Below are 56,115 nucleotides of genomic sequence, written 5' to 3'. Positions count from 1 at the left end.
CCAAAGCCCTTGTCACAAGCATTATTTACTTAAAAGCAATTTATTTACCATGGTTGAAATTACCGCCTATTGCTTTAATTTATTTATTGTACTTCTTTTTGTTACGATGAGTACATACTGGACCCGAAGTTTCTTGATCAGATAAGAACATGAAGTTTCTTGATCCTCATCACATAAAATGATTAGACCCGAAGTTCCATCATGCAAAAAGATCACGAATGAAGTCCCTAGATCCTCAAGATTGGACATGAAGTTTCTTGATAAGTACCTTAAGTTTGAAGAGCCGAAGTGCCACAACTTAAATAAGAGTCCCAATTCATAAGCTATTAAATAAGGACCAGAAGTTCATTGATGTATGATACATTTTGCTGGAGAGTTTACATCTCGAAGTTTTTATGATTATTGCATGTCATTGGACATTGATGTTGAACATCATGTTCCTCATGTTCATACTCAAAATTATTTAGCAGAAGCATTTATTAAGCGGATGAAATTGATTACCCGCGCTTTGCTCATGAAAACGAGATTGCAAGTTTTCTACATGTGGACATATCATTATACATAATTCACTATTAAGTTTGGTTGAGACCAGTTACCAACCATCAATATTTCTCAGTACAACTCGTATTTGGGCACCAGCTAAACATTACACATGTACGAGTTTTTGATTATGTCATCTATATGCCTATTGCACTGCCACAATGTACTAAAAATGAGTCTTGAAGTCAAACTAGGAATTTATGTTGAATTTGATTCACCATCTATCATTCAACATTTGAAACCCTTGACTGGGGATATGTTTACCACGCGGCTTGCGAACTATGATTTTGATAAGACAGTTTTTCCGCCGTTAGGGGGAGAAAATAACATCGTTCCAGAAGAATGAAGAGAATTTGTCTTATTTTGATTCATGAAGCAATCAATATGAAAAACAAAGTGAATGATGCAACGATATGCAAATCAAATGCCAGATGCATTTAATGATGCAACGAAAGTAATAAAATCACATATGCTTGCTGCAAATGTGCCTACATGAATTGATGTTCCTGTTGAACAAAATAATGTGGTAGCAAATCTGTTACACATTTGAAGCGTGGTAGACCCTTAGATTCAAAAGGTTCAGTACTTCGAAAGAAGAAGAATATGACACTACTGAACTATTACATTCCCAAAGCCTAAATGTTGCATGCTGGAAGCATGACAGTCGCCGTATGGATACATGTCCCAAAAAGGATAATCCACGAATATGGGAATATTCATGTCTCATGCATGAAGCATGATAGACATATAGGTTCCAATGACTCAACTTCCGAAAGTGGAGATTAAAATCCCAGCTCTATAACGCTCAAGAAGAGGTTATGATCCGTATTCTCTAAATTATGACTATCCTGGAAGAAATAGTGTAATGCCCTTGAAGAGGCAATGGATATCCAAAGAAATGAAAAGCTTTTATTCATGTGCATGCGCATGAGAATATGGAATCAATGATTGATAACAACCAATGGTAATTTTGGTTTTTACAAATAGCTACTAAATTCATCAATGAGCTGTATTGATATTGAGTTACGTTCTTTTGTTCGTTGACGAAAGGAAATATTATTAGCCAAAAATGGAGAAAGACAATTCCATTACAATCTCGTAAGAACGTGGAAAAATATGCCTATTTATATGTGTATATAATACAAATAGCCAAAAAATGTTGAACCAAAGGAGGTTACATATGGGCATTTGTAATACAATGAATTACACTCACATGATATTACACAAGGTTACTAATTAAAACCTGAAATTGTGCTCTTATAAACAAGTTCATATGAATGGAGAATTATATACGAAAGGTTATGAGTCGCCCACGTCATATCTCCATAAGTAAATCCCTCAAATATACATGGAAGCAAGTTGCTTTGTATAAATTCCAAAGAAAAATATGTCATGAAGTGTAGAAAATACTTGAAGGATTCAGAATGCTTGAAGAAAACCCTGGAAGGGTAAAACATAAAATATGTACTTAATACCAATAGAGGGTATAAATAAATTGCCTTAGTGAATACTATCATTATGATATTGTTGTAACATACTAAAATCTCTTGCAAGAGTCAATAATATTAGATTTAGACTCCTGAAAAGTCTAAAAAGTTTATAAAGTGTTGAGAGAGATATTGTTTCGAAATGCAAAATTGAACAATATGCCAACACGAATCTTATCCATGATGTTTATAAAGAATCATATGGATTGAAGATTATGAGTTGAATACTCAAATTATTTAGACAATAAAAATGATCATTTATCTTCGTGAAGGTAAAGATAAATTGATATGTGGTCCAGAAGTACCACATCTTAGTGAAGTATATGCTTGATTGTATTTGGTATAATACATTGAATGAAATAAAGTTTATCTATTTATATCTCCGATAAATTACATACACATGAGTTAAAACAAACAAACAGGAGGAAACCTTCACAAATGTTGCTCATGTGAAGCCTCAGTACTTGGAAGTACCATAGAAGAGGGAGGCACCAAAGGTTGATTATTTGGAGCCTCAGTACTTGGTGAAACTCCAAACAGCTGAGACAATGGCTGTCTTTGGAATAAAGACTCGAACCCCCGATTGTCCTATTGAGTCCAACCTTTGGATTCCAGTAGCTGGTCGAGCTTTCTTTTCTTGCTCGTCGAGTAATTATTTGCAAGCATGTGTAACATTCTATTCTCGTGCTTGAGCCCTCTAATCTCTTGTTTAAGACTTGTCACCTCAGCCATCAATGATTCAACTTGGTGAGTTCGAGCAAGTAGGCGTTGACCCATATTAGAAACAGAGCCCACACACTAAATATTGAGAGCCAAGGAGTTTTGAACTGCCGACTCATCAGACCGGTTTGAAAAAATTTTGTTATCCTTGGGAGTGAGAAGATTCCTAGCTACCATTATAACGGTTAAGTCATTCTTTATCACAGAGTCCCCAACCGTAAGAAGACCATTAGAAGATAAGAAGGACGGGCGCCATATATTATCTTGATGCGGCTCGTCTGTACCACTCCTAAAACTTAAATCTAAGCAAATGTTAGATGGGTAAGTCATTTTTCATAAATGATGAAGGAAAAATGAGGTCAGATAAAATCTCAGAAGTGCAAAAAGGGGAAATTTCTGGCGGCAACAATTTTTTGAGTGTATCTGAACAAAATTGATATATCTATAAAAGAAGAGGTAACAGGCTCACCTGTTCAAAAATCGAAGAGACACCGCGCTCTGAATTTCAAAAGCCAAATTTTCAGGATAAAGTTCGTCAACATTTCTTAGACACAATCTCAGCTTTTGGATATTGCGTGCAACTTTGTCAAAGATCTCTGATAAAGTTGAAAACGTGTGAATTTTACTGTTTTAATTACACCACAGTTGCTGACAAGAGTAAAGACATAGCTCCACTACCTGTTATTGGGAAATCCCTATATATGTCGACCTCTATCTTCCATAATAAGGCAGACCTATAAAAATATTTAACTCTTCTTTCTTTCTGAGAATGCATCTTCAACAAAGTATCTCGAAATACTCAGTTTTCTTTCTTTTCGAGGATACCTCTTCAAATAAGTCACACCAGAGCATAAATATCTCATATTATCAGGGACGAGAGCAAAAGTATCTCATATCATGCAATCTCCATATCCTTTTCTTTATCCTTTTTCTCACCTAGAGGACTAAGGAGAAAGAAAGCAATCAATCAGAACTTGAAATCAAATTTCCAGTCAGGAACCGACTGTCTGGAAACTTTCCTGATTGCTTATCTAGCATTGCACTCGAGTACTCATTTTCAACTGCCGATATGATGATTGGAGCTGCCAAACATGATGAGTCGCTGAGAAGTGATGTTCTGAAAGACCTTTCAAATGCATGGTTTGCATTCCATTCCTGCATTAGAGGACAAATACTGTAAGAGAAGATGCCAAACCTACATAGGAAAAATAGCACTTCTGCAAGGGGAACAAATAAGGTAAGCGAAAATGATACATTGAAGTATGTGGAGATAAGCACAACAAAACACAAACTGATCAACGGAGCCGAAGATCACTTGTCATGTGGAGCTGCTCGTGGTTCCATTTCATTCAAGGACAAGTCCCAAGGATCTTGAAGAAATCACAAGTTTGATTCAAGATCAAGTGTCCAGCACCTTTGAATCAAATTCCATTCTAGATAAAAGGAGTAAATTCATACATTTGGTGCAAGTCTAGCAGAAGGCCCTCCAGCCCAGTTTAAGAAATATCCTGTGGAAAGTCAACAAGTACAACAAATGTGTTACTACTCATTAGGGGGAGCATCCAAAAATAGATCAAGGTTTTAACGAGTCAATCAAAGACTTATGGCCATCCAATGGGAGTGCTATAATATTATGAGCCGTTCAATGTGTGGATGACCAACCCACTACATGCCACTCATCCCACTCTACATGTCCTTCCACTAGGAGCTACCACTACTTGCTTTTGGTGCTCCTCCTTTGCTTATAAATCAAAGAAGATACGAAGAGAATAAAAAGATAGAAGAAAAAATGGAAGTGAGAAGCCATAAGGCTCATGGCAGAGAGAGGAAAAATAGAGGAGAGAATAGAGAGTTATATTTGTAATCTTATTATTTCAGATTATAATGAAAGCACCACTACTGCCCCAAGGACGTACTCCAGTCATACTGACTGTAGAGAAACCTCATAAATTTTGTGTCTTGTTTATTTATTCCATTGCACACACCGTCAATTTTACAACACCTTTGATTATTTGGAAATGCTTTCATTTCTTCACAGAACATCATTTTCAAATGAGCCTCCCTATCTTATTCTCCAATTTCTCTGATATTTATATTTTGGAATTGTAAGGTCCACCCTGTTAGAATTCCAATGGTGGCTACTACAATTGGTAATGAGTATTACAACACTAATAAAAGCTCAAGATCAATTCATAATTTCGATGTTGTTCATATATGTTCTTAGATTATTAAGTGGAAAGGCCCTCGTGCGCCATGGCTCAAAATTAATTTTGACGGTTAAGTGGTAGGATCTCAAACGGCTACAGGTTTTGTCATCATAGATCATAATAGGTCTCCTATTATTGTTAAGACTCGCAATCTTGGAGAGAATACTATATTTGTTGCTGAAGCTCTTGCCTTATGTGATGCGTTGAAGTTTACAAAAGTCAAAAGGTTTTAAGGATATTTGTGTTGAAGGTGATTCCAAGCTTGTTATCAATTCTATTTTAAACAAGTGAAGAATGCCTTGGCGATTGAAGACTATTATCGAGAACATCAAATTGCTTGCATGATCATTTTCTTTTATATCTTGGACTCATGTCTTTTGAGGAGGCGAATTTTCTTGCTGATGCCATTACTAGTGTAGGACACTCTATTCATGTTATTTTTATTTAGGATAGGACTTTACCCACTACTGCTAGAAATGCTTTTTTCTTCAATTATATTGGTGGCAGCTGTAATCGTGATTTCTCTCTTTGAATGAATTTATTTTTTCATAAAAAAAAATATTATTTTTTGTAAAAAACTTTCTAAAATGAAAAAGTAAAAATAAATTCCTCATTTTAACAAGAAAGGGTAGATTAGTAATTGAATTAAGTCTTTGCCTCGTTACCCATTCCCACCGCTGCGCGCCTTGTTACCAAATTGCTCTCCCGCTTCCATATTTACCCACACTGCCACTCTTTCTATCTCAGTTTCACACAACACCCGCAAACCCTAGCGACCCCAATTCTTCTCGTCTCCCTCGCAAAGTCGGCGTCTTTCAGCTTCTCCCACAACTGTACGTCTCCAAACCCTGATCTCGCTATTTCTCCTCTGTTAATTTTGAAACATGTCGTTGAATTTAATTCAATTTTATTTATTTATTTTCGGGTTTGAACCCTAAAATTGGGTCCGAATCCGAATGTAAATTGGGGCTTTATTTGTTTCTGCGTTTGTTGTGGATTCTGTTGTATTGTTTTTATATTTGTATGTTGGGATTCCGATCCAAGAACCGCAATTGAGTTTTAAAGTGGGCCCTTTTGACCCGTCCGGCTGCGACCCACTTCGAGTCGGGTTCGGTCAGTCGGGACCCGGAATCCGGCTTCGATCCGGCGAGCCAGAAGCTCGTCTTTCCCAACCTAATTACCCGTTTCTGAAATGCCCGACCCAGCTTCTCTCTCTAGGTCATGGACCCGGGTTCAATTCTCGGGTCGAATTTCTGGACCACTATTATGTTATGCTTGTTATGATTCCTTCAATATGTTCTCTTTTCCCTCATGCTTCCTTCTTTTGGTACAAATAGAAGAACTAGTCATCTTTAATGTTCTAAGGAATTTGTTGCAAACCCGTAAATTTTCAATTTTATGATGCTTGGCATGGTAAATTTTCTAATGCATGGTTGCTTTGCATATTGCGTTACTTGTAGAACGATTGCACGAAAGTCGTAGTTATTTTACGGCAACCCTTGTTCCGGTTATGGTAGAGAGTGATTCTGCCTGTACTGCCTGCAGTTTCAGAGATGGTGTCTTGCTTCATACTCATTAATTGCTGTAAAAGTATGCGGTATTCGTTGTGTGTTCTTATTGAGACTACTATGTGCCCATTTCTAACTTCAACACATGTGGTTAATAACACTCTGGAGTTATTAATGCCATTTTTCTGCTGAAAGAAGGGAAATGCATTAGTCATCAATCCAAAAAGCTAAATCGAGATTTGTGTTCTTTTTACTTGGTCATGGATGGCATGCGTCAAATCGTGTTTTTGATTTGCGTCATAACAATTCATATTATATGCCTGCTCGATTCTGTTAATAATTTCTCTTCTTTTGACGTCTCTAGCTCAGCCTCTTTGAATTGGTTGATGTTATCTTTGAGAAATTTGTTACTTTGCAACCTGCATAACTTATTACTTAAGTTAATTTTGCACCTAAACTGTTGGATATGGATGCCCTATTATAACCCGAGACATATATTTTATTTAGTGCCAGCATGAGTGTAGGGTATTTGGATAATTAGTTTACCAATCTTGCCTATACAGACATGCATAGACAGAAGGCTACCACTAATTTTTGTCGTATAATTGTTGTTCGCCATAACTGTGAGACTATTATGAATCCTTTTAGATTGTTTCACTTCTGTTGTGTGAAAATGCACGGGCAAATGTTTGTGAATTTTTCTTTTAAAAAATAATATGTTATTGTATGGTAGTCATATCTTTGAGTCAACTTCTTGTTTTGATTCTTTCTTTTCGTTTTTGAGTTAGCAATCCTACCACTAATAATTTATAGATTTATGTTTTTGATGTGCAGATACTGGTGAAGTACTAAGAGTCAATGCAATGGATATGTCTGATGCGGTGAACATCAAATCAACAAGATTAAAATCTGTCGTGTGGAATGACTTTGATAGGATTAAATTGGCTGATAACACATGTATTGCTGTTTGTAGACATTGTAAAAAGAAACTCAGCGGATCAAGTACCAGTGGGACATCGCATTTGAGGAATCATTTAATTAGGTGTCAGAGAAGATCTAGTCTTGCTATACCTCAACTCTATGCAGCAAGAGGAAAGAGAAAGGAAGGAACTTATTTCAATTTGGATCAACAGCAGAAAAAGGATGAAGTTATTAACCTTGTGAATATTAGGTTTGAGCAAGAGCAGACAAAAGATGACGTCAACTATGGAAGTAATAACTTTGATCAAAGGCGGAGTAGATTTGATCTTGCCCGAATGATTATTTTACATGGGTATCCTTTGGATATGGTTGAGGATGTTGGATTCAAAGTGTTTGTTAAGAATCTACAGCCCTTATTTGAGCTTGTGACATCCGAAAGAGTTGAGGCCGACTGTATGGAGATCTATGTGAAAGAGAAGCAAAAGGTGAATGATGTGTTGGATAAATTGCCTGGTAGAATCAGCCTGAGTGCGGATATGTGGGCTTCTTTGGATGGTGCTCAGTACTTGTGTTTGACAGCACACTATATTGATGATTCTTGGCAATTAAATAAGAAGATTTTAAATTTTATTGTCGTTGATTCTTCTGATACAGAAGACAAGCATTCAGAAATTATCATGACATCTTTAATTGAATGGGATGTTGATCGTAAGTTGTCTTCTATGACCTTTGATAGTTATTCCACCAACGACAACATAGTCATTAGAATCAGAGACAGGCTGTCCCAAAACAAGTTACTTTATTGTAACGGTCGGTTATTTGATGTGCGATGTGCAGCAAATGTTCTCTATATGATGTTTCAGGATGCTCTAGAAGCACTTTGTGAGATAACTGATAAGATTCGAGGAAGTATACGGTATGTCAAAAGTTCGCAAGCATTACAAGCAAAATTTGACGAGATAGCTCAACAAGTTGGAGGTGAGAGTAAGAGGTTCCTATGCCTAGATAATCAAATGCAGTGGAACTCGACATATGTTATGCTTGAAATTGCTTTGGAGTACAGGGACGCATTTTATCTTTTGCATGCAAATGACATTGTCTACACAATGTGCCCATCCGATATTGAATGGGATAGAGTGAGTGTCATTACGAGCTACTTGAAGCTCTTTGTTGAGGTTACCAACAATTTCACAAAATTCAAGTCTCCAACTACAAATTTGTATTTTCCTGAGCTTTGTGAAGTATACTCGCAGCTGAATGAGTGGTGCAAGAATCCAGATGATTATGTCAGGTCTCTGGCTTTTAAGATGAGAAGCAGATTTGAGGAATATTGGCAGAGATGTAGCTTGGGTTTAGCGGTTGCAGCCATATTAGATCCTCGATTCAAGATGAAATTGGTAGAGTATTATTATGGGAAAGTTTTTGGCAGTGGCGCTCCAAGCCATATTTCTGGTGCTTTTGAGTGTGTCAAGGCACTGTATAATGAACATTCAAACTGCTTAGCTTCCCTTGATCAAATTGTGCCTTGGCAAGTAGGTGGTAGTTCTCACTTTCCCGGTTCTGAAAGGGAGTCGGGGGATAGGCTGAGTGGCTTTGACAAATACATTGAGGAAACTACTCAGACCGATGGAACAAAGTCAGATTTGGACAAGTACTTGGAGGAGCATGCCTTCCCTCGTCACGCACCAGGATTTGACATATTAAATTGGTGGAAAGTTCACGCTCCTAGGTACCCTGTCCTATCAATGATGGCGCGCAATGTGTTGGGAATTCCTGTGTCAAAAGTTGCGAAGGACTCAGCATTCAACACTGGAGGAAGAGTGCTCGATCGTGATTGGAGTTCCATGAACCCAGCCACTGTCCAAGCATTGATGTGCGCACGGGACTGGATACGAAGTGAACTCGAAAGTTAAATTAGGTCAATTTTGTTCCATTTAATTACATTTTCGGTGTCTACATCTTTCATGTATTCTGGTGCAAATTGGAAAGCCAATTGTATGGGTCTCGTTTCAGTTTTTCTGTCTTTCAGTAGGTCTTTCCATCTCTCGGTAAACTCCCCTGTTGTAGATGTTTCCAGATATTGTACATAGTACGGAAATATTATGTCAATTTTTACAGAGTTGGATTATGATTGTAGCATTAAGGCAACAAATTTTTTATGCAGTTATGATTGTTTAGACCATATGTTTAGTAATGATAATTTAAATTCAACTTTTTGGTGGTTGCAAAGAACTTGGCATTTTCAGTTTATTTATTTATAAAAGAAATGGATAAAAGCACTCTCTTCAGTTTTTCGCATACCCTTGTTGAGTCTTGTTTGTTGTTTTCGTTTAATTTATTCAATTTGACAGGCATAGATAAAGAGGGGTGTGAGAGAAGCTAAAAAGAGAGTGACAAAATCACTTCCCTTCATATGAAGTTGATATTGGAGAAAGAGAAATCGAACTCATGACCTCGGGTGCAGGGGTGGATGTCGCCCTAAGCCCCAAGTCCCATTAGTGTTGATAAAAGGTTGACAATTTGGCAGGGCAATGCATGATATAAGAGACCATATGATATTCCTCTACATGGTAAATGCTTTTCCATATTTACTGCTTATAATTAAACTTCTAACTTGTCTTGTAATTGAAGTTCTGGCTAAAGAATGTGCTTTTCTGAAAAGCATTCTCACAACACATTGGAACTTGCTTGCTTTCTGTATAAGCCAAAAGAAAGAGAAAAAGTGAACAGAATATGGTGTGTTAGCTAGTTTATGGACTAGCATTTATTCAATCAAAGAAACACTCTTCAAAAGCAGTACAGAGTACAAACCAACCCGCAGAGTGCAGAATGGGAAGAAAAACAGCAATAAATTCCAAAACCAGAGCCAAAGCACTACTAAAACATGGCCTACAAACAGATTAAGCTTAATTGGTGGAACATAAGATATGCATATGATTACAAAAACAAGTGGCCTTTGTGTAAGGATGTGAAGAATTGTTTCATATCGGGAAGATGAGAAAACCGACCTTGCAAGGGCTTTACAAGGTGTTGGCTCACTTCCTCTTTGCCAATTAATTTTAAAATGAAACATCAACTTTCTTCATAGTATTAAAACAATACGTTTGCTCACGTGAGTTTGGCAGGAAACACCAGCAACTTTCCATTGGAATTAAGCCCAATGAATCCATGTTTTCAGAAACCTTTAAAAAACAATTGATCTCTATCCAAAACTGGTTTTGCATTTTAGCAGAAACAAAAGCCCCTTTTCTTGTTTGGTAGGAAAAATTTAGGCGATTTCAATTGGGAATAAATTCACCATGTTATTTCTTGGGGTATGCTATCCACACACCATTTTTTACTTCTCACACACCTCTTATTAATTTATGTTCTTTGATTTTGTTCAATTCATCCGATCCGATGACCGAAAATTAAAAAGATGTATGAGAAGTAAAAAAGAGTGTGTGAATATCACACCCCTATTTCTTTACCACTTCTAATTTCAGCCACCATTTCCACAACAATTGTGCTACAAGGGACTTCAAAAATTGGCACCCAAGACAACTGAAAAGTGATATCATCTTGTGGTCATCACTATTAGTCAATTACAGCCAGAAGAATCAAATCTCAAAGGGTGTGAAATGTTTTGATGGATTTTTTTGGTATGTACCGGTGTATAAAACTTAAAACATACTGGGGTCTTGGCCATTGAATTCTTTGTTGTTGAATCCTCGTCCACAAATCGAACCATTCATTCATTAGTTACATGTTATAGTAGAATTTTTGTGTTTTCTAAAGATGCCTAATTATTTAGGAAATGCTCAAATTCAAACCAAATCCTGCTTGCAATTATACCATTAATTTAATTTGTACCAAGGTCTTTGCAATTCTTCTGGCATACATGTAACATGAAATTATCAAAATTAGAAGAAAAATTCACAATGTCCTTGTAAGTTTGTTGTCACATAAATTATACTCCAAGCATTCCAATTCCTCTTTTATGTAGGAATGTGACAGGGTATGTGGCATTTATGGTAGGTATAAGCATTGAAAACCTGCGCTTCTTTCACCATCATTTCCAAGTTCAAATGTAACATCATTGTTGTAGCATCATTGTGGTCCCTCTCATACCCTTCACAATATGTCATTCAATATATAATTATTTACAATTTTTACAGGAGAAATGCAAATACCCTTTTACCCTCTTCAAAATACGATGAATTTTTTCAATTCGATAGTGAAAATTAAAGAGAAGCGTGGAAGAAAGATAAAAAAAAAAAAAAAAAAAAAAAAAGAGGTTGTCTTAGATTATCCAGCCTATCAACTAGTCTGATGTTTCTTCATCGTTTGATATTTTAAAGTCAATCTTTATTGTTCATTTTTCGAACTAAGAAAAGTTGAAAAAAAGTGTTTAGTTATCATTTGCTTTTTACAATGCATGATGCATTATGGCTTGTACTTCATATTGCGATTGGTTCTCTCTCTCTCTCTCTCTCTCCCCTCCAGTGGAAAAGAAAAGAAAGCAGAAGGTGATCCTATTTAGCAATGCATCCTATTCAGCTTTGTGCCAAATTTTGCTTTTGCCCACAACTTGCGCCTAAAATGACATGGGGGATGTTGTGCATAAAATCTCTTTGGAAATGATGCTTGTCATTTTGTGATACTCCACTTTAAACTTTTAAGTCGTGAATTTTGTTGCAATCACTCGTGCGCGACCGCAACAATACGGTTCATTTTCTAGGAAATTAAGATCTTGAAGAATCTGTTAAGAGACTTCAAGTTGGTCAAAACTTAGGGTTCATTCTTTTTTGTGTATAAAAAGGTGTAAAAAGAACGCCATTTCTATCCTCCTTTAAGTATAGAACCATTTTTTTTAACTATCAATTACAATCTCCTCATGTTCAGAATGTGAGGATGTGAGAAATATCTTACATCAAAAGTTTACCAAAAACTTACACGTTCTTATTACTCCTCATATTTCTAATTGATTTTATGGTGAAATCTCAAATTTCTTTATGGTATTAGCTAGAGTAGGTTGACCCTTGTGTGATTCTCTACAGTTACACATGATGGGGGCACATGGGGATGTAAAGAGATGTCTCACATTGTAAGTTTACCAAACCTTACATGCCCTTATAAGGAGTGGAACAAACAAAATTCAATCTTATATCCAAAAATACGTGATTAGCAGAACTGGAATAGTGAAGACATAGTTAGCTTGAAACAATATATATGCATCAAATAAAACTATATAAAACATCAAATCTACCCTCATAAATCCATCTCATGTATTGATTGTTGTTGCAATCTATGTACAAACTAAATTCAAGAAAAATAGCAGGAAAATGCAGTTGAGAGGAAATACGTACGTTCGGTCTTAGTGTTATGAGCTTTCATACGTGCACAGCAATTATAGCCTTGTACAATGTATCATGGCAATATAGCCGTTCGTAATCCACAAACCATTCTTCAGAATTTCTTTGAATATGTCCTTGAATTCATCCGGGACGTGAGCAAAACTCAGATTGGAGAAGAATATGGTCCGTGGTTGTTTAGATATGGTCAATTTAATATCAAATCATATCTAAGTAGACAGGGCAGCCTAGCTATTGTAAGACCATTAGATTAGGGTTAGAATTAGGATGGTGGCTATTAATGCTACGTGGAAACATCACCTGTATATCAGGTCCGTGGCCCAATCAACTAGTACTATAGCTATACCTAGCGAGGGATAACTAATTAAGATCCTTCTGGGTGCATGCATGCACGCATGGCATGATATCACGTAGAGACTGATCGATCCATATGCATTGCAGCCCATGTCGAATGCACATAATATTGCACATAAGTATTATTATATAATACCAAACTACATGAGAAATACCAATGTACATTTCAGCTGACAAGTTGAAGTGAAGCTGTTAAGTAAAAATGAAAAACCCTAGTAGCTGCATTTACGCACATTATGATAGAACAGTTTTAAGAAACTTACTTTGTTTACAAGAGGAAGAGGTCTCAATTTATCCACTATGTAGCTACTCAAGGCTTTAGTTACCTGATCTTGTGGATCCATAATTCTTCTTTACAAACAACCTTAGTGCACCCAAGGGGGAAATTGCTAGGTCTATATATGTTAACTTTTGTAATTAAGTCTTCAACTCCTTCAACTCGGCTAGCACCATTCTATACGCTGTCTGAGACATAGTTGTGCTCGAAGTGGCTTGATAACAATATTAAGCTCTCGCTTAAGAGGCAACCCCAGAAGATCTTAGAGAAACACAAGCGAAACTCCTGCACTAAAGGAGTGTCCCCAGGACTCACCTCACGCATACTTGTATCAATTATGTGTGATTAATTTTGTATGTTATACACCTCTTTTGGAGCAAGTCTCCGCAAAACGTAACCTCTAGTCATGCTGGAATCTAAAAAAAAACCAACTCCTTAGACCATCTCCAACTCTTGGGCTAAAAGCCAAATTTTTTAGCCCGGAAAATTTAGCTTTTAGCACAGAAACAACTTTTTTGCTCCAACCCTTATGACCTAAAATTTTAGTCCGGGATTATTAAAGAATGAACTTTGGCTAATTTTTTTTTTCTTAAATTAACTTTAAAAAAAAAAAAATTATGTAGACTATCGTGAATTAATTTTATGAACATTTTAATCTAAAAATATTTAAATTCCGATAAATATTGAAAAATCACTAAATCTTTCCACAAAGTAAGCCTTCGACTTTCACTAATTTTTCAACTTTCACCAATCTTTCAACTTTCACCAAACTTTCAACTTTCATCAATCATCCTCTATATAAACATAGGTCCAATATCAATTGATCACACAATCTTTCAACCTTCAATCATCCTCTATATTCATCAATCTTTCAACTTTCAAAGTGTTTTTGTTTCCTAAAAATCCTCAATATCTCATCAATGGGTGATAGAAGAAGGTGTAGCAGGGCAATGCAGATGACACAATACCAAGCAAGGCTTGACATTGAGGATGCTGAAATGATCAACGCCGAAGTTGAACTTGCAAACTCGCTTATGCAACATGAGCACCATGCCGAATTTAGCCATCGTGGTTATGTCATGGGACATTTATTTGTGCAGTGTGATAAAGAAGAATGTCATGACCGAATGATGAAAGATTATTTCATCAAGCATCGAAGATTTCCTACTCATGATTTGAAGGCAGTTTCAGATAAGGAGAAAGTTTTTTGAAATCATATTGAACCCAGTTGTCAATCATGACCACTACTTTGCAAGGAAGATAAATGTCTTAGGCCGACAAAGTCTATCACCTCATCAGACGCTCACATTTGCATTTCAGATGCTAGCTAATGGATGCTCTGCAGACTCAACTAATGAGTATTGCCAACTTGTGAAGACTACTGCTATTGAGAACCTGAAGCGCTTCTGTCAGGCAATTTAAGCCATATATGGAGCCACTTACCTCCGTAAGCCAAATCGTGAAGATTTGAAGAGGCTTCTATATAAGGCAGACAAAAGAGACTTCCTTGGCATGATAGGAAGTCTCGATTGTATGCATTGGGAGTGGAAGAATTGTCCTACTGCTCAAGGGCCGTCATAACAAGCCAACCATTGTGCTCGAAGCTACGGCGTCTTATGACACATGGATTTGGCATGCATTCTTCGGCGCTCCTTGATCAAACAACGATATCAACGTTCTTTGGTCTTCTCCTCTGTTCGATGATGTTGTCAATGGATAGGCACCAGAATTTCGGTACAAGGTAAATGGTAATATGTATGAGCTAGGTTACTACCTAACTGATGGTATTTATCCTAGTTGGTCTACCTTTGTCAAAAGTTTTTCTTATCCCGATAGTGCAAAGAAGAAATTATTTTCGTAGAGGCAAGAGTCTTACGGGAAGGATGTGAAAAAAGCATTCGAGATCCTACAAGCTTGATGGGCCATTGTTAGAGGGCCTGCACGACTTTCGCTCAATCTTGCAATTCCGGTAGCAATGTGTCCACTCGAAGGATCTTGGGACTTCCCTTTTCTCTTTGCTTCATTTTGCTTATCTTTTCCCGGGGGCCTTACAAAAGAAGGAGTTGGGGTCATTTCATCGATACCTTCATCGACACCTTCATCTCCGGCATTTGTCGGTGCGGCTTTACGTTGAAATAATTTTCCCCATTGTTGGTCCGCATCAGTTGTTGGTCCGCATCAGTTCCCCACCTCGGACAATCCTTGAGGATGTCTCAAGCATGTTGCAACTTAAAAAATTGATTTTTCACCCTATGAAAAAAATACATAAAAACAATTAGTTGCAAAATAATATTATGTACATAACAAATAAAATATCAAGAAAAAAACTCACAATTTATGTGTCGCTCCTTCCATTAGCCATGCCAACCACGGCTCTCTCCAAGCTTCTCTTTCATAAAGTGCATGCTTTGTTGATAGTCTTCCACCGATCGTAAACACCACCATCGTCCCTCCCGCCGCCGTTGCAGTTTTCTTGAAACTTTGTAATGATTTTATCCCACAAACCTTTTTGTTTTGATTTGTGCCAACTGCACCATCTTCGCTAACAGAAACTCATGCCAAACATAAAGCAACATCTTCCTCACATGTCCAATTACGACCTCTAATATACTCTCTTGCCATCTTTAACAATTTGGAAATGGAAAGAAATGGTAGAAAGAAAAATTGGAAGAATTGTAGGAGAAATTTGAGTTTTATGTGGATGTTTGAACAAATACATAGGCATTTACAGAGTTTTTAGGTGAATTTTGAGTTAAATAATTTTTTAATTATTTTAGCCGTTGGATTTAAATTTAGGCCTTTATATCCTCTCTTTTTTTACCGTTAGATTTGATTATATTCGATCTCAGCTGTTGGATTCAATGAATTTTAAAATAACATTTTTTTTTAAAATAAATAAATTTTGAATCTGGACCGTTGGAAGCAGAAAAGAGCCGTTGGGCTCTGGGTTATGGCCGACAACGGCCCTGATAGTGGGCCCCCCTGTCTAGCGCTAAAGGCGAGAGGGCCGCGTGGGGCGAGTGGGCCAGTGAACAAGCCGAGAGTGGGTATTTTTTGGACGAGTCCATGTGTGTGTGGGCTAAATTTGGGGGGGCAGGGGTGTATTAGGCCCAGGTTTAGCATTTCGCTTTTAGCCCAATGATTTAGCTTGGGTTGGGTTGTGTTTTGGGGGGGAGGGGGAATAAGTGGGGTATTTTCGCTTTTAGCCTAGGGTAGGAAACAGTCTTACAAGCATAATGTATCTCATTTCTAATATTGATGTTAATTTCAACATTAAACATAACCAATATGGCTAACACTCTTCCTCACATCCTGAACAAGTAAATTCTCTTTTTCGGTAAATACAACTAATTTCCCTCTAATTGATGGTGGTCATGCATTGTTACATATATATGCGTGCATAAAACATCTCTTAGACGACCTACATTTTGTGGCATTGGCACCATATTGATGTAAAATGGTAGCACAATGAATCAAAGAGGATGCTCCATACTTTCCATAAATGAACTCAAAAATAGGACATTGTCATGAACACTTCACAAAAGATCGCATGGGAGTCTCTTTCAGTTACGTCACTACCCTTGTTAGTAAATATATGTTCAAATAATGCAAGGGGGGGGGGGGGGAGAGAGAGAGAGAGAGAGAGAGATGAAAAACTTTGAACAGAAGTAGTACTCTTGGGGAGATCAGAAAACAAATCTAGAATAAAAGGCCAATTCAAAAATCCAAGAAGCAAAAACATGAGAGGTCCTCTCATTTTGTTTTTTCTCTTCAAAAAGACCATGACCTCCCCTCTCCTTTTTCTTTTCTTTATATGAAAATAAAGCTCTTGAGTGCAACTTCCAGAATAAATGGGTCCCGTTCCAAAAACTCCATTCATAAAAATAGGTAACTCTCCAAATACCCTTTTAACACCTTCACTTTTCCCATACATGAAGAGATGGACGGTTAATGGAGCGAGAAAGCAATACACGTCAAACCCTCTTCTGTTTTCTCCATCCCTCTTTATATTTCTACTACTTCCTCTCCTCCATTACTATATAATCCAACCTAGCTAGGTAGATAGATACACATATAGTAAGTATATTTCTAGACTATCATCCTTACAAAGCAAATAATGGAGGATGTGTTGGGTGATGGTTAAGACGTCCATTTTTGCTGTCCAATCTCTTTAACCAAAAAAGTTACCCACTTCCCACTTCTGCAATTCTTCCTTCCGGTTGCCAATTGCAACCCCAAAAGAAAAACTCAAAGTCAAGAAGTAATTATTTTCTTTGTGTTTATATATCCCTAATCCTCTATTCCTACTTTGCTTTGTTTTCTTTTAAAAGTTGGTTTAGTGGTCTTAAACAAAAATAAAGCTCACACATAACTCAATAGGTTAATCTATGTCTATTGCTTTATTACAAATATAGTTGTCAACTGATCTTGATCATGCCTTTTAACTAGAGAGTGGTTTTTTGGTGTTTTTCTTGGCTAGCTAGCTAACAGAAAGAACCACAATTCATCTATTTGGAGGGGTTTTTGCCATTTTTCATCCTTGCAACAATGGAGTTCCCAAATCAAGCACCTGAGAGCTCTACCCAAAAAAAATTGGGAAGAGGCAAAATTGAGATTAAGCGGATCGAAAACACTACCAATCGACAAGTCACCTTCTGCAAACGCCGCAACGGATTGCTTAAGAAAGCCTATGAATTGTCTGTTCTTTGTGATGCTGAAGTTGCTCTTATTGTCTTCTCCACCCGTGGCCGCCTCTATGAGTATGCTAACAACAGGTTTGCATATTACTTTGTAATTGACATATTTAACTGTTTTGTTCTTGCACTTCAGGGTCTCTCTCTCTCTCTCTCTCTCTCTCTCTCTCTGAGTTCTTCTGATTTGATCTTCAAGTAGTCTTTTCCAATTCAATTAATCACTATATTCCTTTATATATATGATCTTAACTTTTCAGCTGGAAGCTAATTTTGATTATTTGGTTACACATAAAATTCTAACTGCTAACTTGTTTTTTTTTTTTTTAAATCTCGCTGTTGTTTACAAAATATTAAGACTGGTTTAGGAGCAGTTAGACTAATTATTTTGTTCTTTTGGTTTTGGGTGTGGCTAGCCAGGGTGAAATGAGTAATTTTCTTTTGAGTAAGCTTTGAGGTATATTTCAGCTTATCAACCAGAAAACTTTGATCTTTGGGGTAATATATTATTTTTTATATTTTCTTTATATTTTGTGCCTATTCTTTCTATAGCTTAGCTCTCTGGATGCAGATCTGTAGGATCACAGATAGAAATAGAGGAAGTTGTGTATTAATCCGAGGAGTTTTTGTATGACAACAATCTTAGGGTTCCAAAGAGTTGCAGGTCTGTTAGATCAGCTTCCATGTATCTCCATTGTTGTTAAACTACTTCTCTCTCTCTCTCTCTTCACATGTCATCTATCAGTAGGCCATAAAATGTATGTCTGCAGATCACAAAGCTGTCCAACTCTCATTAGCCAGTTCCCTTCATCTCATGACGCTTCCTAAGTAAACATGTCAGCTCAGCTAAGAAGCAAATTGTATGTATTTTTTGGTCCAAGTAAAATGAATGTATATACAAGTTAAAACCCAAATAAAAACTTCAATCAGATTGCCAGACCTAAGTAAATTCAACACCTTTTTTGTAGTTATGTACTATACATTAATTTTTGTCCTCTTTGACCCTTTCTGGAACATAAAGGAGGAGGCTAGGGTGTTGTTAGCTAGGGTTTCAAAGTCAAATTACATATCAACCAAGCCATGCTTCAATCAGTCAGCTGCAAGGCTGAGAAATAGGTTCAAAAGCCTACTGGTACCGGATGTCTAAACTTTTGTCTTATCTTCAACAGAAATCACACAAGAAATAATTACGACTAAAAAACTCAAATGGGAATCTTGAAACCTTGTTATAATTCTTTCATTGTATTACTCTCCAAATACCATAGAATATGTTGAAATTCACACAAAAAGATGAAGACTGTTTTCATCATTGTGGTGTGTCTGGAAGGCTAGATCAGTAGATCTTGTGTTTAGGGTTTTAAAACCCAAAGTCCAGTACCAATACTTTGGGGGTACTTTTCTAGTATGCTCGGGGGTATTCTATACTCCGAAATTTCTGATGTTCAGATTCTTCGTAAAAAAATACAATAATCTGGATCTAATGGCCCAAATACTCTGGAAAACAATAGAAATTTCGCCTGTTTAATACATATATACATATATATATATATATATATATGTATATTTATATATATTAGGAAGTGGTAGCATGTGCCTAGGGTTTCTTGTGTGAGTGAGCGAGCTGTATTGTTGTTTCTTTGAGTTTACAGCTTACGAATCTATGGTCACGTCAGACATGATGTTTCTGTTCTTCCTGTCCGGACAAAGGGAAAATGATCCTCGCCAGATTTTTTTCCTGAGAATCCTAGGAATTTCACGATCGTGACCGTTCATCGTATATCATATGGTCAGTTTTTGTTAGGTACTATTTATATTTAATTCTAAATTTTAAATTTTGAAATCATTTCTCATCTCACAATGTACGATGAACGGTTACGATCATGAAATCCCTAGGATTCCCAGTAAAATGATCCACGATGATCCTTTTTCCGGACAAAGAAGCTGCTGTGGCAAAATGATTCCCTTCACGTCCATCTTCTCTTCTCACTTTTTATCATTTTTCCAATATCTTCCCTTTATTTTGTTTCTTTTTATTTTTTGAGTTCCTGTGGTGAAAAAGATGAAAAATAATTCTCCTTACTCTTATTGTGTGCATTATAATTACTCTAATATCTATGTATTGTTGAGAATAAATCTCACATTGATGGAGTATGTACCTAGTGTGGGCTTATAAAAAGTTGGGCTACTCCCCATATTGTCAATTGGTTTTATGGTAGAATTCCTCGACTTTCTTTGTGGACACATAAAGCAATTAGTCATGAGTTCTTTCATCTTTCTGGAAACAATGTCATCAAGAAAACAAAAGAGACTCTAACTTATGCTTCAAAATTCATGTGTGTGTGTATATATATGTGCATATATCACTGCAAAACCCCAGAAGAGGGAGAATCGTGTTTAATTGTTATCATGCTTTTACTGAACCGTATCTATACATAGATTTGTTTATTATTTTCCTGCATATACTCCAAGAAAAGTTGTCTGACTCTGTGAAAAGAGAGAGATGAATGAAGGAAAGATGAAATGACTCAGCGGAATGGAGAAGATAAGTCTGTGAAGAAAAGAAAATGCTAATAGTGGCTGCAAAAACAGACATCTTTCTCTCAGAGATTCAAGGACATAAAAGGAAATAAATTCTTTTATATGAATAAAATTCACTTGTTTAATACCATAACTTCGTAAAAATTTAAGGGGTCTTTTGGTGTTTTGGGGTCATCAGGTGGGAATAGGACTGTTCCTTAGGGTTATTGGTCATTGTGTAAAGGTTTACTGACACGTGGCGTAGATTTAGAGATTGTGAGAGGGGAGCCAATCATATTTGGGGATCTTCTGCCAGCATGGCAGAGGCAACCAATCACTACATGGCTCGACAAAATTAAGGTAACAACTCCCCAAGAGTACAGTGAAATTGAATGATTTTGTTTGATTCTTTTGGTTTTTCTTTTTTGGGGTCAATTTTTTGTTCTGTTCTATGTTGCATAACATCAACGGTGGTTGAGAGCCACATCTGGCCATACAGCTTAGCCCCTCTGAAAATACTAATCTATTTTGTATATTTGGTACCATTGGAAAATTTATGTGTTTATATTTACAATGTTGCTACTTTTTTAAGTTAGCAAATTTGGTCCCACAATTTGTTTTATTCAAAACATATCGTTAAGCAATGGAGTTGAATTGGTGGAAGAGTCGCTAATATATAATATTATCAAAGAGATATTTTTTGAAATGTCATATAAATTTATACACAATTTTTACATTGTCATATGAACTCAAATTGTAAGCAATTTGTCATATTAATTTTTGAAAATCATTAATTTGTTATCTTATAATTTTAATCTGAAATAAGTCATGTGCCTTGTGTTAAATGTTATTTTGGACATTCGACTCCTTTTCGTTTCGTTTCATTGCTTGCCATGAGCCGTAACTTGGCAAAAATGACAAATTTGATATTTACCATTGTTTTAGATGACAACTAATATACTTCAAGAACATGTGTATATTTTGAAGACTATATTCTTTGAGAGAAAATCGATCAGGATTCAGTCATATCGTTATATTAGGTTTCACTTTGTTCTACAATATCAACTTTCAAATCATGAAATGATAGAATTGGGAGGGATACGTTTTCTTTATGATCCTCTTCTATCTTCAACTATGACAAAATTTGGGCATTAGCATCCATTATTTCTTTCTAACAACAACATTAAATCTAGTGAGTTATCCAATTCAATCTTTGATACCAAACGACACGTATAAGTATTCATAAATCGATGCTCCTAATTCTTAACCCTAATGTAACGGTGTGTTATAGCTAGGCCTAGGCAATTAACAAGTAAATTGTTGGTGGTTCTTGTTTCCGTGTGTATGTATCTCAATGTCTATATATGTGTGTGTATTTCTTGAGGTTCTTACATTATTTCTCCGAATTTGGATTTTGCAGACATTCTTTTACTAATTAACTTCCATAACAGTTGTTCTGAGTTGGGTCCATGATCAAACAGGAAACGATATTCATGCTAGCTAGTCCATATACAAAACGTTGTATATCTATAGGGTATCCATAACGTTCATGATTAGTTCATATAAAGTATTGAAAACGCAATTTCCATGTGATATACACCTAAAAATATACATTGAGGATGATAGTTAGGAGTTTTACCTCACATAGAAGCAGCAAGAAACTTGATCTTTAAGAATCAAGACGTCCACGTAAGATTGCTTCGATTCGATGATGCCACAAAGGTTTTTCTTCCCCGACACGATCGACCAAAATAAGTCACCAATTAAAAACCCTCAAAGATTTGATGATGGTTCACTTGGAACTTTAATATTTCTCAAGGCGAGAGAATCTGAGAAAATATGCAAAAGGCTTGACAAAAACGTTGGGTTATTTGTTTTTGTTGTACTGCAATTCTGCATGGTGACTAATAATTAATAAGAGAGTGAGATGATAGAATAAAGAAATAGGGTTTTGATCTCTCAATGTGTGGGGCAGATTTATTTGACTTACGAGGTGTTATGGTTGGCCTCTAGGCGCCTAGCTTATCCCTTTTAGGGCAACATTCTACAATATTTCCTATATTGGTGCCATTTCTAATTAAAATACCTAAGAAATAGGGCATTTTATTCCAAATTATTTAAGTGTTTGAAGAACCACATAAAAATTTGGAAGTTTAGCTTAATTTCTTTTTCCCGTTGCAGCGTTAGAGCAACAATCGACAGGTACAAAAAAGCATGCGCTAATTCTACCGACGGTGGATCTGTATCAGAAGCTAACACTCAGGTAAAGGTAAACTTCTTTAGATGATGAATAGAAAAGGATAATGTTTTTTATAGCAGGCTTGGAAGTGGAAGTCCTTATGTAGAAGGAAAGCCTAATAGTTAATTTCTTTATAAATTAACTATTTATATCCAATTTTGGTCACCTAATCCACATTATTGGCCAACTAATTGTAACCCTGAACCCTAGATAAGCAATTGTAATGCTCCTGATCCAAGTTTAAGCTTCCTATTTTCTAGACATTAATTTCGTCCACTGTTTATTCATTTAATTTGTATGTACTGAAACGGTACAAATTGGTTTTACGAGTTTGTCTAATGCTGTCACCATACATGGCCTCAGTTTTATCAGCAGGAAGCATCGAAACTGCGAAGACAGATCCGAGAAATTCAGAATTCAAACAGGTAAATTAAGTTGATTTCATTAATAATTAACTACATTGTCTAATTTCTGTCCATCTAAACATTCTGCCTCTCTCTCTCTCTCTCTCTCTCCTGCAGGCATATACTGGGGGAATCCCTTAGCACCTTGAAAGTCAAGGAACTGAAAAACCTAGAAGGAAGATTGGAGAAAGGAATCAGCAGAATAAGATCCAAAAAGGTACTCCATTTCCCTATTTTAATTGCAAAAATCTGTTTAATTCCTTCAAGTTTACTTAATCCCTACTCAAAATCTCAACTGACGTGCTCGGATAAACCGCAGAATGAAATCCTGTTTTCTGAAATCGAATTCATGCAAAAGAGGGTAACTCTATCTTCTACTATACAGTCTATACTACTAAGTTCCCTTGGTGCCAAATTACTTTCTTCATGTTACTTATACAATATGCTACTTCTTAAAAACAATACTACGTACGTTCGTGCATGCAGGAGACTGAGCTGCAACACCACAACAATTTTCTGAGAGCAAAGGTGAACATTCAAATGCATAAGCCAATACCGAAAAGTTAAACTTAATTACGAATACGAATGATAAAATTAATGAATGAATGGTACAGATAGCTGAAAGCGAGAGGGAACAGCAGCAGCAGCAAACACATATGATGCCGGGAACTTCCTACGATCCTTCAATGCCTTCGAATTCGTATGACAGGAACTTCTTCCCTGTGATCTTGGAGTCCAATAATAACCATTACCCTCGCCAAGGCCAGACAGCTCTCCAACTTGTGTAAGTTTTATTACCATTACTAGTAATACAATTTATATTTTCTTTCTAAATCACATACAGATGAGATAATTAGTTACTGTTTACTTTTGGTCTTTGGATGCAGTTGAAATGCTGGACTGCCGTCTGATGTTCTTCTATCCATATCCTCTGATCTGTTTTCATAAATCTATGAGATAATTGACGTTGTAGCTTTTATGTATATGGGAGAACCAGTTGGCTCATGTTCTAAATAATATATATATATATGTGTGTGTGTGTGTGTGTGTGTGTGTGATGATGTACCCCAATTCTGTGATAACATATATAGTAAATTTTATTTTCTCACCCTAATTAAAGTATCATCTCTATTATCTTGTTCATCTGCATAAATTCCTAATTTCTGCAAATTACAGTTTCAACACGCATGCATAACTTGACAAATATACACATAGAATAATACGTGCACACTATAATTGACCGGTAAGTAGGAATGACTACTTCCAACATGAGTCAAATATTTTCCCTTCACAAATTAAAACAAAGTGAAAAGAAAAATGTGTGCACACATGTCATACCATTATACAGTTTACAAGTAGTTTCCCCAAAGTTCGTTTATATTTTCGTTTTGTAAAAAATGGATTATAAGGTTGAGCTCTGTTCTCCTGCGCATGAAAGAACAAAAAGAAGTGGTTGAGACTTAACCGTTCACTCGGCGAAAAACCTGCGTGGGAGAAAATTTCTGGTATAATGTTTGCCCTAGGAGCCAAGAAAGTGCATGGCCAGGGTGACAACTAGGTTTTTGACTTTATCGAAGAGAAAATGGGCCATTGGGGGAGGGTAGTTGCAATATTTCGATCACTTTCGCGTGAGCTGCTCATCTATTGCAGTGTGCCCAATATAGCCCAACTGCACAACATTGTGCTTAACGTATTCAATTATTTGGAATAAAATCCATTGGAGGCAAGCAATTGTAGGCAAAGGCAGTGGTACCACTCTACCATATACTTTATTGGTAAACGTCATTTTCTGCGCATGTAAGGGACGTATGCATTTGGGACCAAAGACGCTAAGAAAATTTGTACATGTGAAAATATTAATGTGGATACATTTTATATGCGTATGTTATACCATTAGTTAGAACACTTTCAAACAAAAACAACTTCATCATCTTTCGTTATGTATTAGGGCAGTTAGGGTAACTCTCGCATCAAATAAAAACTTTGTGGAATCATATGCAGAAAGTCTCATGCTTTTGCAAGAAGTGTCCTACTAATAACGTGATCGGACTGTCTTTACCCAAAATTTTCTTGCCCACCAACATACTTATTGTTGTGGTAAAGAATGCTTTGAGAATCGTGAAATAATGAATTTACAATAACAAAAGTAAGTCTACGCAATGTTCACAACACATCGTCATCCCTTATTGTATGGGCATGTGACTGAGCAATTAGATGCATTACAAGACCCATTTATAATAATGCCTCATAATCACAAGATGCATAAACAACTGATGCTAGCACCGCCCAAACCATTTATTTATTGGCGGCCTTGTTCTCCTTTTCTTTGTTTCTTTTTAAAATACAGCAAGTAAAAAGAACAGGAATAAGATTACTCTAAAACTTGAGCAATTATGGTAGATAAGCCTTATTAACAAGTTTCATCACTGATTAACTAAGCACTTCAGTTACCTGAGTAAAATTTACAAAATAACGTCAGAGAGATGCATCCATGAAGCTTTACATCCCTTATATGCATTGAAGGTTGAATTTGAACATCCTGATTCTATCGTATATTCGCATCGTACCTTCTTCGGCTATTGTCTACTATGATTTATGAACATGAAATAACACCATCTGAAGTGTCCAGAGCTGAGTGTGAGCAGAGACTGAAGCCGAAACCTTCTTCCCTCTGCTTCCCCAAACTCTGCTTTCGGGATTTGTCCCAAAATGAATATCGGAGAGTTAAAGGACTTCGTCCTCTTCACCCCATGATTCTACATTTCCTAACAAACTTGTTTGAACAATTTACATGCTTGTTCCACAAGCCTCGTACCCCTGGAAACCCAATCTCGAGCCATGGCTTCGCTGGGCCACTGAAGTGTATAACGGAAGCAGCTTCCAATATGTCTTCGGGAACCTCTGGGGATCGAGAACCTAATCCAGCCACATGCCACAGTGGGTCAATAGGATGCACATGACCCTCAAATGCAATTAAGGCGGGTGGAACTATTCCTGGATGCCACAATGTCAACCCAGACTTCTGGTTCTGCGAAGTGCACATAAGATATTAGTATCATGGTATCGAGTCTCAAGAGTCCACAAATATGAATGTTTTCTTATTTACAAGCAGTTTCAAGTCACAAAATACTGGCTAATGTGAGAATATACTTACAAATTGTAGCCATTGATGGTATGTTTCTGTAATATTGGTCCGCCGCCAAGCTGCAAGATCAAAGACATTCATGCCATACAGCCATGCACAACGATCATGATCGAAGTTGGATGAAATGATAGGGTGTGAAAAATTGAAGTAGTCATTGTAAGTTCTTCCCGGGCAACAGTTGTCACCGCACCATGAGTTGACAACTGCACCAACAACATTTCCATTGAGATCCAGTTCCCACAAAGTAGATAGATCCTGCTGTACAACAATATCATCGTCCAAGAACACTATCTTGTTGAGATCTGGAAAAAGCTGTGTGTCCAATGAAAATTAAATGATATCGTTACAAATTCATATTCAACAACAACCATTCCTTAGGGAATATCTGTGAAAGAAATAGAGCAATTACCTCGGGGATATAAATTCGAAGAAGGTTCATAAGGGAAAGGCAGCTGGGGCTCAGAGCTTCTAAGAATCTTTTATGTTCTCCATCAGACTCAAAGTCATCATCTTTCAAATTTCTGTAGTAATGTCTCCAAATCTGGCGGTGGATCTCTAGCATCTCCTTGACTCCAACATTTACTTCCTGAGACCAGTCGTATTGGTGTAACCCTTTAACTTCCACCACTGCTGATTGAAAAGAATTAATTGCAAACCATGCATGCATAGGAGTATAAGTTTTCTTGTCAGTCACTATGTGGAAAATCAAATTTTCAGGGTTGGCTGATTTTTGGACTGTGGATGAGATAACGACAGAAGCTGCGAGGACATTATCAGTTAGAAGAACAAGGTGGTGAAAGGAGGGATCGGAAAGTCGAGAAACATATTCAGGTGGAGGTAAACGAGATCGAGCTATTGCATTTACAGCATATTCTTCAGCTAATTTGAGGCAAAGACAATGTATGCTCTTGGGCATACCATGTGAGGCTAAGTGCCAGTAAAACAATTCCCGCTGTCTGGCTGACTCAACCTTGTGTTCCATTCTCGATAGCTGCATTAAACAACAAGCTATTCTTCAGTTAATTAATTAGTATATTATTATCAACAGATATTCAAACTGATAGCAAGTCATAAACAACTAATTACTATGGATCAATAAGAAACTTCACCCTTGTATATTCTTGAATTTACTACTCAATTTCAGAATTTTAACATATATTATCTGCTAGTTATCACAAGTTTTATCTCAAATTTTTCAAAGAAAAATTTACAATAGGGCTGACGAATGCATATCTTAACTCTCCACTAGAACTTTACTTCAAGACAAATTTTGAACTTGAAAAAGCTCATTTGTCCAACTAAGTGCAGCTAGCAACAAGTGGCCAAAGTTAACACGGCAATTTAATTGCAAAACTTTACAGCCATTCAAAGTTCTTGTGGTCCAAAGGCTGGCACATTCAAATCAAAGGTAGGTTCCTACTAAGAACTAGAAAGTAGAACGTGAAGTAATCTAAGTGAAAGACGCTTAACTATGAGATTTTGCATAAATACAACATAACACGGAAAAAAATTGGCATGGATAGTGATGGGACAACAATCTTCAATCTACTGTCATCAGAAAAGGACACCTTGAGCAAAAATAATGGAACACGAATGTATATTCTACCCACTACTGCTAGAGAAATATTGTATTCGTTTTGAACAAACGGTCAAGGAACTCTGTAGGTAGAAAAATGGAAATTGTTTTGAATTGAAACTGGAAGCAGGTAGCTGACTAGCTTAGGTTCCAACACACTGGCTGCACCGGTTTTGGACCATCTCTTTTTCATTCATATTAATCAATGAGTTTACATATCTGTCATCATCCTCCTTTTTTCCTTAACATAAAAATGCCAAAGAAGTTCACTACATGGACAAGGAGTCTTCTTAATACAATTATTTTGTAATAATGCAAACAAATTAAATTAATTATTGCAATAATAGAAACAAATTAAATTAGATTTGTTTGAGAGTTGACCAGACCGAGGTACAAGACAAATACTATTAGGTCAATAATCCCAAAGGGGTAGGTGGAAGTTAGGGTTTTGGATCAATTTACCAACCCGAAATTGTGGACTAGACAATAGACATTGCATCACCCTACCAGAAAACACACAAAAGTAATAAAGGAAAAGGAAACAAAACTAACCGCTAGCTATTGAGTGAGTCTAGTAAAAAGTTAAAAACGAGTGAGTTTTTACCATGGCCTTTGTTTTGAAAGCGAATGCTTTGACATCTTGTTGCTTCAACGTCATCTCCTGGACCAGCTGGTTAAACGACTCGATCCCTTGCTCGTTATTGTTTACGTTACCATCCTTTGCTTCCAGCAGTGCCCTTGTCAACTCCTCTCTGAGCTTCATTAGCATTAAACCACATCAAAACAATACCTATTAGATGATTAAATGAGCACGATAACCATTGACGGAGCCAGAATTTAATAACAATGGTGTCACAATTTTGGCCAAAAAAAACTTCATTGGATCATTTCGTTGAGCTTCTGGTGGGTATCTGCCAACTTATGCCGAGTTTTGTCAATTTTTGCTTATGACTATCGAGTGAGGCTTTTTACCGAACACTTGTTGCGCACCATAAGGTCACACACAAGAAAAAAGATAAGAACGACAAAGGAAAGAAAGAAGAAAATTTACAATAACCATACAGGGGGTTGTACAAAAGAAGTAGTTTGTAATTCATCGTTTTGACTCTTTTTTTTATCAGTTTGCCGCAATTTGTGTATAGTTAGTCATATTCAAATATACAGATAAATATACATTGGGGTTATGAGCAACCAATGATCCTATGTTAATTCTGCCACTGATGATAACCGTTTTTTATTTCTTTCGGAAAAGATGATTATTCTACCCTAATTATGAGGACGTGGGTTCAAAATCCGACATAATAGCCTAGCCAAGTAACCTTATCCACGTCTGTAACATGACAACCGTCTGATTGCACCAAACCGTGTTGATGTGAAAATGAAAAGGCTAAAAACAAAGAGGGTAATGCCAGTTGGTTCCACTCAAGCTAAATGAAGGTTTCTTTGGCAGACAACTACGTTTTATGGACGTAGTGGAAGCAGTCACAGTTCTGGTTCTGGAAATAGGGAAGAGATCCTCTCCGGATCTCTCCCACCAAAGCCACCCAATCCATTAATCCAGACCATTAAAATTTGATTCAACGGATATAATTATTATAATTTGTATAAGAGTCTTTTGTTTGTAGCTGTTGGATCAAATTTCAAAAATCTGGATTAATGAATTTAGTAGATTTGATGGGAGATATCCGGAGAGGATCTCTTCCCCCCCCCCCCCGGAAATAGACGTTTTGGGCAAATTATTGTATGTCTTGTTGGCTTTTATTTTAATATTTCTCAAGATCAAGTTGACGAGAATACTATGAGTGCAATACCAACTGGCCACGCGTCTACAAAAGCAACTGACGGGGAGTGAAGGCAAATACCGACACTCCCTCAAATGTGCTTATCCACTGACTGTGCTCTCTATTTTCCTAGTACCAAATTGCCATCACCAACTACATCATTTACCAGAAATACCATTTATCAATTACGAAAAATCAAGCTAAGTATAGAAATATTCTTATCAAAATTAAAATATTTTTCTAAATTTAGCCTTAATAAAGTTCAATTGTCAAATATAGTCTATTATGCGCCACATACGAATGCGCCAAATAACGAGCAGACACACAATTCTAATCAACTGGTTTAACTTATGTTTATCATAGTTTATCACATTAACTATAATAAGTGTATTTAGAAGTGATTTTAAAATAACTGAATCATTTTTACTTAAAAGTGTGAGATCCCCTTAATGTAGATATAATCGTTTTTTCAGAAGAAATAAATAACTGAAAACGTTTTTGATGAAAATATTTTTGAAACCCCTTATTAAAAAAATGAGTTAATCCTAAAATGCTTTCTACAAAAAGCATATAATGGTTCATCCAAAATTCAATTATTTTAAAAACACTTTCAAAACAAAAATCTTTTAGTTTTTCTATTTTGTGCAAAATAATTTGTTTATATATATATATATATATATTATATAAAGTAAAATTGAAATGGTAATATTGTCAATAAAGTAGTGTAGTGGGGGAGCACTTACTAATGATTCGTCACTCCCGCTGAAAAACCTCCAACCTACGCAGTCTGCAGCATTTGCCAAAGCCAAACACAAAAAACCAAAAAAATAAAAATAGTAAGTAATAAATCTGAATTTTCAGCAGAGCAGAATTCAAGGTACATTCAAAGCATTAGTATTCAAAAACAACAAAACTTGCAAGAAAATCCGCTTCAGAAATCAGAGTTTATAAGGTACAACAGCCGACAGCCAGATTATTACATAATTGCGATTACGCACGCAGCGACCAAATCCAAACGTACAACCACGTCACAGCAACCCGAAAATCCTCTTCAGATAATTCTAAAATATTTCAATTAATTTATAATTTTTACCTAAATACTTTAAGAAATTAAAATAAATAAAATAAAAAAGCTAGAGAGAGAGAGAGTTACCGAGCGTGGAAGAGCAAGCAGTGGTAGATTCAAGGACAATGAACGCAATTCTAACGAAAAGGAAGGGCAAAACTAACGCGAGCACCAGCAACAACGGCAAGACCGTCCGGCCGGAAATCCTCCGAGTCGCCGCCGTCGAAGGAGATCCCTTCCCGGCGCCGGCGCTGGATATCGTCAGCCTCTTTATCCCCGTCGTGGATATATAAAACTTCATCTTCCCCCACAACAGCAACTCCGCCTCTGCAGCAGCTTCATATCAATGCGACGGCGATGATCGGCCGGCTAGAGAACGAAGAGCAGCTGCCCCGAGATCACCCCGAGATCACTGAAGCTCCGGCGAGATCTGACGGGAGATCCAAAATTCTAAATGTGAGTGGGATTCGATGTTCGGAATTGGGAGAAGGAGGAGGAGGTCACGGGCTCTATTTGTGGAACGAAAGCCAGAGAGAGAGTCGACTCAATAATCAGATCACAAAATTTAGAGAGAGAGAGAGAGAGAGAGAGAGAGGAAAAGCCAAAAGCAGAACCGCGTTGAAAGCCGCGGGAAAGAGAATGAATTTTATAGGGTATTATTTTGGAGTAATCCTATTCATACCATGTTTTTATATCACATTTTCATACCATAGCATTTGATGTAGACATCTGCATTATTTGAATTAATAAGATTTTTTAATTTATTTCATTATTTAATAAGCTAATAATTAAGAAAAACTTGTTAATTTAATGATGATTGTAGTATACGATAAGTCTTTCTTCTTCATTTCTTTGAATTTTACTATTTTTTCAAATGATGTGATTAGCCACATCAGATGCCACCTAAGGTGATATAGGAATATGATATAAAAACATGGTATAAATAACATTAGTTAGTTAATTAGTTAGTTAACTAATAGTTTGTGGACCTCGGATTAAGGGTTAATTAAGGATTTGGCCTTGGCTTTTCGCTAATGGCACCGACAAATTGTGAGTGTTCCCTCGCTTTTGTTTTGTGATGGGCTTACGCTATGGGCTACTTATGGGCCCAGCCCATGGGTCAGTAACTGTAGCTCTGTTTTTGTGCCTGCAGTTCTTCTTACCCGTCCATCATGGTAAGTTTCTTCTTTTTCTTTTACTGTTGAGATTTTGTTAACTTTTTTGGTGTATAAAAAAAATATTTTTAGTAAAATAGTTAAAATATTTACATCTGATTTCTTTGCTCCAATCTTGGCTTTTTTTTTATTTTTTTTTTTATTTTTAATAAACGATATTATCTATACTAAGGGACAAGAATGGGGGTGGACTTAGCCTCATAATGGACTAGCAATAATGTGATTCAAACTCGCCTTTAACGAGAATTGAACTTAAGACTTCTCTCATTTGCAAGTAAAAAGGAATATCACTAGACTGTATACTAAGGGCCAATTTGGGATTGATGCGCTTTTTTAATAAATTGTTTATGATGTGCTTTAAGAATAATCAGCTGCAAAATAAAGCAGTTGAGCGTTTGATAAACTGTATGGTTAAAAGTGATGTGAATATGAAAGTAATGTAAAAACAGTGTCTGGAAGGATAAATAATGTCATTGTTTAAAATTAATGAGCTTATTACAGGAATTAAAACTATTCTAAAGGCTCAACTCCGTTTTTTATTAAAATAGTTTTTAAAAACAACTTATAAGTTGTTTTTTAAAACTGATGTATGAAGGTCATTGCTTTAAAAAAAAAAGGTTGTATATTTTATTTTTATCAAATATTTTTTTTACTATTTAACTTTAAAATGAAGTAATTTTAAGTGAATGCTCTAACATTGTTTGTTTAAAAAAGAATACACCGATCAAGTCATTAGTGTTATGAAATGACGTCGGGTTGCATCCCTTTTCATCGGAAAAGGATCCTCACCAGATCTTTTTTCTAGGGATCGGAGGATTTCGTGATCAGGATCGTTTATCGTATATCATATGATCCGTTTTTGTTAGATACTATTTATATTTAAATTTAATTTTAAAATAATTTCTAACCGTACGATATATAATGGACAGTCCCAATTACGAGATCCTCGGAATCCCTTGAAAAAGGATTCAATGAGGTTAATTTTCCCTTTTTGTCATCAATTAATGGCAAGTGATCAGGAGCTAAGCATTATCAAACGTTGATTAGACAACTTTAATTAACTTTCGTATGGAAAAAATTAACATTATAGTAGCCATCAAACTGTTGTGTCTGACATTAATTATTTTTAAAGACTATTCCTAATTTAATCCCCAAACGGTTGATAGATTTTTTTCAAGTACCCAGTATTCATTATTTCACGTATCATAATACAAATATATATTTTTATGTGTCTCTTTTTATTTTATAACATGTAGAATACCTGCTTAAATACTGGACACTTGAAAATGATTCCCCAAACAGTGAAATGAATTGATGAATGAAAACTCTAGAGTAGTTGTACGTTTCGTGACTTAATTAATTAAATGATAAAATGACTCGTTTGAAATTGTTTTTAAAATGATTGAACCAAAAGTGCTTTTGGATTTCAAAAACATTTGAGGTGCTTCATGCAAAAACCACCAATTATGTACTTCTTGCAGAAATGACTATAAGTTTTTTTTTTTTCAAGATTCATTTATATTTTTATTAAGGATTACTTTCAAATTTAAAACATTTTCATCATACTAAAAATACTTCGAAATGTGCCGTAAAAATATCATTGTGCTCGAAGTTATGTATTTGATTCTTTTATTTTCTATATTTATGCATGATAGGGACTAAAAATAGAATAATAATCCATTAAAGCAATGCAACCCACCATCACAACGTGTAGAATGTTGACAACTTGGCTTGAGAACAAAACGTATGATATGACACAAAGCAGTATTCATAATTAAATTGACGACGATCGATATCCACTACGGACTCGCAGTTAAGATTTATGCTCATATATAGTTGAGTGAATTGATTTTTCTAATCTATAGGGTTTCAATTGGAGATCAATTAACGTATATTGTAACATCCCACATCGTCCAGGGGAGTGATTCTTAAATGTATATTCTCATCCCTACCTAGCACGAGGCCTTTTGGGAGCTCACTGGCTTCGGGTTCCGTAGGAACTCCGAAGTTAAGCGAGAAGGGGCTAGAGCAATCCCATGATGGGTAACCCACTGGGAAGTTGCTCGTGAATTCCCAAAAACAAAACCGTGAGGGAATGGTAAGCCCAAAGCGGACAATATCGTGCTACGGTGGTGGAGCGGGCTTGGGAAGTGATCCGCCCCGGGCCGGGATGTGACAATTTGGTATCAGAGCCTAACCCTGGCCGTGGTGTGCCAACAAGGACGTCAGGCCCCTAAGGGGGGTGGATTGTAACATCCCACATCGCCCAGGGGAGTGATCCTTAAATGTATATTCCCATCCCTACCTAGCACGAGGTCTTTTGGGAGCTCACTGGCTTCGGGTTCCGTAGGAACTCCGAAGTTAAGCGAGAAGGGGCTAGAGCAATCCCATGATGGGTAACCCACTGGGAAGTTGCTCATGAGTTCCCAAAAACAAAACCGTGAGGGAATGGTAAGCCCAAAGCGGACAATATCGTGCTACGGTGGTGGAGCGGGCCCGGGAAGTGATTCGCCCCGGACCGGGATGTGACATATATACTGATATTTTACTTTATTTGTGGGGTTTTAAACTCGATTTTCATAGATAACATATGCAGTATAACATATAAAATAAAGAAAACTTGATTTTAATATTTAAATAAGATGAAGTTTAGATAATTTCTCGTGCAAGACTCAAACATTGGTCTCATAATTCTATTTAAATGCCAGCATTTAAATTCCATGTCTTTTTTTTTTTAATTTTATAATTTCATGATTTCTTTAAGTCTATACTAATTTATTATAATACATTTCTGTACATATATTTTAGTATACAAACTCATTATAATATAATTTAGCACAGACATTATGATACAAACATTTAAGTATACTAATTCATTATGATATATTTTGGTACAAACATTTTGGTAAAAAAAGTTAATTTATATATATATATATATATATATTTTTTTTTTAATTATTAATTATTGGTACAGTCATTTTTATACACATACAAGTATAGAAACTCATTAAAATATAATTCAGTACAGATATTTTGATACAAACATTTAGATATACTAATTCATTCTAATAGTACAAACATTTCGGTAAAAAAAAGTTAATTTATATATTTTTTTTGAATTCTTAATTTATATATTTTGGTACAATCATTTTTGTACACTTATGTATTTATATGTTTTTCTTATGTGTCACTAATTTCATTTAATGTTTTCTCATCTAGGTTTATTTATAATTGGAAGAACTAAAATATGCATATTAATAAAATCAAAATTTTAATGTGAAAAAGAAAATAAAATAAAATACACATTAAATAACAAAAGTAGAATATTAATTTTAATTAAAGTACAGTTCAAAGGATTAAAATCAATATGTAATCCAACATTAGCTTTGTTTTAAATTTCAATCTTTTTTAACGCTTAATGTTCAAAACTCGCTAAAAAAATATATGTATTTATATAGTATTATATTCTGCCTCAAGATTTTACAAAATTAGAGTCAAATTATGTTAGGCTCATCAGTAACAGTCAATGGCTTTGGCTTTGGTTTTTCTCATTGACGAACAAAAATGGAGGCATCAATCATGACAATTGACAAAGCATGCAGAAACATCTCTGACTTGCCGTGAAAAATTGGCAAGTCAATCGTCGTCATTAATTCTGTTATTTTCACGGCGTTACTTTGTCACAAGGAATTTATAGATTCAAGCCCTCTGTCTTAAGTGTGCCAGACATCGAAAGTAAATGATTGTACGAAGACATAATTTTGCATGTCCTATAAGTATAATGTTTCTAGTATAATATGTAACGTTAATTAGTTCTTAATTTGGTTACATCTCTTTGTGCTCAACACATGACTCCGTAATTTGATTATATCTCTACTTTCAACATAAGGACACAAAAGAGCTTACAATTCAAGCGTTCAACCCCTTCTTAACCAGAGGTAAAGCCATGAAGCGACCAGATGGTTCCAGGCCCATCTTAATATTTTTTTACTTAGAAAATTTAGTTGTATGCTTATGATTTTTAAGGTTTTTCTGTATGCTTAGGCTCTCAATCTGACGTTTTTACTTTAATTTATTTCATGGGGTTTGATTTGAAGTTGGTGGCTCCTATAGAGTTCAAGCAATCCGTTTACTTGTAAATTTTGAGGAAGCCTCTAATATGAGGATCAGTGGAGGGAAAGAGGAAGAAACTAGAAAGTTACAAAGGTTCGGGGTTGAGGTTTAAGTGTAAGGAAAAGGATTATGAGAACAATACTATGTCTGACCCAAACAATGGAAGTCGGTTGCTCACCACACATCAGAATAATTTTTGTAAGATCATAAAAGCGTTTCAGATTGAGACTTTTTGACCATTTTCAAGCTAAAATTCTAACTCTACCACTATTCTCAACCATTGATTAAAAAAAGACATGAGATGAGTTGTAAAACAAAAACTCTATAGGCACGAATATTTATGGTCGATTTGATGAACAAGTTAGACGTATAATATACTTGACTGGAAAATAAGAGTGAAAACTGGAAACGTTTTTCTAATTAAATAGACAATAATTAGTTATGTCTAATGACAATGCATAGAGTACTTGATCAAGTATAAACTAATCATGGGGGGTTAAATTAATTTGAATAATTTGGAAGTGACCTCCTCAGTGTTGTAAATCCATGTCTGCATGCACATGCATAACTTTCGGCTTTCTTTGGCAAGATCTTAGACGGTCCAATAAACTAGTTCCCATGCAGCAGTACCGAAACGATAACTTTTAAGTCTAGGCAAGTATTGTCCCTTGCATGTGGCCTTTGGTGTTGTGCATATTCTTAGCACAAACAAAGTGTGAGGAAACAAAAGGGATTATCGATGTTTGAAGTTGCATTTTTGCATTAATTCTACGGTTTGGGAAGTGTTATTGGTATTCCAAAAATCTCATTCTATACTTCTTACAAGTATATTTTTTTTCCAAATATAGAAAGTTTGGAGTGTAAAATGAGATTTTTGAAGTGCCAATAACAATTCCCTACGGTTATTATAATTTATAAATATATAACTAGAGGGTTTGTCTTTCTGGATATTTTCTGATCCATAGTCTTATACGTATCGCCTGTACCGAATTGAATTTATAAGGTGATTAATTAGTAAAAGGATTTTTTTTAGATTAAATACCATTCCTAAGAAAAAAACAAATGAAAATTCTAATGACTTTAGCTAAGGGAACATTGCTCTACATTATAACAAGTTTATGGACTAATGCTAGCGATATTTTAGTTTAGAGACCAAAGCTGCATTCCGCTAAAGTTTAGAGATCATTGGTCTAATTATCTCTTAATACAAATATAAAAGAAAATTTAAGGGTGACAAGGGTGGATTTGTTATCCATCGTGAAAACGAGCCATTTGCTTAAACCAGTAGCTTGAAGCTCTACCCATTTATACCATAAGTTTGTTTAGAGCAACTACAAGTCCAAAATATATAACATTTGGAGATCTATTTCCCCAACCACAGTGATACAATTTTTAGTAAGAAGTAATACCTTAATATAAACAAGTTAACTGTAACTACTTAAGGTGCGTTTGTTGTACCGAACTATCTCAGACTAGACTAGATTCATAACTAAGCTGAATTGACTTGACTACTTGGACTAAGTAGGTCAAAAATAGTGCAATGTTTAGTGGGGTGCCATATTATGTCCTAGACTAAATGAAGCAGGACAAGAATAGTTTGAGTAGTTAAGAGCTATTTGCTCGTGCACACGTAATTCTTGTTCCATCTCTCCTGCTCCGATGTCGCTTGTATAACAAAAAATATCCAAATTTTTGGGGTGTAATCGAAAGGAGGTGAATTCTCTACCCTCTTATTTTCATACTCTCCTCGTATCATCATGTTTATGTGATCACGGTTAAATCACGTCAATATTTTATATTCCTATTACTTTTTGTTTTATTATTTTTATAAAAAATTAATATAAAATATTGACGTGATTTAATCCTGATCACACATCATAGAAGAACATAAAAAAAGTATGAAAATGAAAAGACAGATAATCCACTCGTGATCGAAAAGATCCAAACGATCGACAACGAAGTATGATCTTTACTTTTCTCCTCGATCGTGACATTGACATGGTAGGCGACTGTCCACTATCATGCACAAATTTCTTTTGGTTAGTGATCTACACCTCACAACATACTGTCTTTTTGTTTGTTGTACACAACATTTTGGTTGAGAGTAAAAACCATACGTGCTCCAATTCTGAGGAACCATAAACTTAATAAGCACATGAAATCAGGACCTACAATTTAGGCAAACCTGAAGAGATTGAGCGAGATGGTATAGTTTTTTTTTTTTTTTTTTTTTTTTAATACTATTATAGGGTAGGGAAAGAGTTCAAAATTATTACACTAATTTAGAACAAGATGATCTGATCTTATTGGCTCAATTTCGAAAATATTTTATATGAAAAGAGTTTATTGCTGCATGTTTTTCCGATTTAATGTGAACAAATAAAAAAAAACCTTACACATAATATTGTATATTTTTTTAGACAACGATAATATTCTGGATACAATCTCTTAAATCCAGAGAGATTTCAACAAAACATAAAACGCCAACTTGGGCCAAACTATTTGCCACCATATTGGTGGATTTGAGGGCAAGAAGCATCCAAATCTTGAATTCATCCACACCCAAACTCAAAAAATTGAGATGACACTCCAAATCCAAATTAACTCCATTCTAGGTGAAAGGGGTCAAACACTTCACGATTTGGCACTTAAAGAAATTTTGTGTGAAAAAATTGCTATATAACAAATATGAGAACACTCTTTGACAATGAGTAGCTCCGACTCCAAAGAGGAACTGGAAAGGAACCAATTAGTGTCCATACCAATATGAATTTTGTGATCAACACCATTAGCAAAACCACCAGAAACAGTGAAGTAGACCCAATATAAGCTCATAACACATGAATACAAAATTAAAATAATTATTAGGAGATAGTCACTAATAACCTCAACAAGGAGGCACTTATAGACAGAAATACTAAAACGAAAAAAAAATTGCAACAATCAATAAAAAAAAGGAAGGAGGAAGGCTAGCAAAAGGGGGTGTCACCGCCCCAAGTCACAGCAAGCGCCGATGGCTATGGAGTTTTTAGATCTATTTTGGAAAAGAGAGAAAATTAGTATAGCTGAACAATACATAATATTGTATATTGAATTGAAACACCACAATAGCGATGAACTAGTTTTTATGTAGATTATTTTCTTAAAAGGTGCTACTATTCACATATTTTTTTTTTACTTTCCACACACCGTTTCTTAATTTTTGTTATTTGATCATCTTTAATTAGTATCTAAAATTTGAAAATTAGAAGATGTACATAATATAAAAAATGACGTGTAGGTAACGCTACCCTTTCTAAATTTGGGTTTGAAAGCACATGAGTACTAGAAGCTCCATTTTGTCGCTAAAATCAAGGATCCAATTATGAGATTCCACAAAGGTAGGTTAAATGTGGGCTTCTCATAATTTCATGGGCCCACAAAGTTGGTGTTCCATCCTTTTATTTATGTCGACCCAACCTTCAGCCGGGTATCATGCAATTTAGATATACACGCGGCATCAATCTAATTTGCTTAGGACTTGGCAGTTGAATTTGGACCCCCTCCGAACCTTAGTGTTCAAAGCTTAAGAATCAGACAATCCCAGCAGTTGGTTTTGTTTGAAAGAAAATTTGAAGCCCTTAACTTGTGTGATGAACCAGCGAAATGAACTAATGAGGACGTCTAATTCAATTTGAGTGGTTCGAATTGCTAGACCTTGGGTGTTGAGAGTCCCATCAGGTACAAAATAGACAAAGAACAAAAGGTCAAAAGTACGGGAAGGTATGAAGAGACTCTTTTGCAATTAATATATTGTCTAGCAACACTATCGATGATATAAATGATTGTTATAATTTCATATGGGAATTGTTATTGGCACTCCATACACTCCAAACTTTCTATAGTTAGAAAGAAAAATACACTTTTGAGGAGTGTATAATGAGATTTTTGAAGTGCCAATAACACTTCCCTTTCATATAACAAACTATTGTTTGTTAGATAATTGTTACGGGATGTCTCTTGACTGCAAGAATCTGTCTGAAGTATGGGTAAATGGGAAATAAAAGAGCCAAAGTCAAAGCAAAAAAGATCATCAAATTACATAAATGTGGGGGGCGTTGTATGACAATTTACACAAATGTAGTTTTTCACCACGAGTAATAGTGACATCTGACCTAGCAGAAAAAGAAAACAAATAGGCCAAAGAATGATTACGATACTTTGTATTTTTGGCTGTGGCGCTAGGTACTCGAACATTGGCTCAAGACATTTTCTCTACCCCTTCTTACTTTGAGAATTCAAGGGCAACCCGCGTCCTTGAACAGTTGAACCAATAACCATCTTTAGGCTAACCTAACCTCCTCCGTCCCTCGGGACCAACAAGGGTAGTATAGGAATATTCACCTGCACTTTCCTTCTTAAGTATCAATGCGAAGGACACATGTCACTCACGAGCTAAATAGATAGAATAGATTGACAAAAGTAGGTCATTGTCCTTGAATTGCAACAATTAGTAAACTGAGTCAAATCGCGACAGCTCAAGCCTCAAACCATAAGAACGAAAGTAAAACTTCACTCAAATTACATGAACTAAAATCATAACCTGGCCAAGATAAAAAGTAATTCTGGAACAATACCATCAATCTATATCATATTAAATCAAATTTCATATAATTCACTTGCAAGTTCTCAACTTCCATCGTTTTTTATTGATACAAAACGTTTGAAAGTAACGTTTCGAATCTGGTATCTAATCTATTGAAACCCCTTGTGTGTAAGGATATTATATATTTGAGGCGGAGACAGAGAGATGGACTGTGAAGTAATGAAATAAATATCAGGTTGGCCCTTGTTTTGGACATGAAATAAGGGATTTAACACTGGCTTTGCAGTAATGTCATGTACAAATTGCTGAGTGGATCACATACCTTTCTTTTAGTGTTTCCCTCCCATTTCTCAGCAGATTAGACCACGGAAAACCATTAATAGGCCTTTCGAGAGAACTGAAGAGATCAACTAGGGAGTAGGAAGCCACCCTCTCATTCAAACAGTCGCAATACCTGAGATCAGGAACATAATTCCTGCAACAGGCAAAGGAATTTTACTGTTATTATTTCACATACTTAAGACCAAGAACAAAGAGCAACCGAATTCTAATGTTTTAATGTAGAGTTGCATACTCAGAAAGTGCAGTGATCTCTTAAGATGGTTCGAGCAAGATCAACCGCTCCACTTTTTTTGTAGATGAGATGCAAATTAAAAGCTGCTTCTCTGCGAAGGTCACAGTAACCCGATTTTTTATTTTCAGCAGACTCTGGCTTTTCATGGGGAAGCTTTGGCATGGGGTAATCCTTCACTTGCATTGCAAGAACTTTGTCATAATGCCAAGCTGCCAGAGTCACAAGGCCGACTTGATGGTACGCCCTGGCTATGTTGTAAAATGCCTCCTGGCTGAATTCACAAAGCTGCAAGTTGTTGTGGAGGAATGCTAAGCCTTGTGCAACACACTGGTGCCTATTCTGAAGTCTATGTCCAAGGGCTAAGTTGACTAAGGCAGTACCAACACAGAGATTAATAAGGGGATTCTCTGGCAATAATTTATAAGCTTCTAGGTATTCTCTCACGGCATCTTGATGACGGCTTTTTTTAGTAAAATGATGCCCAGAAATGAGATTGGGAGGTGCACAGTCTTTGAGTTTGTCTCTCTTATTGCGTAGAAACTTGTAATGCCTCGCATACCAGTCATCTAATCTGGTAATTACTTTGTAATAGCAATTCCAGGCAGCATTGCTATATGGATGCTGGTCTGCAATGTATTTTACACAGTTAACCCCATGCTCAGGATCAGGTGTGTTGTATGCAATTTGAGCTCCAAGAGACCTGAGTTCTTCCGCAACAGAAGACATGTTGCGAGTCGTCTTCAAGAAAAGATTTATTATCTCCAATGCTTCGCAATATCTTTGCAAGGAGGCCAGTGACTTACACAAATCTATTATGAGGTCGTTATGCTCTTTATCCTTGAGAAGATCTGGCAGGGGTGGTTCCTTATGTATTTCGTCCGGAGGATCATCATCTGAATCATCACTTTGCCAGTCAACTCCAGAAGCCATGGCCTCAGCTCTCTTATCTTCCTTTACTTTTGCCTTCTTCTGAAGCAACTTCTTCGCTCTTGCAGCTTTAAGCAGATCTGAAGCAGGAGCTACTGGTCTAGATCTGCACAATAGGTTCTCTTTTTGGTGATCCTCCAGGACTTTGACTCTTTCTAACAGGACAGTTTTTGTGAGCCTCCTTTTCACTTTCACCTTTTGCTGAAGTGATTCAATGCTCAGTGACTCGTGTACCAGATGATAGATTGTATCTACAAATTCCTTGGTCATCCCCTTAGCTCGGTAGATGTCGCAAAGCTTCAGTTTCACCTTTCCATTGCACCACCATGGTTCTGATTTATCCGTTTGGGGATCCATACGATGTAGAATTTTCGGAGGAGATAGCAACAAAATGGCTTCATCTTCTCTGGCTTCTTCAACAAGAATAGAAGCCAGTGTTAATCGAGCCTCAATATCATCTTCAAATGTCTTTAAAGCTTCGTAGAAGCACAAAATTGCCTGTACTCTGTCATTCAAGGACAAATGACATTGAGCGATTTTCATAATTATAAAGCCATTATTAAATTCGACATTTCCTTTCAACATCAAATAATACTTCAACGCAGAACTATGATGCCCAAGACTCATATATGATTCTGCAACTTTAGCAATCAAGTCAGCATTATCTGCACTCTTCTCATCAAGAGCACTAAAAATACTTTCTGCCTTCTCCATATTTCCAAGGTAAGCATGGCATATTCCTGCTTTAGTTGTCATTGCCATAGGCATCTCTTTTTCTGAACAGAATACCAGTTGTGCATGCTCAATATGCTGAAGGGCTTCCTTATGTGAGTTATTTTCCATAAGTATGGAAGCCAGCAGATCAATGACGCTAAGATCAGCTTCAGTTGGATGATTTCTGAGATAGTCCTCTAGAATCTGTATAGAACGCTCTTGCTGACCACATCTTTCATACGTCATTGCTCCCGTCTTGAGTGCTTCAACATTATCAGGATAGGCTTGTACTATCTGTTCATAAGATGCTGCCGCTTTCTGATAATCTCCAAGCTTAACATAAAGTGAAGCACGATCAAATTTCAGACTAACATTTTTGGGATCTGCTGATATTGCTCTTGAAAGGCAATAAATCGCATCATGACTGTTGCCTCGTTTATTGAACCGGTCAAAAAGCAGTTCCCAAAGAGCTGGATCTCTTGGTGCTAAAAATGCAGCAATTCTGTAGCAATTCAAGGCATCCAACTCATTACCAAGATTGTCATGGATAATTCCAAGTGTATGATACGAGTCAGGCAAATCTGGTGCTTTCTTTACAACTTCTGTCAAGATTGGTATGGCCTCTTCAAAACGGCCAAATGCATAGTGAAGATTAGCTTCACCAAGCATTCTATTAATCTCGGGGGTTAGCTTCTTCGTTGATCCTTTTCGTCTACCCCTTTTCTTAGACTTCCTTGATCTCCTTTGCATACCATAATTCATGGCCTCCATTATTTCCTCCATGCTTGCTCCAGTAAGATCCTCCCGCCTGGCCTTCTTAACCGAACCTTCGGGCCGGCTGTCCACAAGTGCTTTTCTCTTTCTCTCAGCTAAAGCCTCATAATCCGCCCCCAGAAGTCGCTGATAAAGTTGGTCACCACCATCATCTTCCACAAGATCCAAAGGATTAATCCCATCTATAAAACTCAAGACATTCTCTTCCTCATCCTCATTGTCCTCCTCCACCTCCTCATCTTCGTCATCCTCTTCGTCATCGTCGACATCTTCTTCCATGTCTTCTTCGGGACACACAGCCAGTTCATACTGAGAAGCCTCCTCATGATCACCATCACTAGTAGCATTCTCCTCCTTATCCATCAAAATGTACAGCCAAAGGAACCCTCTCGAACACCCAAACGAAAGACGAAACGAGCAATATCATACACTAACAAAGAATCGATGACACCCGGAACCTGTTTTGCCAATTATTTCCATCATCAAAACCCTAATAGTTAACATTCCCAGAATATGACAAATCAAATTCATAACACAAAAAATTTACACAATTCAAAACGAAAAATGCATCGCTCTGATTGACTCAAAACCCTACCAACATTGCGGCAATCCAAAAGAATCATACTTTAGCATTAATCAGAGAAACGAAAGAATAAGAGAATAATTCAAGTGCAGGAGCAGCTGAGGAACTCAAATTTGGGGGAAAAAAATTAGGGTTTTGGGATTGGAAAGTTACCTGGAGCTGGGAGAGGAGATTGGGACATGTATCGATATCATTGTGATTTGGATTCGAAGCACGGCAGAAGGGCCCCCAACTTAGTGAGCGCCGTCGGCAAATTTCTAACAAATTATTTACTTTTCGACTAGAAAAATATAAATTACGCTTATTAACGTGGTCAAGATTTTAAAACATTCTATGATATTTGGAGTATTTGCAACCGTCGGATCTTTATTATTGTTTTTTTTTTTTTTTTTATCAGGCCTTCTATTTTTAGCAGACCTGGCAATGGCATTTCATGTCGTGTTTTTTTGGTGTTCGTGTTGTTTTTGTGATATATTCGATATTTTAATGGGTAGTGTTGTAGAAGACCTGTTAAAGTAAACCGGTAATATGATCCGATTTGAAATTGACCTGTTAATATTATCAGGTAATATGACCCGACCCGTTACCGGTTAAAAAAAATATATTTTAAATCAATAAATATTGAAAATATAAAACATAATACTAAATTTGTATATGTATACCACATTATGACATAAATATTATTTCAAAACATAAAAACAACAATTGTCTTTTAAGTATTAGGAACCCCAATATAAGAGTCTAATAAGAAAACATTAGTATATTACTACAAAATACTAAGGTTCAAGGATATGCAAAATGAAAGGAGTTGCGTTTCAAAATTAACGAAACCTTACACGTTTTTTTTTACAATAAAACCCTTCAATTTTCTTCAACCACTAAGGGAAATGATATTGATTTATTTTGAACTCCCTTAAAAATACCATACATGTGGGTTTGTATGGTTTTAAAAATTCAAATGATGATGTACCCATCCTCACAATGCAGATGATGCGATTACGAGCGTTTGCATATTAATATTATTTCAAATTTTTCGCACTTGTAAATTAATTATTATATTTTTTTTAATGTGTTTGGTATTTTTAAATTACTTTATATTTTTATTTTTAATGTGTTTTATAATTTTTTAATCTTACTTGTTGTGTCACATCTCGGTCCGGGCCCCACCACATCCCGAGCTCGACTCCACCGTAGCAAGATATTGTCCGCTTTGGGCCCGACCATGCCCTCACGGTTTTGTTTCTGGGAACTCACATGAGAACTTCCCAGTGGGTTACCCATCTTAGGAATGCTCTCGCCCGAACTCACTTAACTTCAAAGTTCCTACGGAACTCGAAGCCAGTGAGCTCCCAAAAGGACTCGTGATAAGTAGAGATGAGAATATACATATAATGCTTATATGATCCACTCCCCTGGGCGATGTGGGATGTTACAATCCACCCCCTTAGAGGCCCGACGTCCTCGTTGGCACACTTCCGACCAGAGATTGGCTTTGATACCAAATTGTCACATCCTGGCCCTGGTCCCCACCACATCCTGGGCTCGACTCCACCGTAGCACGATATTGTCTGCTTTAGATCTTGACTCCACCATAGCACGATATTGTCCGCTTTGGGCCTTGACCATGCCCTCACGGTTTTGTTTCTGGGAGCTCACATGAGAACTTCCCAATGGGTCACCTATCCTGGGAATGCTCTCGCTCAAACTCGCTTAACTTCAGAGTTCCTACGAAACCCGAAACTAGTGAGCTCCCAAAAGATCTCGTACTAAGTAGAGATAGGAATATTAATATAAGAAATGCAAATAAATAAAAACCCAACTAACTAGAACACCAGATAAGATAAGGTGCAAGACGAAATAAGTGTGAATTCACAATCAGAGCATAAATAGCCTAAGTGTAGTCCAGCAGGACGATTACTAATTATACAACACCAAAGGTAAATCTACAATGGTGATAATCTGTCAGAACTGCTGTGGATTCCTCGTAAGCCACCAAAAAACACTCATAACTAGAACCTGGAAGGGCGCAAAACAGAAAATGTGAGTGGGCAAAAACAAAGCTTTTCAAAACCATTTCATTTATCAAAGATTGTAACCATTCGCCGTAAAACCTGTATAATTTCCTAGAAAATAGAATACATATCTATACCACAACCATGCTCGAAATAGCAAAATTCACAAATATGCCATGTCGAATATCTCAGCAATAAAATATGTAAGCCAGGTGATATAAATAAAGCAATAAAATATGTAAGCCAGGTGATATAAATAAATGCAAATGATAAGTCAACCGGAGTCACCTAACGTGACCTGTACGGCTGAATCTAAAGCTCATCCAACTAGTCGGAGCCACCTAATGTGACATGTACGACTTAAATCCACATCTCAACAAATATACCTACACACCAGTCGGAACCACCTAAAATGGTCTGTACGACAAGACTGTGTGTAAATAAATACGCTCAAGTGCTACGATCACGTGAAGACTGTGTGAATTATCGCGGGTCACCTACGAATTGGAACCACCTATAATGGTCTGTACGACAGGACTGTGCACCTAAGTTAGATCCAATGGTGCGGAAGGTGAACATCACGTGAATGATTGTGCACTAACCACGGGCGGGAGCACTAACACCGGGGTGTAGGTTTATGAACTCTCAACACATCTCACATAATCATCAATTCACATAAACAATCTACAACTCACCTGGTACTTACCTGATTGTCCATTGCGTCAAATCACAATATACACATATCATACAAATTCATAGTCTAAGCATAAATCAATAGGCATGGCATTTCAAACGTAATTTCATTTAAACACATTTTCTGAGAAAAATCTCAAGTATATAGGTATATACGGAAAACCAAAAGCCTCCTCACTGATATGTGGAAGGGTCGTAGCCCCCAAGCCTTGATTGACTGCGCTCATCCTGAGGATAGGTCTCACCTATATGCGAAACAACTATATAAACGTTAATTTTAAGGTTAAATATTGGTCATAAATCAATGTGTGAAGAATCAAGAAATTAAAGTAAGGAAACGTAAGTAATGATAGTTAGTTAAACTAGTGTCTAGTTAAGCTTATCAGCGATAATTATTCTCGAAAATAAATAGTTTGGAAATGGGGCGTTATAGATTATGCATTTCACGCCATGTTGTATATATATATTTGGAAACACTATGTTATGGTTGAGTACTAGATTGCATCATGACATATCCATATGTATATTATCTGCACATAATTATTGTGAATGCTTTGAAGTGCAAAGGTGAACGTAGGTCACGTGAGGTGACTCTGGCTAGCATGTTGATGAACTACCGATTCAGCCGTATAGGTCACGTGAGGTGACTCCAGCTAGCATGTTGATGAGATATTGACTAGCATATTGATGAGTTATTGATTCAGCCGTACATGTCACGTGAGCTGACTCCGGCTCGCATGTTGATGAGCTATTGACTAGCATGTTGATGAGTTATTGATTCAGCCGTACATGTCACGTGAGCTGACTCTGGCTAGTAGGTTGATGAGCTATTGGCTAGCATGTTGATGAGTTATTGATTCAGCCGTATGGGTCACGTGAGGTGACCCCGGTTATCATGCTAATGAGCTATTGCCTAGCATGTTGATGAGCTATGGGTTCAGATGTACAGGCCACAATAGGTGGATCCGGCTGACATACCACTTCATATTGATTTATTTCACCTGGGTTAGACGGCATAGCTGTGAGACTGTTATTTTGGTTATGGTTTTGAGTTATAGTCATGCCTGTTATTTTCTGGAAAATTATACAAGTGTTACGACAAGGGGTTACTACCTTTGGTAATTGAAATTGGTTTGAAAAGTTTTTGTTTCGCTTACTCACATTTTTTATTTTTGCACCCTTCCAGGTTTTAGTAGTAGAGTTCTGTATCGACGAGAATTCGTGGCACTTTTCAGTACATATGTCTTCTTATGATGGCATAATCATTATCTTACCTTACTGTACTATACCTATGCTCTGTATCACGCGTGAAATGGGTCCAGACCCGCTCATTGCGCACTCGTGTACTTAAGCACTTTTAGGTTTTAATTTATTCACATTTTATACACTATCACACTTTATGGTTTCGTTACCTTCCAGGTGTTAACCAGCACAGCTCGATTTGAGGTCCTAGTGGATATTCCGGGTCGGGATGTGTCATGTTGCCTAATGGATACTATAAAAATAAATAAAACTTAAATTTTTAAAATTTATATAGAATAATAACACAATAATACATATTTTAATATACAATATATACATAGAAACTATGACTATTGTATTTTATAGTAAGTTTTTTAAGTAGTTTAAAAAATTATAATAAGTTTGCACCCATTAGTTTTTGGGAATTATAAAAAGATTCTTAATCTTTTAATCTTAAATGTATCCATTCATATAATTTTTAATTTTTTTTAATCTTAAATGTACTCATTCTTAAATATAATAATTTGTTATATGTAAAATGTCCATTTTTTTATATAAATTTACCCAATTTTTAAATATAAAATCTATTCAATTTTTTTTTAATTCATTTTTAAACTTATATGGGTACATTCTTTTTTCGTTGATTTGAGAATGTACCTAAGTTAAGTTTAATCGAAGAAATTTACTAATATTATTAAGCCTAATATCTTCTTCATTTTTTGTGTGTTCTGAATAATGTATCCATGTTTTGGTACAATATTTTTTTTTTTTTTGTTAATTTTGATGAATGTACACACACACACACACACACACACACACACACACAATATAATAGAGAATATAATTTATATTTTATTATTTTTAATCCTACAAATTATGGGTTTTATTTGTAACATACATCGACTAATGGTGAGGAGGTGATGTGCCTTATATATACATGTCCAACTCCATATAGCACGAGACATTTTGAGAACTCACTGGCTTCGGATTCCATCAGAACTCCAAAGTTAAGTGAGTTCGGGCGAGAGCAATTCCTAGTATGGATGACCCATTAGGAAGTTCTCATGTGAGTTCCTAAAAACAAAACCGCGAGGGCGTGGCCGGGACCCAAAACGGACAATATTGTGTTGCGGCAGAGCCGGGACTGGCATGTGACAGAATGGTATTAGAGCCACTCTGCTGTGTGGTGCAAGTGTGTTGATGAGGACGTCAAGCTCCTAAAGGGGTGGATTGTAACATCCCACATCGACCAACGATGAGGGGGTGATGTGTTTTGTATGTACATGCCCACCACCATACAACACGAGGGTTTTTGAGAACTCATTGGCTTCAGATTCCATCGGAACTCCGAATTTAAGTGAGTTCGGGCGAGAGCAATTCCTAGGATGGGTGACCCACTGGGAAGTTCTCGTGTGAGTTCCCAGAAACAAAACCGTGAGGGTGTGGCCGGGGCCCAAAGCGGACAATATCGTGCTACGACGAAGCCGGGACTAGGATGTGACAATATTTAAAATCTCATTAATATAAACAAATATAAATTTTAATTAAAAAAATATAGTAACTTACACTATTACATTAATGTCAGAGCGTTCGATAAAAAACTAAAAACAAACAAGATTTCAGTTAAAGAATATTAATAGCCAGAGATCTCATCTGAAGTGTCACATGTATATGTACTTGTATGATCAAGTATTTTGAGTTTGATTTCTATAACATAATACTTAAAGAATTAAAATTAGTCTTATAGAACTCAAGTTTTGGCTCACCGTAGGAGTTTAATTCTTATAAAAAAATAAAATAAATAAAGCTCTTGTTTAAATAAAAATAATTTTATTGGTTACATATCTGAAAATTACAATGCCCCAACTTACAGTAGACCCCTCTAAGTATTCTGAAGCAATTCCATAGCTTCTTATCAAAACATGAGAATAACTAAACAAACCAGAACCAATGCCACCAACTTACTTAATTATCCTAATCTATCACAGAAACAAATTTAACTTAATTCATAGGATGAGACTGATGGAACCACAACATGAGAATTACTACAACCCTAGCTAATTCCCACAGGATAAATAAATAAATAAATAAACAAATGCATAGGATCGGTACCGAGGTCTACTTCATGAGACACTTAAATTGCTGCTCCACCTGCAAATGTTTTCTTGTTGGGTTCAAACACGTATTTAATCAGCGATTCCTTGATCGGGAGCAGTTCCGGGAACTCTTTCTTCAGTTTTGATGCATCCATCTCATTGTTACTTCTTGCTGCAACGATAACCTTGGCTTGTTCTTCCACAGTAAAATTAGTCCACTTGAAACTGGGGTCAATGTAGTTCTTGTACATCTCCAGAATCTCGTTGTGACTCACCACCCCGGGGTTTGTGAAGTTCCATATGCCCCTCAAGTTCCTCTTGGCCATCTCAACTGAAATGGGTAGAAGCTCGTCCAAGATTGTCATGCTGTTTGGAATGTCGACCACTTTATTGTAGCGCGAGATCTTTGTGATGAAGTTGCGTGGGTTGCTGAGATCAGATGATATTGGCATTCGAACTCTAAGAGTGCAAACATTCTCATACTCCTTTAGAAGCTCTTCAACCTGTTACACAAAAATGGGAAAGAGATATCAGTTGGGAATTTGGGAGCTATTTAAAAACTTCTTTCAAGATTATCACAGTAATAGATATGATGGTTGGAGAAAGGACCATGGCTTTGGTTTTGGAATAAAATGAGCCCGCGAAATTCGGTGTGTCTTCCTCCTTGAACCCAATTTCCGATCTTGGTGGATGGGCATCATCATACTCGAAAATGCAACCAGTGGCATAATTCACCATTAGGAGGCCGTGATCTCTGCAGACATCAGCCAAGGTTAATGTACCAACAACATTGGTCCGAATTGTTTCTGGCTTATGAGATTCACACCAATCCACATTGGGTCTGCCAGTCACTCCAGCAGCATTAAAAACGTGGGTTGGTTTAACACTCAGAATATCAGCCATGAGTTGTGACCGTTCCTGAAGACGCCCCCGTCCATACTCATAGGGTATCCCTTGCTTCTCACAAATCTTCCCAAGAAGGCCTCCGATCCACCCTGTTTTACCATAAATCAAAAACTTCAGAGATGGCTTCTCAGTAGATTGGATGTTCCTTGGAGCTGGAACAACCATTTTGCTCGGACTAGAATCACTTGCTGACAAAGGGTAAGCAGAATCGCCAGTATCGGAACCATCAAATTGTCTTTCAATTCCGGGAACCATGAGCATTCTTGGATGAGGGAGCAGTGCCCCAGAAACATCTCCCCACCATTGGGGATTCTTGACATACCATTCCATGGTCTTCCTCAAACCCTCCTCCCACAAAGTCCCTTCCGACCATCCCAAGCTTTTCAGCTTCTGGTCATCCAAGAAATATCTCTGATCATTGAAGGGCCTGTTCTCTACAAACTTTACATAAGTATCTGGGTTCAGAGAAAATAGTTGGCAAATTTCCTTGGCCACATCAACCACCCTCCTCTCTTTCTTCGTCCCAATGTTGTACACATGGCCTACCTCACCCCTATGGAGAATGACTTCAAATGCCTCTGCTACATCCTCACAATAGAGATAACTTCTGACATTGGATCCATCACCATGAATCGGAAGAGGCTTCCCTTGCATAGCCAAGAGAATGAATTTTGGAATCATCTTTTCAGGGAACTGGTTGGGGCCATAAACATTGTTTCCTCTGGTCGTTATCACAGGCAATCCATATGAACGCCCATATGCCATAACAAGCATCTCTGCTCCAGCTTTAGTTGCAGAGTAGGGGTTTGTCGGAAGAAGCTGAGAAGCCTCATGATTTCCCACCACAGCATCCTCATCTGTCTCCCCATAGACTTCGTCTGTGCTTACATGAATGAATCTTTTGATTTGACCAGTGACTTTGCAAGCTTCTAGAAGAACATGTGTCCCGTAGATGTTGTTTTTGGTGAACTCAAAGCTGTTACCAAAAGAGTTGTCGACATGGGTCTGGGCTGCAAAGTGCATTATTGTGTCAATGTTCTCGGTCAAAAGGATGAAGTTGACAAGATCAGCACTGCCTATGTCTCCCTTGATAAACTTAAAGTTGGGAGACGACTTTGAAGGATTAAGGTTCTTCAAATTTGAACAGTAATCAAGCTTGTCAAGGACCACAATCTTGTAGGCAGGGTAGTTCCGGATAAGCCGGTTGCAAACATGGGAAGCAATGAAGCCAGCAGCTCCAGTAAGGAGGATGTTCTTTGGTTTATACGCAGTATCCATATTGATCCAAAGGACTTCTGCATAATACAGCATACAAAGGTTGACTAAGAATCCCAAAACTCAACTAAAAGAAAGCATGCTAACAAATCCAGGAGATATATTGCCATTGACACAAACAAAAAATGGAAATTCACGGACAAAACAAACTTGCTACCGAGACTTTTATGTTTTATAACCTATCATTAAGAATTTAATAGACCTTCATCATTCTTAGACTCAATTTCAAGTGAGATAACAATGTAAAGAAAACAGATTTTTGGTGCATAGGCATCCATTCTCTAAACAAACCTAAAAAAAGGGAGGTAAATTTGCTGCATTAGTCTTTCAAGGAAAAAAAAATAAAAAATACTACAATGTAAAGTTATTTTGCTTGTATAGACATCGATGCAAACCTTGATCCGAAAGGACTAGCAGAAATTTAGCATGCCTCTCCAATCAGCACTTATAAAATACAGAAGGAAGACAACCCTTCCATCTGATTTTCACGTTTCACGTCATGTTAAAGGTGACACAAAATAAGCTGATAAAACATTTAATAACCATCAAACGAACGAAAACCGCCAGATTAAAAGATAACTGCAGAATTACTGTAAAAAAAACAGCAGAGTTTAGGAAGGAACAAGAAACTCTTATGAATAATTAATTAGGCCATAAAAATAGCTTCTTTTAACGGATTCCTGACTTGATTTTCAAAGAGAAACAAGCATTTCGTTTTTCGAAACCAATTTTCCAACGAAGCAACCAGACCCCCCAGCAATGCAAATTGCAATCAACCAGGATCCAAAAACAAAAAAAATGCAGCACAAAACCGACCCAGATCGTACCCACTAAAAAAAAATCAAAAATCAAAATCTGCCAAAAACCCAACATTCATAAAGCAAACAAATAACAACCCACATTGAATTTACTAGCATCAACCCAATAAAACACGCTTAAATTCGAATTACTCCATGCATAAGCAGGAGATCTGAGTCTACATCGAGGGAGTTTTTCCTTGATTAATAGCTATTGGCCCGTGATTAAGTAAATTAAACAAGTTTAATTACAGAAAAACATGAAAGATTGAAGCTTTATTGACTTACAAATCCTGGATTGGAGTGGATCTTGAGTACAATTCGCCGCCTTTTGTCCTGTGCTGGATTTAAGACAGGTTGAAGAAGCAAGACGAGAAATGACTAGAAAAAAAGAGAGAAGGAGATGAGAGCGTGTGAGGAGGGAAGGTGCAGAACGGGATATTTATAAATACGCGTCACAAAAGAATTGAATTTTGCATTTACAACTATATATTTCCCTTTTAGTAAATTATAGCAATCATCTTTTAATTTTAACACAATTGTAGCAATGATCCTTAAATTAAAAACTCATACCATTAGTCTTTTAACTCATCAAAACGTGCAGTTATAGTCATTTTTTGTCAATTTCGTTAGAACTTCCATCAAAATGAGTCACGTGCAATGCATGTGAGGTTGAACTAATGGGCAAATATAGAAAACCAAATGTGAAAAATTGTAGCAAAGGTCCCTCAACTTTAATCCAATTAGAGAAATGGTTCCTCAACTTTAACTCAATTAGAGAAATAGTCCATTGACCTTAACACAATTGTAGCAATATTTCCTTCCAACATAACACATTTTGACGGAATTCTGATGGAATTGATAAAAATGGCCATAGCTACACTTTGTGATGAGTTAAGGGACCAATTGTCATAGATTTTTAGTTGAATGACCATTATTCTAATTGAGTTAAAGTTGAAAAATCATTGCTATAATTTTTTACCTTTTTTTTTTTTTTGGTTAATTATATTTCACATCCTCGTTGAGAGCGATTTTTAAAGTGACCTATGAAGTTTCAATTTTTTTGTTACATCATTAAATTTGTAAGATTATCCAAATATATGCATCTAAGTTATTTGATCGTCTCGCAATTCGTTGTTCACACGTCTATTATAAAATTATTAATAAAATAATTTGTAAGCCACACTTTCGTCATTTAGACAAAAAAAAAAAAAACCTCATTATCCTGCTTTAAATTAACCTAAATCAATGCTTTGTGTCCTAGATTGAGAATCAATTACACAATTCGGTCCATAATGTGCAAGTCTGTTTTATCGTCAATCCACACATACAACGTCATTAATTAAGGGAAGATACTAAATCCTAGAAATCTGGAGATTCGGACTTTTAAAATTTGATCAAATGACTACAATTATTATAACTTTTAGAAGAACCCCCTGTTTGTAGCTGTTGCATTAAATTTCAAAGATTTGAGTCTTTGAATCCCTAAGATTTGATGGGAGAGATCCGAAGAGGATCTCTTCCCATTAATTAAAATGAAGGGAGATTTATACAATTGAAAATTTTAAGGTAGAATATGAGACAACTAAAAATTTGTAACCTATAAATATTTTATTGGAATGTTTGTTGCGTTTTTTGGAGGGACGGTAGCGATGGATTTGGAAGGCTGAGAGCCACTGGTTCACAACTAAAATGGTAATTATGTTTTAATTAACTTACCAATCAAGTTAATCAAGTCAAATTAAGGGTGATTCCTGAGATTTGATCTCTCTGTATACGGCCGACAACAATGTATCAATGCTGTTGGCTAAAATTTAGTGTTGTTGTGATCGAGGGTTGTAGATTAATGTGAAATCTTCTTGTGATGGATAGGCCCCATCAACAGAAAAATTAACTTCAACTGATGACAAATTAGGCTCATCATTGGAAAGACGTAGTATCCGTCGGAAAATACTTACCTATTGAAATGATTGTTTCTACTACTCTTGTTACGTGATTGTAAATCGAAACAAATGTACCATTGCTTTCAGGCGAAACATTAGTATGCATTGAGATGTTAGTCATTGGATCCTTAACTATTACGTTTGTTGTTTCATATTCCGTTATCATTCACCCTGATCATAATATAGGTCGGTCCATCATAAAGTTTTCTCTAAAACAAGGGACATTTGTGGTAAAAGCCATAATACCTAAATTCCAAAACAACTATATAGATTATTTCCGATGGAATAAATGATTCACCTTTAAAAAAAAGTGCCACATATGTCTCAATTATCAAACAACAAACAACGAAACACACCTAAAACACATCCATATATGTCATAATGTTGGGCACAATGCTGCATAAATCAATCAGATCGGCAAAGGGTTGCATTTTTCCTGTGTGCCTTATATTATATATTATGACAAGGTTTCACAGGACCACATGCTGTGCAGAAATGTCAAGCTTGTGCTTCTCATCAATGTTTTTTTTTTCTTTTCCAAATGAGAAAGCAAAGTTTTGCCCACCCACACCATTGTTTCAATGCTTTGCATTTAATTTGAAAGAGAAATTCGTAGGATAGTGATATCCACATACTTATTTTTATTTTTTATGCACTCTTGTTAATTTTTGGTCAGTACTCTTCTTTAATTAATTTGATTTGGTGGCCAGAAATTGAGAGGAGTGTGTGAAAAGTAAAAATAGGTGTGTGAATAGCACTACCCAAATTTGTAGGATATTTTTTGGATAGTGCTATTCACATCTTCATTTTTATCTCCTAAACACCCTTGTTAATTTTTAACATTGATGTTCTTCAATTTATTCAATCTGATAACCGAAAGTTAAAAGTAGTGTGTGTTAGAAGTAAAAAAAAGTACATG

At 36.3% G+C, this 56,115-nt stretch overlaps 5 protein-coding genes across 13 annotated transcripts; 2 read left to right on the top strand and 3 right to left on the bottom strand.

Annotated features, from left to right (window-relative positions):
• The first annotated feature begins 5,667 nt into the window (after nt 1–5,667).
• On the top strand, nt 5,668–9,583 carry LOC137740300 (zinc finger BED domain-containing protein RICESLEEPER 1-like). The gene is made up of 2 exons (XM_068480161.1): nt 5,668–5,787; nt 7,297–9,583. The coding sequence occupies exon 2, from the start codon at nt 7,326–7,328 to the stop codon at nt 9,294–9,296; it is 1,971 nt and encodes a 656-aa protein (XP_068336262.1). The 5' UTR covers nt 5,668–5,787; nt 7,297–7,325; the 3' UTR covers nt 9,297–9,583.
• Nucleotides 9,584–17,319: 7,736 nt separating this feature from the next.
• Nucleotides 17,320–24,339, top strand: LOC137740202 (agamous-like MADS-box protein MADS1). 7 transcript variants are annotated; one of them, XM_068480032.1, is made up of 9 exons: nt 17,331–17,629; nt 17,853–18,143; nt 22,758–22,845; nt 23,179–23,240; nt 23,337–23,436; nt 23,539–23,580; nt 23,706–23,747; nt 23,834–24,003; nt 24,107–24,339. In XM_068480032.1, exons 2-9 carry the CDS (start codon nt 17,917–17,919, stop codon nt 24,108–24,110), a joined length of 735 nt encoding a protein of 244 aa, XP_068336133.1. In that variant the 5' UTR covers nt 17,331–17,629; nt 17,853–17,916; the 3' UTR covers nt 24,111–24,339. The 7 variants fall into 7 exon arrangements, with proteins under 7 accessions (XP_068336129.1, XP_068336131.1, XP_068336135.1 ...); XM_068480033.1 differs by having other exon boundaries at nt 17,348–17,629; nt 22,758–22,839; XM_068480028.1 differs by having other exon boundaries at nt 17,320–17,629; nt 22,758–22,839; nt 23,337–23,580.
• Nucleotides 24,340–25,570: 1,231 nt separating this feature from the next.
• Nucleotides 25,571–31,364, bottom strand: LOC137740844 (probable galacturonosyltransferase 15). Its single transcript, XM_068480649.1, has 6 exons — nt 30,875–31,364; nt 30,465–30,508; nt 28,545–28,697; nt 26,774–27,355; nt 26,374–26,676; nt 25,571–26,247 (listed from the first exon to the last, which is right to left on the bottom strand). Exons 1-6 carry the CDS (start codon nt 31,086–31,088, stop codon nt 25,963–25,965), a joined length of 1,581 nt encoding a protein of 526 aa, XP_068336750.1. The 5' UTR covers nt 31,089–31,364; the 3' UTR covers nt 25,571–25,962.
• Nucleotides 31,365–40,159: 8,795 nt separating this feature from the next.
• LOC137739665 (uncharacterized) lies at nt 40,160–44,498 on the bottom strand. Of its 3 annotated transcripts, XR_011069101.1 has the most exons (4): nt 44,386–44,498; nt 41,235–44,107; nt 40,983–41,135; nt 40,160–40,458 (listed from the first exon to the last, which is right to left on the bottom strand). XR_011069101.1 is itself a non-coding variant. In XM_068479326.1 (3 exons), exon 2 carries the CDS (start codon nt 44,010–44,012, stop codon nt 41,235–41,237), a length of 2,778 nt encoding a protein of 925 aa, XP_068335427.1. In that variant the 5' UTR covers nt 44,013–44,139; nt 44,386–44,498; the 3' UTR covers nt 40,497–41,135. The 3 variants fall into 3 exon arrangements, 2 of the variants coding, with proteins under 2 accessions (XP_068335427.1, XP_068335426.1); XM_068479326.1 differs by lacking the exon at nt 40,160–40,458 and having other exon boundaries at nt 40,497–41,135; nt 41,235–44,139; XM_068479325.1 differs by lacking the exon at nt 40,160–40,458 and having other exon boundaries at nt 40,497–41,135.
• A 5,494-nt stretch (nt 44,499–49,992) lies between these two features.
• LOC137739220 (trifunctional UDP-glucose 4,6-dehydratase/UDP-4-keto-6-deoxy-D-glucose 3,5-epimerase/UDP-4-keto-L-rhamnose-reductase RHM1-like) lies at nt 49,993–53,684 on the bottom strand. The gene is made up of 3 exons (XM_068478768.1): nt 53,542–53,684; nt 50,885–52,476; nt 49,993–50,778 (listed from the first exon to the last, which is right to left on the bottom strand). Exons 2-3 carry the CDS (start codon nt 52,457–52,459, stop codon nt 50,314–50,316), a joined length of 2,040 nt encoding a protein of 679 aa, XP_068334869.1. The 5' UTR covers nt 52,460–52,476; nt 53,542–53,684; the 3' UTR covers nt 49,993–50,313.
• Between the last annotated feature and the right edge of the window lie 2,431 nt (nt 53,685–56,115).

This window comes from Pyrus communis, chromosome 7 (genome assembly GCF_963583255.1).
Source record: "Pyrus communis chromosome 7, drPyrComm1.1, whole genome shotgun sequence".
NCBI classification, from domain to species: Eukaryota; Viridiplantae; Streptophyta; class Magnoliopsida; order Rosales; family Rosaceae; genus Pyrus; species Pyrus communis.
This window is presented reverse-complemented; position numbering and strand designations above follow the sequence as displayed.

Bases quoted from the DNA above. Each gene is read 5' to 3' on its own strand.
- LOC137740300 (XM_068480161.1), top strand. From the start codon at position 7,326: ATGGATATGTCTGATGCGGTGAACATCAAATCAACAAGATTAAAATCT.
- LOC137740202 (XM_068480028.1), top strand. From the start codon at position 17,917: ATGGAGTTCCCAAATCAAGCACCTGAGAGCTCTACCCAAAAAAAATTG. The intron at 22,840-23,178 runs GTAAAGGTAAAC...ACATGGCCTCAG, and splicing joins TATCAGAAGCTAACACTCAG to TTTTATCAGCAGGAAGCATC. The intron at 23,748-23,833 runs GTGAACATTCAA...TGAATGGTACAG, and splicing joins ACAATTTTCTGAGAGCAAAG to ATAGCTGAAAGCGAGAGGGA.
- LOC137740844 (XM_068480649.1), bottom strand. From the start codon at position 31,088: ATGAAGTTTTATATATCCACGACGGGGATAAAGAGGCTGACGATATCC. The intron at 28,698-30,464 runs GTAAGTGCTCCC...ATGCTAATGAAG, and splicing joins GCGGGAGTGACGAATCATTA to CTCAGAGAGGAGTTGACAAG. The intron at 26,677-26,773 runs GTAATTGCTCTA...TTGGACACACAG, and splicing joins TTCGAATTTATATCCCCGAG to CTTTTTCCAGATCTCAACAA.
- LOC137739665 (XM_068479326.1), bottom strand. From the start codon at position 44,012: ATGGATAAGGAGGAGAATGCTACTAGTGATGGTGATCATGAGGAGGCT.
- LOC137739220 (XM_068478768.1), bottom strand. From the start codon at position 52,459: ATGGATACTGCGTATAAACCAAAGAACATCCTCCTTACTGGAGCTGCT. The intron at 50,779-50,884 runs GTCCTTTCTCCA...TTTGTGTAACAG, and splicing joins ATTCCAAAACCAAAGCCATG to GTTGAAGAGCTTCTAAAGGA.